The sequence below is a fragment of the Schistocerca piceifrons genome, chromosome 1 (assembly GCF_021461385.2).
Source record: "Schistocerca piceifrons isolate TAMUIC-IGC-003096 chromosome 1, iqSchPice1.1, whole genome shotgun sequence".
NCBI lineage: Eukaryota > Metazoa > Arthropoda > Insecta > Orthoptera > Acrididae > Schistocerca > Schistocerca piceifrons.
In genome coordinates, this window is record NC_060138.1 from 192,302,191 (window position 1) to 192,374,279 (window position 72,089).

Sequence of the window (72,089 nt, forward strand, 5' to 3'; positions counted from 1 at the left end):
TCTTCCACTGGAGTTTATCTATCATCTCCGTAACGCTTTCGCGATTACTGAATGATCCTGTAATGAAGCGCGCTGCTCTCCGTTGGATCTTCTCTATCTCTTCTATCAACCCTATCTGGTACGGATCCCACACCGGTGAGCAGTATTCAAGCAGTGGGCGATCAAGCGTGCTGTAACCTGCTTCCTTTCTTTTCGGATTGCATTTCCTTAGGATTCTTCCAATGAATCTCAGTCTGGCATCTGCTTTACCGACGATCAACTTTATATGATCATTCCATTTTAAATCACTCCTAATGCATATTCCCAGATAATTTATGGAATTAACTGCTTCCAGTTGCTGACCTGCTATTTTGTAGATACATGATAAGAGATCTATCTTTCTATGTATTCGCAGCACATTACACTTGTCTACATTGAGATTCAATTGCCATTCCCTGCACCATGCGTCAATTCGCTGCAGATCCTCCTGCATTTCAGTACAATTTTCCATTGTTACAACCTCTCGATACACCACAGCATCATCTGCAAAAAGCCTCAGTGAACTTCCGATGTCATCCACAAGGTCATTTATGTATATTGTGAATAGCAACGGTCCTATGACACTCCCCTGCGGCACACCTGAAATCACTTTTACTTCGGAAGACTTCTCTCCATTGAGAATGACATGCTGCGTTCTGTTATCTAGGAACTCTTCAATCCAATCACACAATTGGTCTGATAGTCCATATGCTCTTACTTTGTTCATTAAACGACTGTGGGGAACTGTATCGAAAGCCTTGCGGAAGTCAAGAAACACGGCATCTACCTGTGAACCCGTGTCTATGGTCCTCTGAGTCTCATGGACGAATAGCGCGAGCTGGGTTTCACACGATCCTCTTTTTCGAAACCCATACTGATTCCTACAGAGTAGATTTCTAGTCTCCAGAAAAGTCATTATACTCGAACATAATACGTGTTCCAAAGTTCTACAATTGATCGACGATAGAGATATAGGTCTATAGTTCTGCACATCTGTTCGACGTCCCTTCTTGAAAACGGGGATGAGCTGTGCCCTTTTCCAATCCTTTGGAACGCTACGCTCTTCTAGAGACCTACGGTACACCGCTGCAAGAAGGGGGGCAAGTTCCTTCGCGTACTCTGTGTAAAATCGAACTGTTATCCCATCAGTTCCAGCGGCCTTTCCTCTTTTGAGCGATTTTAATTGTTTCTCTATCTGTCGTCTATTTCGATATCCACCATTTTTTCATCTGTGCGACAATCTAGAGAAGGAACTACAGTGCAGTCTTCCTCTGTGAAACAGCTTTGGAAAAAGACATTTAGTATTTCGGCCTTTAGTCTGTCATCCTCTGTTTCAGTACCATTTTGGTCACAGAGTGTCTGGATATTTTGTTTTGATCCACCTACCGCTTTGACAGAAGACCAAAATTTCTTAGGATTTTCTGCCAAGTCAGTACATAGAACTTTACTTTCGAATTCATTGAACGCCTCTCGCATAACCCTCCTCACACTACATTTCGCTTCGCGTAATTTTTGTTTGTCTGCAAGGCTTTGGCTATGTTTATGTTTGCTGTGAAGTTCCCTTTGCTTCCGCAGCAGTTTTCTAACTCGGTTGTTGTACCATGGTGGCTCTTTTCCATCTCTTACGACCTTGCTTGGCACATACTCATCTAACGCGTATTCTAAGATGGTTTTGAACTTTGTCCACTGATCCTCAACACTATCTGTATTTGAGACAAAACTTTTGTGTTCAGGCGTCAGGTACTCTGCAATCTGCTTTTTGTCACTTTTGCTGAACAGAAAAATCTTCCCACCTTTTTTACTATTTCTATTTACGGCTGAAATCATCGATGCAGTAACCGCTTTATGATCGCTGATTCCCTGTTCTGCGTTAACTGTTTCAAATAGTTCGGGTCTGTTTGTCACCAGAAGGTCTAATATGTTAACGCCAGGAGTCGGTTCTCTGTTTAACTGCTCAAGGTAGTTTTCAGATAAAGCACTTAAAATCTGTAAACAAATAGTTGCCACCATTAAAGTTCCAACTCTCATATATATATAAGATTAAATACAGTTTGCACACATGTATATGCCTCTGTGCAAAGAGTAATCCATCTAAAATTCCCTCCCGTTCCTCTGGCACATGCAGTTTACATGCTCCTGCTTGCGTCATAACTGGTCTGTCCACTCACCTGTCAAGCCCGGATATCCACATTTTGCTGCACAGATCACTGCTATACGCGCAGGAAGAGAGTCAGTGATGTTCTGGAAGGTACCGACAGGCGTGTGGAGCCATGGCGACCACAGTGCTGTGACCAGCTGCGCCACGTTTCTCGGTTGAGGATCCATGGCGCCAACAGACCCACTGAGGTTGTCCCACAGACTTCCGATTGGGTTCAAGTATCGGGAGTCTGGTGGCCAGTGGAGTTTGGTAAATTCAACCCTGTGCTCTTCAAACCACACACGTACACTGTGAGCTTCGTGACACATTGCATTGTCCTGCCGGAGGATGCCATCGTGCTGAGGTGAAACAAACTACATATAGGGGGGGGGGGGGGGGATATGGTCCCCAATGGTAGATGCATATTTATGTTGATCCATTGTGGATTCCAGAATGTCGAGATAACCCCACTAGTCCGGAACCCTCTGACGATTGTAGCAGGGTGTTTGCTTTCAGACGTTTCACGCCGTTCACACCAATCGCCATCTGTCTAAAGGAGCATAAAACGTGATTCATCTGAAAACATCACTGGTAGCCACTCAGTGGACGTCCAGCTGCATTATTGGCTTGCAAGTCATACGCCTCGTCGCCGATGAACTGCAGTCAACATTCGGTCGCAGGTTGGAATCCTGCCTCGGGCATAGGTGTGTGTGATGTCCTTAGATTAGATAGGTTTAAGTAGTTATAAGTTCTAGAAGACTGGTGACCTGAGAAGTTAAGTCCCATAGTGCTTAGAGCCATTTGAACCCTTGCAGTCAACATTGGTATATGAGCTAGGCGCCTGTTGCAGAGGCCCTTACACACCAACGTTCGCTAAACAGTCACTGAGGAGATACTGCTGTTCGATCCTTGGTTCATCTGGGCCGTCAGTTGCTTGACAGTTGCACATTTATTCGCCCGTACTATTTCTGCAGCCATCTTTCACTCCTGTCATCTCCACACGAAATTTATTTGCGGTTGCCAATATAGATAACCATCAGGCGTTAATGCACTGACACCAATGGAAATTTGTGCTGGACCGGGACTCGAACCCGGATTTCATTCTTATTGCGAACAGTCGCCTCACTATTAGACTATCCGAGCATGCGTCACCGTCAGACCCAAACGTCTATGCGTCGTCAACCACGTGTCTACACCATGCACTCATACGTTCATTATGTATATTCCTGGTCAAATGAGAGATATTTTTTAATTGGAAGTATCGGCGGATAGATATTATACGGCAGTGCCTCTCTTGTTCAGAAGTACACTGCAATGTTTCTTTGAACATGCATGCATGCGTGCATGCGGGCACTGAAGTACCGCACTTATCCGCCGACACAAGCAAGCGACGTATAACTAAATATGTCTCCTCTGCGCGGGAATATACATAATCAATGCACAAGTGCATGTTGTAGGCACATGATTGACGGCGTATGGATGTTAGGGTCTGTCCGTGAGGCGTGCTCGGGTAGTGTTATCTTAAGCGACCAGTCCCCGTCCGGCACAAATTTTCATTGTCATCGTTCCATTACGGTTGACGGTTGTCCATACTCGCAATTGCGAATACATTTCGTGTAATTCACCACGGCTTTAGTCGCTGCAGTACCTCTTCCTTTGGACATGCCCGCATGTCCGAAGGTACATTGCAGAGTAATTCGGAATAACACGGGCACTGTGATATATATTTAGATGCCGACACCGGGAGAGCGACTTTCAAGTAAAATGTCCCGTCTGTATGGGAATACACATGCAATCATGCATACATGTCCAAAGGAACATTACGTCATAGTTCTGAACAACACTGCCGCTGCAACATCGTACCTGCAACATGGCCCGTGCTGCACTACAATCGCCTCAACGCCGGTTTTGGATAGCGCCATTTTGCCATGCACGGTACACTTTAGTCACGGTGGCACCTAACAGCTTATAAAAGCCGTTTCGGAAATGGTTCCGGTCCGAAAGCCAATGATCATGCCCCTTTGCACGTCAGACGTCAGACAAATCGCTCTGTTTCCGCATTACGACAACGACTGTACCGTTCTAGCTGTCCCCGGGACATGCTGCATACATGTTGGTACTACCACCTGACATCTGTGAGTGGTTATTGCACGTTGACATGGAACATTGGCAGTGGTCAGCTTAATGTGACTGGACCGCGTAAATTCTCAGATTCCCTACTAAATACTGGTTCCTGGAACTTCGTAAGTAGGCTTTAGCGAAATAGTTTACGTCTAACTTTACGTGTCTCTCAGTTTATGTTTTTAGCGTTTCGGTGACTCTCTCCTATGAGTCAAACAAACCTCTGACAATTTGTACTTCTTTGTGTACATCCTCCGTATTGACACATTTGTTTGTAGACTGAGTGCATTTTCCTAGTGTCCCACCGGTGAACTGGAAACTAATCTACGTTACTCAGCATTGACGCAGTGGGATTTGCGAGCTAACATCCCAAACATGTTCGGGCTTACATGCGGTTCCTCTTCGTCGAAATGTCTTGGCTCAAAGTCGTCTAGGGGTTGAACCGCACGAGTCGCATTACACGCCCTTAATTAGATACTTGTGACCCTTTGGTTAAATTGTCTGGCTGATGGCAAGGTTGCGAAATACAAAGTTAACATAACACGTAGTAATATCGGGAACTAAATTAACGAGCCATAAATGATGTAGGCCAAACAGTTACGATTTGGTTAGAATAATGTTTATTGATAAAGCAAACTAATGGTGAAGGTGGTCGTACTTGGTGTTACTGGTACACTCGAGCGCAAATCCATTTGGCACAGTTCGATCATTCACAATCTCATCGCGAAACACAAGTAATCCACGCGAAAAGTTAGAGTTCACAACCGGCGCGCGGCTGCTCATCGCTCAGAGACTAACTCCCGTGATACCACACAACGCGAAATTTTCTAAGTCATTTCAATTCCTAGCTGCCTAAAGACCGACTGTCCGCTTTCGCGTCTCAATCCGAACTGTCCACTTTGGTGTCCCCAGCCGAACTGTCCGCTTTCACATCTCCACCAACACTGCTCCCTTTGGTGTCTAGACCAGCACTCCCTCTTCCCGTCCCCGGCTGCGTTTCTCGCTCGCCGAATATCCTCGCTCAACTGACTAGTGCTGTTCCCTTTCCTGAGGCCGTTCATCTGATTGGCTACAGCTTATTCTACAATATTTTACATTTTATCGTATTTAAAAAAACAATGCTTGACCACTTTCACTTTCTAAATAAAGTAACAATAATATCCATTACATAATAAATGTTAAATTCTTTTACATAAAACCAGTACAATTTCCTTCTTAACTTTGAATGTCATGGCAAACAGTCTTGCACCAGTGTACTTTCTGATAAATAAATAAAGAAACTATTATGCACCAAACATTAAAACAAATATTCTATTACCTAATGATTCAATAAGGTGTCATGCTGTCGTCGCTCAATGTGTTTCGTGTGGAGGAAATGATGATCTGATGCTTATCTGATTTACTATATTCTTTAAACAAATTAAGTTACATAGTTGATATTTACAACTTTTGTCATTTTAATGATGCGCTTCTATGTCGATTGTTAAGATTGACCAAAGCGTTCAGATATCAGCATTCAGATCTTTGTTACAAAACTTGTTGATTTCATTTTAACAGTAAATCCTAAACTATTATAGATATGATCAATATATGAATTTTATTTGGATCACAATGAAAATATATGGAGGATGGCAGATTAAAATTACTGTGGCTCTATTCCCTGCATTTCTACAGAACTAAATAGTTTTCATAAATGTTTCCCTTTACGGCCGATCTTAGGTCCGCCATGTTTAACACTGCTATGTCTCCATGGCCACAAACGGCTTCTACTGGGTTTCCCTATGACATAAGTTCTCGTCTCTGTCTCACTCGCACACTACAGCGCTTAGGCCTCAACAGACAATAGACGCCTGTGAGTTTCCCCAGCTCGTGGTGAATCTGCACCCGTTGTGGCACGCAGTCCTGGACGACAGAGTTCATTTCACAATTCCTGAAGGGTGACTCTTTCGGCCATATACTTCCATGAGAGAGAAATGCTCGTTAACTCACAGATTGTTGTATTTCACATCCCCACAAATTGTCACATCTATGTGTTTGTGTGGTTGCGACTCATTACTATTCTGGTCATTGTGGATTGTGGTTCTGCATTTTGTAAAGTGCACAGTCCTACATTTCTCGACATTTAAACTACAATTTTGAAAGATTGTCAAGATTATGACGGATATTTAGGAATTGTTTTTCAAATAATAATTCAGCACATTAATATAGGTATCTTCATCATCTGCAACAAGTATGAGCTTACTATTAATATTGCCTACCACGTCATTAATACACAACATGAGCAGCAAGTATCCCAAATCACTTTCCAGGGCACTTCTAAATTTGCTTTTGGAGTGTTCCGGCTTGAGGAACCTTCACAGTAAGTCACTTGATTACATTCAGAAATCAGTTTATTGGCACAAGCAGTATATATAAACAAATGTAAGTTCTGCCATCCTTCAGCAGTTCAAAACAAATAAGAAAAGTTCTTCTTGAAAATGTCTTCTTTGACACCTTATGGTTCTTGGAAAACAAAACGTGTAAATCTCTAGCAAACGAAACAGATTGTCTTCTTAGATATGACCGGTAGGCAGAAAATTAAAGTTGTATCTCACGAGCAATGCAAGAAGTTCCAGCGTCAGAGACGGCCGGAGCAGCGGGTCGCGATGTGCGGTGGTCCGGGCGGCAAGGGTGACTTCGCGTCCGGATGGTGCCATGGTGATGGCGATCTTATAATTCTGCTGGTGGAGACGGATCTGCCTGCTGCTCTCCGGAAAAGAGCAGTAGTACCCGCGTAGCGGATGGCTACCAGATAACTATTTGTCTAGCGACGTGGGCTGTGATTGGATGAGGAAAATGACGCGGCTGATGCAGCAAAAAGTCCGGAGATGTGGCGGCCTAGGTGCTGCAGATGCAGCAAAAGGTCCATAGATGTGGCTGCCTCCACTGCACATGCGCGCGCCCACTGAACTAGCCTGCTTTGCAGGTCAGGCCAAGTTCGGCTGACTCCGACCGGTGCGCCTGCGGAGCAGGAACGATGATCCGCATAGCGGGGCTACGTTGCGGGTTGTCGGCATTGCAGGAGGCTCCGATAACGCCAGCTTCTACAGGGCGTTTCTGTAAGAGCGTGCAAAAATGTACAGGACACAGAGAGCACTATACTGAACCTTGTGTTGGAGAAACCATTTTAAGGAGGTATGGAAGTAAACTTGTCTATCGCTTTGTCTAACATTACTGTTTTCCAGCTTATTTACAACTAATGTGCGTACAAATTTACACACACTGTGCTGTTTATTTGCATGTACATTCTTTATTTCCTGCAAGGGAACAAGGACGAGCCTGTTTACTGGAAAGTCGTGATGTAGGGTTTGTTCACTTTACTTGTCTATAAGGTGGCCCTGTTGTATCCTATTTACACAGTCCCAGGATAGAACGTGATATGAATCAACGACAGACCCATTCATTATCAGTGATTTTCGGACACAAACAGTACACCACGATGGAGCAATACGCTTACAGTGTTTCCTACTCGCTCGATTGGAAGGAGAGGTCCTATTTCATCGCATGTGAGGTCACCTGACCTGAATCCCCTTGACTATTTCCTATGGGGATATCTAAAATCGCTTTTGTATGAAACCCCAGTGGATACGGAGATGGAATCAGTTGCCGAAATTGTAGCTGGCTGTGATGTGATTCGAAACACACCAGGGATATTTGTAAGATTGCGTCAGAAACTTGTTTGCCGTTGTCATGCTTTCGTTGAGGTTGATGGCCGTCAGTTTCAGAACGTATTGTAAGGTACAGTACAAATGGTACGTTAGTTATGTCAATTATGGTATCAGCAGTTAACTAATGTAAATAAACATACACCGCAATGTCATTTTATTCCTCTTATCTCCTTAAGCTGGCTTCTCCTATACCATGTTCCCTACCTCAAATCGTTTAGTGGAGCATTCTCTATGACCTGTTAAGTTTTTGCATAGTCTTACGGAAAAACCCTGTATAACTGTGAAACACTCTCTATACAATAATAAGACGCTTCGTCTTCTCTACAAAGAAATAAGATTTATACTGAGTTCAATTCTGGGCGTCTGTTGGTTTCAGTCCTTGCAACTGATATAATTTATGACATGTGATAATTAAACGAAGCGCACGGCAAGCGAAGTGAGCAGGCGATAGGTTTCACCACAGATGCTAAGGGAACAAATATTAAAGTTTGAACTTGATAACCGTAAAAGGGTTCGAGCGTCTGGTCTTAAGAATCTATTTCTCGTGTTGTCATGTGTTATTAAGAAATTAATTTGTTGTGCAATGTTTATTCTAAATGTTAAAATATTTATTATTTCTGAAAGTTATTTCAAACATAATTTGCTGTTTTAATCAGGTGACGCTTTCCAGGAACGACATGAAGTGATCTGTATCAACATGTTTAAAGCTCAAATAGGTGTAAGATGAAAGTATGGTTACTGAACAGATCAATTACCTTAGTGTAATACGTACAGACTGAATCTGCCAGTTAACTGTCGTCTCATATATTCAAATAACGTTCATGTCATTAAATACTTAATGCCGGAGAATAGTTTAAAAAAATCGATAAGCTACCAGCTATAAATTCAAAGATAAAGTTGCACAATATGAACTGTTAAGTGAAGACGGATATTACAACTGGGGTCTTTTTTTATTGAGTGCTGTTCCAAGTATGATTATCAATAACACTCTAAAAAGGTCACTCCCTTTCTTAAGGAAAGCTGAAGTATATTTCTCTGACAGATGGTTCTTTGACCTCTCTAAACCTCCCGCGTTGGTATTCTCTTTGTGAATACCTGGCTAAAGCACGCTGCGATGCGAGAGAACCTCTCTACGACAAAAGAAGTCCCCACGACGTTGCTTATTCACGACGGATTCGGCGCTCTCTTCGGTCTTCGCTGTCGATACCAAGAAAACTTGTAGCAAAAGAAGCTCTGTTCGGCACATTGACGAAGACGAGAAAAATTACCCCTCCAACTTAACCGCTGAGGCTCACTCTAAGTTAATGCATTAATATCGAGGAATACATTGATATTGTGGCCTCGTTATTCAAGCCCAAAAAATAATTCAGTCATCTGAATATTCACGGCTATCCGAGTTCTATGAAGGATTATGCACCGAGGTGACAGAAACGTCATGGGATAGCGATATGCACATATGCAGATGGCGGTAGTGTCGCCTACACAAGGTATAAAAGGACAGTGCATTGGCGGAGTTGTCATTAGTACTCAAGTGATTCATGTGAAAAGGTTTCCGATGTGATTGTGTCCGAAGCACCGGAATTAACAGACATTTAACGCGGTTTCATAGTTGGACCTGGACACATAGGACATTCCATTTCGGAAATCGTTAGGGCATTCGGTATTCTGAGATTCACAATGTCAACAATCTGCCGAGAATACACAATTTCAGGCTTTACATCTCACCGCCGTTAACGCACTAGCCGATGGACTTCACTTAACGATCGAGAGCAGAGGAGGTTGCATAGAATTGTCAGTGCTAACTGACAAGCAACACTGCGTGAAATAAACTCAGAAATCAATGTGGAATGTAGGTCGAGCGTGTCCGATAGCGTAGTGCGACCAAAATTGGGGTTAATGGGCTGTGGCAGAAGACGACTGACGCGAGTGTCTTTGCTAATACACTCATCAAAAAAGTTTTGCATCACCTCGGTTCCGAGAGTTCCGGTACCAGTACAGAAAATTGGAATGGAGTTTATGATAAACATCATTTACGCCCTTTTTATTGCTCATGAAAACCACACATTGCATGTTGTACCACCATACATCGAGACCTTCAGAGGTGATGGTCCAGGCTGCTGTGCACACCGGTACCTCTAATACCCAAGTAGCACGTCCCCTTGCATTGATGTATGCCTATATTCGTCATGGCGTACTAGTTCATCAAGGCAATGTTGGTCCAGATTGTCCCACTCCTCAACGGCGATTCGGCGTAGATCCTTCAGGGTGGTTGGTGGGACACGTCGTCCATAAACAGCCCTTTTCAATCTATCCCAGGCATGTTCAGTAGGGTTCATGACTGGAGAAGATGCTGGCCACGTTAGTCGAGCGATATCGTTAACCTGAAGGAAGTCATTCACAAGATGTGCACGATGGGGGCGCGAATTGTCGTCCATGAAGACGAAGGCATCGCCAATATGCTGCTGATATGGCCGGAGGATGGCATTCACGTATCGTACAACCGTTACGGCGCCTTCCATGACCACCAGTGGCGTACGTCGGCCCCACATAATGCTACCCCTAAACATGGGGAACCTCCATCTTGCTGCACTCGTTGGACAGTGTGTCTAAGGCATTCAGCCTGACGGAGTTGCCTCCAAACATGTCTCCGAAGATTGTCTGGTTGAAGGTACATGCGAAGAGAATGTGATGCCAATCCTGAGCGGTCCCTCCTGCATGTTGTTGGGCCCATCTGTACCGCGCTGCATGCTGTCGTGGTTGCAAAGATCAACCTCGCCATTGACGTCGGACTGAATTTGCGCATCGTGCACCCTATTGCGCACATTTTAAGTAATAACACGACATACTGTGGCTGCATGAAAAGCATCATTCAACACGGTGGCGTTGCTGTCAGGGTTCCTTCGAGCCATAATCCGTAGATAGCGGTCGTCCACTGCAGTAGTAGCCCTTGGGCGGCGTGAGCGAGTCGTGTCATCGACAGTTCCTGTCTCTCTGTATCTCCTCCATGTCCGAAAAACATCGCTTTGAAACTTCCTGGCACAAGGTACTGGTAGAATTGTAGCTGTGAGGAGGGGTCGTGAGTCGTGCTTGGGTAGCTCAGATGGTAGAGCGCTTGCCCGCGAAAGGCAAAGGTGCCCAGATCGAGTCTCGGTCCGGCACACAGTTTTAATCTGCCAGGTCGTTTCACATCAGCTCTCACTCGGCTGCAGAGTGAAAATCTAATTCTGGAAGCATGGCTTTGGTTCACTCCCGGATGCCTGGACACTTCCCTTGTTGAGAGCCCTTCCTGGCACAAAGTAACAATGCCGACGCGATCGAACCGCAGTATTGACCGTCTAGGCATGGTTGAACTACAGACAACAAGTGGCGTGTACCTCCTTCCTGGTGGAATGACTAGAACTGATCGGCTGTCGGACCCCCTCCGTCTAATAGGCGCTGCGCATGCTTGGTTGTTTACATCTGAACAGTCAAAGGGTCTGTGTCTGTGATACAATATCCACAGTCAATGTCTATCTTCAGGAGTTGTGCGAAACGGGGTGATGCAACTGTTTTCTGATGTGTGTAGTATGACATCCCCTGCAGCGCCTCTCCTAGACTAGTGACCTCCTATACGACAGCAAAACCATGGCCCGCTGAGTCTCGATTTCAGTTGGTAACAGCTGATGGTAGGGGCAAGCTGATGTTGGCTCCATAATGGTGAGGACTAGATCCTCTGATCATTGACTGGAAATGGCTATATTCGGCTACTTGGAGATCATTTGCCGCCATTCATGGACTTCATGTTCCGGAACAAAGTTGGAATTTTTATGGATGCCAGTGAGCAATGTCAGCAGATCTCAACCGTTTCCGATTGGTTTGCGGAACATTCTGGCCAGTCCAGCGACTGTTTTGGCCACCCAGATCGCCTGACCTGAACCCCATCGAACATTTATGGGTCATAATCGAGAAGTTAGTTCGTACACAAATTCCTGCACAGGCAACGCTTCCGCAAGCAAGGGAGCTTGGCCCAACATTTCTGCAGGGGATTTCGAGCGCCTTGTTGAGTCTATGCCACTTCGAGTTGTTGGACTATACAGGGCAAATTGAGGTCTGACAACGGTATTAGGAGTAATCCTGTGACTTTTGTCACCTCAGTGTACAGTAAATATGCACGTTTGTTGTATGAACTTCAGTGTGAGATGTTGCAGTATCCTGCTGGAATATGCCATTTGTTAAACTGGCTATCGAGTATATGATGGCAGGGTGTAGCATTCTTGTCACGTACTGGCGAGCATGCAGCCCCATCTCCACAGTTACAAAAAATTTTCTGTCTTCATGTGATATACTAGCCCCCCATGACAGGATATCAGGCGTTGCACAAGTGTGGCTCTCGAGCGTCGTTGCTTCCTTTAATCAGGCCGCCTCCTGGCGTGTTGGTATCGGTCTGCCCGCCACAAACAGGAGCGAGACGAATCGTTGTAGACTGCAGAATTTTCGGAAAATGCCACAGTTGACTCTGGCTCTGCACCGTGCATCTCTTTTGTGGTGTGGCGTTAGTGGCAAACGAAGCATGGCAGCCCATCACACAGTAATTTGTGCATGGCAGTACTCTGCCTATAAACTTTTCTCGTATTTCAACTGTTGTATTACGTTTATTCCTCAGATCCAGTGGTGCAATACTACGACCTTCTCATGATATGGACCTTCTGAAAGGAGACGTCTTGTCACACTGTAGTCCTGAACCCAACTCGGCAGCACTCGTTCTGCAGAACTGCACTTCAGACAGCTCTCTGTGCTAAATATCGGTACGATTCTCTCATGGCCCCCATGACAGTGATTCGACCTTCCTCAAACTCTGGAAGAAGACGATAAACTGCGCATGTGCTTCCTCTTCCCATGCTGTCGATCTCCACATGAAGAGTTTCACTAATGTCACACACATCCAGTAGCTATTAAGCGTTCATAGCATTCTTCATCTGCAAGTATTGCTTTGTTCTGTACTGAAAATAACCTCGTATGAGGATGAAATTTTAATGAACGAGTCCCACCGGTAGGAAAATACTGAAGTACTTGCTTGGAAGCGTTCCATCGCGGTTTCCGTCGTTTTGGATTTTCTATATCTGCCACTGCATGTTCACACAGCGTTTAGATGATCATTCTGTTAATGTTTCTCATTTACATATTTTGATTGCACACGTGACATGTTTTTTGGTAGCCAGCAGTTGTAAGGGGGCTGTGAGTTCCACCACTGTCGGTAACACGTGAACGTTAGTTACACAACTGAAAGACGTTTTACATGTTTATACACGTATGTAGAAATTGCATTACAGCGTAACACAGTAGGAACACTCGCTGCATGCTGCCAAGCTACTCCAAATGTCTTTGTCAATACGGATATCAAAACTAACAAAATATCGTTATAGGTAAAGATGTTGGCTGTCACAACAAATTTTTTGAAAATAAATAGGAGTTGCATCAGAGATACCTTAATAAAGTTCTTTGTCTTTTTTACACTCCTGGAAATTGAAATAAGAACACCGTGAATTCATTGTCCCAGGAAGGGGAAACTTTATTGACACATTCCTGGGGTCAGATACATCACATGATCACACTGACAGAACCACAGGCACATAGACACAGGCAACAGAGCATGCACAATGTCGGCACTAGTACAGTGTATATCCACCTTTCGCAGCAATGCAGGCTGCTATTCTCCCATGGAGACGATCGTAGAGATGCTGGATGTAGTCCTGTGGAACGGCTTGCCATGCCATTTCCACCTGGCGCCTCAGTTGGACCAGCGTTCGTGCTGGACGTGCAGACCGCGTGAGACGACGCTTCATCCAGTCCCAAACATGCTCAATGGGGGACAGATCCGGAGATCTTGCTGGCCAGGGTAGTTGACTTACACCTTCTAGAGCACGTTGGGTGGCACGGGATACATGCGGACGTGCATTGTCCTGTTGGAACAGCAAGTTCCCTTGCCGGTCTAGGAATGGTAGAACGATGGGTTCGATGGCGGTTTGGATGTACCGTGCACTACTCAGTGTCCCCTCGACGATCACCAGTGGTGTACGGCCAGTGTAGGAGATCGGTCCCCACACCATGATGCCGGGTGTTGGCCCTGTGTGCCTCGGTCGTATGCAGTCCTGATTGTGGCGCTCACCTGCACGGCGCCAAACACGCATACGACCATCATTGGCACCAAGGCAGAAGCGACTCTCATCGCTGAAGACGACACGTCTCCATTCGTCCCTCCATTCACGCCTGTCGCGACACAACTGGAGGCGGGCTGCACGATGTTGGGGCGTGAGCGGAAGACGGCCTAACGGTGTGCGGGACCGTAGCCCAGCTTCATGGAGACGGTTGCGAATGGTCCTCGCCGATACCCCAGGAGCAACAGTGTCCATAATTTGCTGGGAAGTGGTGGTGCGGTCCCCTACGGCACTGTGTAGGATCCTACGGTCTTGGCGTGCATCCGTGCGTCGCTGCGGTCCGGTCCCAGGTCGACGGGCACGTGCACCTTCCGCCGACCACTGGCGACAACATCGATGTACTGTGGAGACCTCACGCCCCACGTGTTGAACAATTCGGCGGTACGTCCACCCGGCCTCCCGCATGCCCACTATACGCCCTCGTTCAAAATCCGTCAACTGCACATACGGTTCACGTCCACGCTGTCGCGGCATGCTACCAGTGTTAAAGACTGCGATGGAGCTCCGTATGCCACGGCAAACTGGCTGACACTGACGGCGGCGGTGCACAAATGCTGCGCAGCTAGCGCCATTCGACGGCCAACACCGCGGTTCCTGGTGTGTCCGCTGTGCCGTGCGTGTGATCATTGCTTGTACAGCCCTCTCGCAGTGTCCGGAGCAAGTATGGTGGGTCTGACACACCGGTGTCAATGTGTTCTTTTTTCCATTTCCAGGAGTGTATTATTGCACTCTCTCGCCCGTCAGGCTGAGAATGGTAGGAAACATTAAATTTCTGCTCTTCAGCTGAGAGCATTTATCTAATACAATGTAATTAATCAAAATTTAAGTGTATAAAATAAGTACGTGTTTCTAAATTTCTTACAACATACGGTTCTACATTCAAGATTACGAGTAAAATATTCTTTCATTTTTAGTAGTATAGTTTCTTGTCGTCTGTCTTTACAACACCGGACACACCCCTCTTTATTGAAGGTACAGCATCAGTGGGTGAAAAAGGTTGTTGGAGTTTTAGAGCGTTTTGAAAATTGTAGAAGAAGACCCCGAACGAATCGTTTAGTGAAAGATGCAGTAAACCGGCGGAAAGTAGGGTGGAGAGGACAACACTTCATTTGTACCATAAAAAGATTAAAAAAGCAAAATTCGTTAATTATTGTTGAATTGTGTTAACAGTATACTCTTTAAAGAAGTACAGTTTTGTAAGTAGAGTCCAGAACCTGAAAATACCATTAAGCACTCTGTTAGCAATTGTAGAATGTAATGTGTATTACCAACTTTATAACTCGCACAAAAATTTAAAAAACTACATATTTCGTTCATTGTTGTTGACTCTTCTCTCAACATAATTTTTAAAGAGTGATGTGTAAGTAAGGCCCTGAACCTGGAAATATTGAATAAAACATTCATTGGGGAAAGTTACATCTGCCACTGAGACTTAAATATTAGGGCTAACTGAGAGATTTAAAAAATGTATGGAATCCGGTAGAAGATTTCATTAAAAACAATAGATACTTTTTTCATAATTTTAAAATATAGAGTCGGTGACAGCTGACTAGATCACAATACTTTGAAAAGGTGGGCTTAAAGAATCCCCGCTCCCCCTCCTTAGTACTGCAAGTGCTAATGCTGGAGTGATGGGTAGATCTCTGACAGGACATAATGGCAAGGTAGCGGGATGTGATTAATTTGAATAGGACATGGAGAGTATGCAGTTGTAACGTTGGAGGGACGTGTTAGTACAAGTGTGGCCTAGTGCCAGGATTAACAACCAGGGGTGAAAGGATGCGGTGATTGGTATCAGTTTTAGGAGGAAGTGTAGGATATCCGAAGATTGTCAGTCTGGGAGAGGAGAGAGGGGGAATTGATAAGCTGATATAGGTTTGTAGTGCGGATATACAGCTCTATTCAGATCACAAGGATAACTTTTATATCACACTCGCCAGCGAGACACCACTGGCTATCGTCGACTTTCAGAGTCTTCGCAGAGAGAGCTGATATATTTTTTAACGGCTATAAAAACGAATTTTTATCTTTGAGCAGACCTCGAAAGGCTCGAGCAGTCGTCGCCAGACCAGGAAATTCTCCGGCTTGGCTTTCACCCGTCCCTCAACCTAACGAAGTCTCTTGGTACTAATTCAACAATGGCTCTTACGCTGTAATTTGTACTCGCGATCTTAGTTACAGATCAGTGTAATACTCTACGTTTTATCAAATTTATCAGACATTTAACTTCTAATTAGCTGTCTTGAAACATCCAACTGTTTTCAACTTGTTTCCAACCAGACTAAAAGTTGGCATCTCTCTGCATATTATTCCAATGTATGAAGAGGGATCGAAATATTCATTTGGAACCTACTTGGTAAATGAATCTTCCGGGTTGCTTGGTCGTGGTCCATGACACTTGTTTGTTCCTGACGTTTCGTCGAGAGCTACGATGGACATCTTCATGTTACTCCTGGTTCCTCTGAGTGTTGTCGACCGAGCAGGACTCGGGAAGGTTCATCGGGACCAGTAACAGCTCTTGTTTCTTCTTGTTCTGAGTTAACTGTCCAGTAGTATTTTTTGAAAGAAAACGCTGTTTGCCTTTGACTGTTATTTTTAATTTAAAACCGCTATGAATATATAAATATTCTAGAGCATACTGAAAATATTTGACATTTTATCAAGTTAGGACCTTCCATTTGGAATTGACGCTGTGGTGCTTAAAATAACGCTAACAGCCAACTTGAAAACTTGTGAAAATGCATGACAATGTTCTCTTGAAATTCTTGTTTACTGCTACCGGTTTCGGTCATTGCCCAGCCTCACGGTACTACACGAATCCAATCGCACAACTGAGGCGATATTCCATAGGCACGCAGTTTGGTTAGAAGACACTTGTGAGGAACGGTGTCGAAAGCCTTCTGGAAATCTAAAAATTTGGAATCAATTTGACATCCCCTGTCGATAGCACTAATAACTTCATGAGTATAAACAACTGGTTGTGTTTCACAAGAGCGTTATTTGCTGAATCCGTGCTGACTGTGTGTCAATAAATCGTTTTCTTCGAAGTTCTTCATAATGTTCGAACACAGCATATTTTCCAAAATCCTACTGAAAATTGACGTTAGTGATATGGGCCTGTAATTCAACGGATTACTTCTACTTCCCTTTTTTGAGTATTGGTGTGACTTGAGCAATTTTCCAGTCTTTAGGTACGGAACTTTCTGTGGGCGAACGGTTATATATAATTGCAAAAATATGGAGCTATTGTGTCAGCATACTCTGAGAGGAACCTGACTTGTATACAATCTGGACCGGAGGCCTTGCCTTTGTTAAGTGATTTAAGCTGCTTCGTTACTCCGAGGATATCTACTTCTGTGTTTCTCATCTTGGCAGTTGTTCTTGATTGTAATTCAGGAATATTTACTTCTTTTTTGGTGAAGGAGTTTCGGAAAACTGTGTTAAATAACTCTGCTTTAGTGGCACTGACTTCACCATTGTTGTCGTGCAGAGAAGGTATTGATTGCTTCAAGCCACTGGTGTGCTTTGTGTATGACGAGAATCTCTTTGGGTTTTCTGCCAGCTTCCGAGAACATTATGAAGAGACGAGTCACTAAATACTCATGCCATATAACTAAACATCCGAGCTATATGCAAAATCACATTAAATTGCAAGATAACAAATGAAATGGTGATATCTGAAACTGTTGTCTTCCAAATTAAGAAATGAAGTATTTGTGAGCACCATTAAAAACACTGTGGCAAAAAAAATCAAGCAAAGGAAATACATACGTTTATGTATTTGTGATGAGTAATTTGTTGTGTGTACATTCAAGTACACGACTTTTTAACAGTGCAAAAGTAGACATCCAATTTATTGAAAGAGAAATGGAGACTGAGGCACACCATTATTGTCTAAGAGAACAAGCTTCACAACAATAATTCCACTTAAGTGTTCTGCTACTTTTTTAGTATGAGTGTTGCCTTTAGAAATATCCGTTCCGCTTGAACAGAACTAGCCACAGGATTTTCTTTTATTTTTGCTAACAGTGACGGACTTGAATTTTTAAATTCATTATTATTATTATAATATTTCAAATACTTTATTATTATCATTATTGTTGTAGCGTTAAAAGTGGTAGTGAGAGTAAGCTGGCTGTACCAAACTGCAACTCCCCTCCCCCAGGACTGATTCCTGGATCCGTGGATGGCTGCGACGAAAACTGCAGTCTATCTACTAGTGGTGTCTAAACATTGGTATTTGAGACCGGGGGGGGGGGGGGGGTGTGACAGCTGGAGGGGAGGGGAGACGCTTGCCTTCTGTAACTGATGCTATCAAATGAGCGAGAAGGTAGTTTCCGCGCGACAACAGTGGCGTGCGAACCATCCACTTTTCACAGTGCCTCATTATGACAATTACTATAGCGCGCGCAACTGATCGAATTGCTGTCGAAAACCTCAATTAGATCGAAGCGAATGGAAACGAACACAAAAGGATGAGCGCCTGTACCTGTTAACACGCGTTTACACTGCGGGGAACGGAGGAGAATGAGACAGAGCATAGCGTTACGTGCCAACGGTATTCACGCTGGTGGCGCTCAAGATTAACACATAGTTGTGCATGGTGCAAATATCCTTCCTGTATTATTTATATTGACAATGTAAAAAGTTGATGTCATTGTGCATGAGCTATAATCTCATTGAAACTTCCTGGCAGATTAAAACTGTGTGCCCGACCGAGACTCGAACTCGGGACCTTTGCCTTTCGCGGGCAAGTGCTCTACCAACTGAGCTACCGAAGCACGACTCACGCCCGGTACTCACAGCTTTACTTCTGCCAGTACCTCGTCTCCTACCTTCTCATTCTGGTATAATCTCATTGGTAGCAGAGTTTGTTAATGAAGTTCAAGAGAGGAATCTTCACACATATTGTTAATTGTTTACTTAACTTGCGAAAGGCTGCAGTGTCCAGGGATCATCATAAGGGCGTAGTGAGACCCATAAATGATAAGCCTGAAGGATAACTACTTGTTTGTAGGATCTGATGTTTTATTATTATTGAACCTTCACCATTCCACAGTCACCAACAATGTCTAAAATTACAAGGAAAATGCAATCTCTAAAAGCACATAAAACATAACAAGCGATCGATTGTCTTTCTAACCATACAAGTCAAAGACTTTCACATCATGTTCATTCATTCAGGTGCAGAACAAGTGAGAGTTATTAGCACACTCATTTGCAATCGCTCCAGGCCAGCAATAAAGCCAGCGTGAAATATCCACAACATTCATTATATTTCATAAACGGCTTGAGATATCTAAATGAGATTTTGACAAATCGTAGCATGTAAAGACCAGCGTATTTTTCCATATGGTTTATTACGCAAAACTTCATTATCTAACGTGTTATTCCGTTAACTACAGACTTTTTAGATGAAGGAATGTAATTTTTAAGGCTTTATGCTGATGAAACGAGAAATGCTATGGGTTTAGGAAAAACGTAAGTGAAGCCATTACACGTTTATTTTGAACGAGGATGTGAGCTTTCATAAGATACTGACCTTACTTTTCCTCTCTTCCTCATTTAATAAACTTAATAAACCACTGTTTCAAAGTTCTCTTGCAGTTGCATCTGCCCAACATATTATTGAGATGAGACTGTGTAAACTCTGCTGTATCTTTTGCAATAGAAACAAGTTTTAACATGGAAGCAGCAGAAATGTGTAGGTTTTACTCAAAATTCGCCTCCCATGATGCTTCTCTGAAAGCTGCAAATAGTTAACAAGCCAGACAAAAATAAATCGCTGCATTTCCGCCTCAAATAATTTTAAATACTAACCAAAGCTGGTGAGACAGATTTTTTTTTTGAATGTTCACCGTGCAAGCGTGGGTGTGGAGACGCCCCATTTAGTATTAACAAAAAATGTGAATGTAGGCTTCAGTTTAGGAAGGCACTTCCCCTGCAGCGCTCAGCATTTCCTCTTCAACGCCTTCCCCCAAACCCCCACCACTACCCCTCTCCCCATTTGTACCATGCCGTCTGCACATTTACCAGTCGTAGTATTCTGTGCGGACTCTTAATTTCCACTTTTTATGATTAACATAGTTTCAAATTGATGGCTATAATTCAGAAATGCAAATCATTTTAGAGAATTGTTATAATAACAAAATAGACAAATATTTATAAATTTACCCACTTTGTTTCGTTATAAATTTGATTTGGTATAATATACTAGCGTAAGTAACTATTGATATATAAATGGAAAAATATATATACGGCAAAATTTCGTATGAGTAACAAAAAATGTTATAAATGTCCAGAATCGGGAAATAAAATAGTTTATAAACAAAGAGAAGGTCAACACAGCTAAAAGCAAAGTGGTATCATAGATTTCAGTTAGTAAGGAGAAATTCCTACAGGACTTGATTTATAACAATGGTGAGCACCCTATTTTTGATGAAGCTAGCTATATGTTGTAGGAAAATAAGTATGTAGATGTCTGAATTTTACGTAAGGCATAAAGCGTGCAGATGTAGTGCTCCTGATACGGAACTGCAGCTCTAGTCCTTCTTAGAATTATTCCAGAACATTGTACTTACGTGAGTTGACGCGTTTCAATTGCTTCTCATTAGAATTAAGGGAGAACAATTGCTTCTCATTAGAATTAAGGGAGAAATGTAAAAGCAGAATACTAAGTCCCGACGATCCTCATAAGCAGAAGGAAGGTTAGGACTTACACTCTGTTTATTAGCATCTGATGATTTTAATGTTAGTAATTGTATCGCATTTGAATAACAGAGGCAAATGCGAAGCACTTCAAGGATTTCATTAAAGCACATATACGAAAGATAATTTCAATACACTGTGATTCACGAAAGTTGAACTACGAGGTGCGACAATAAAGTAATGAGACTGATGTGAAAAAAATGTTACTTACCGTTTTAGTCAAGTTTAGTGTTGTCTCCTTCAAAGTACTTCCCTTCTGATTGCACACCCTTTTTCCACCGCTTCTGCCATTGATGGTAACATTTCTGGAACTCATCTTCTGTAATATCCTCAAAGACCCTCATCAAAGCTTTTTGGACATTTTGTGTTGTTTGAAAATGGTGTTCCATGACTGCCGTTTTGACTTTTGGAAATAGAAAAAAGACGCACAGACCGATATCTGGTGATTAAGGTGGCTGTGATAGTCTGAAATTTGTTTGGAGGTTAAAAATTGCTGTACTGACACAGCAGCATGGGATGGCGCATTATCGTGATGCAGAATCCAATTATCAGCAATGTTGGCACGGACACGAAGAACTCTTTTACGAAGTCTTTCTAAAATTTCTTTGTAGTAGTATTGGTTAACTGCTTGTCCAAGATGCACCCACTCTTTATGAACAATACCCTTGGAATCAAAGAAGCACACAAGCATGCATTTCACTTTTGACTTTGACACGCGAGCATTTTTTGGTCTGGGTGATCCCTTTGAGCACCATTGCGAACTTTGGCGTTTTGTCTCTGGATCGTACTGAAAAAAATCAACATTCATCACCAGCGATAACACGGCTAAGCAATTCTGGGTTGAATTCTGTTTGCTCTAACAGATCGACTGCCCCAATTTTCCGTGTTTCTCGCTGTTGTGGTGTGAGATTTTTGGGGACGATTTTTGCACAAATCTTTCTCATACCAAGATCTTCAGTTATTATTAGATGAACCTTTTCTTGATTGATGTTCAGTTCTTCTGTAATAATTTTCACGGATAGTCTTCGATCAGATCGTACGAGTTGAGGCACCCTGGCCAAGTTGACATCCGTTCGTGAGGTTGATGGTCGTCCATTGCGGTCTTCATCTTCAGTATTCGTTCTGCCTTCACTAAACATTTTACGCCAACGTAAAACTTGAGCTCCTGACATAACCTCCTCTCCAAATGCCTTCTGATGCTTACCGTAAGTTGTCGTTGCGTTTTCACCTAATTTAACGCAAAAAGAAATGGCATATCGTTGCGCAATATTATGCAGTTCCGTGACGAGAGACACAAACACGTGTTAACTTATTACAGCACAACTCACGACTGAGCAGTTGCATCGATGTGCCACTTGGACTAGAAGCAGCTTATGGACCAAGGTCATAGATATTGTGCCTACGCAAGCCTGTAGGGTTGCCATATATTGAAAAGAAAATCAGTCTCATTACTTTATTGTCGCACCTCGTATATATACAACCTGTCTCATAGCCTACTTGATAAAATATACGACAGGATTTATTAGAGGACAGAGAGTGTGGGCAGAAGAAAACAGTTTTTATTCATTCGGTTATTACATTAAGAACCTCATAAATAACAATGATCGTCAGGCATAAGATTACAGAAACCATGAATGTAAGTGACACAAACCATCAGCTCTTTCATATACTTCTAACTTTGATCAGTACAACACGCTGGTCAGAAACAGTATGAAAAGCTGGTAAGAATGTTGAAGAGTAGATCGTGCTGAAAAATAATTGTTAAGAAAGACATTCGATACGTTTCTCCGTTTCCGAATTAATTAGCATTGAAGTAAGCCAACCAGATCATAGCGCGCGTAAATTCAAGCGGTCCGCACTAAACGTGTGCATCGTTTGATTTCCTAAAACCGAGCAGAAAAATTTGACGCAGGACGGTAGTAAGGACTGAACTCAAGTCAGAGGCTGAGGAGTTTCGCGCGCAACATCTACGCTTTGAGAGCAACGGATTACATCTGGCAGGCCGATTGAAAGGAGTGTGTTATATGCCTGTACAGTGTACACCCAATTCCTGAAGACAATTGTTGAACTAAACGATATGTATTATTCGATGTTGCTTTGACATGCTTGCCTCGAAACCTCCATTTAGTGACAAATTTCTTTGCCCTCGGCATTTCTGACACAGAAAATACAAACACTGAAACAGAACAACACAGCAGTAACTACGAAGTACACTTGTTCAAAATTCCGAAACAAGACGTAAGTAAATACATCGTAAGATGTTTGGTTGCAACTAAGTCACAGCCTTATAGATACGCCTGTACTTAGGGTCCGGTAATCAGAGCCTTCTATAACACATGTATGTTAACGCCCCATAACCGAAAGTTGGAAAAAAATAAGGAAAAGAAGAATACATCACATATACCGATCACTTTAAAATGATAGAGGGGAGTGCCACCTCTGCAATATCACTTTCAAACTAAATTTATGAACGAATGGAAAATGAAAGTCTCTATAAACTATACATTTAGGTAACCGGTATGAAGTACTCTTTTCTATACACCAGAACTTTTTTTTCAAATTTATGCTCATTTTGTACGAGGAGTCCCATTAAGTGGATGAACGTAATAGTCGGAAGTGTGAAACGGTCGCCATATTATTCTTGTTCAGTTTGATTACTTTCATTCATTTATTAGTCACACCTCGGATTACTTACGTATGTGCTTGCATTATTACACTAGTTGAACATGTGTTCATCGGTGTAAATTCACATAATTCATAATAATGTACTAGAACATAGCGATTTTCTTCATTGTTTACAAGTGTTGAGACCCCTCTAGATGTGTGTTCGTGTTATTTACTGAAATACTGAGTCAGGATCATACTCCATTCCGCAGGGCATATGTGCTGTATGTGAATGAAGGAAAGTGCAGTGTAGCATTACGTCCGTGTTATTGCGACTTGCCACGGCAATGAAGGGAAAATCGAGGGTGAAGCTGGAGACCTACTCCCCTGCAGTACCACCAATTATGTCTACATCTGCATCAACGTATCTGCTGTACAGTGCAATGTTAATAACTACTCTGCACAGTGTTAGTTAAGTCACACTGCCCTCCCCCTGGCTGGGACGTGAATTAATCCATTTACTTTCGCGATTCACTGTAAATTTTATGTTATTACCTTTGAGTGTTTTACAATCGATTAGCAGTTCAGTTGGGTGTCAATTTTCCTGTCGCCTCATTTTCATTTTTCATCAAAGAAGGAGAAGCAGACCTCTGAAATCGATCGGCATAGCAAACACACACACACACACACACACACACACACACACACACACACACACACACACAAAAGCAGACAGACAAGAAAACGAACTGCATCCATGCTTAGAGCAAGCCACGCACCATTGTGAATACTCAGTTATACTGGAAAGTAGTGAAGAAGTTAAAAGGAATTAAACGCAAAAAAATAAGTTTATTTAATACGTTCTATGAGTTTCTGCCTGGTTCTTCCTCCTATATTTCCTTAGCTTTTAGAAGTTTAGAAATCAGTCTTACCTCATTTGCAAAGGACAGGTTCAGTAACTAGTGTGCCTTCGCTATACAAGCTGAATTTTACTGAAACTGGGCGAGACAGGTTTATAAACAATAATGTAAGCGACTCCAAATTTTATGTAACGGAACAACCGTGAGCACCTTCGCTAAGACTCAGCATAGAAAATATTTATATCTGAGAATGACAGACACGGAACTTATATAACGAATTGTAAATATTAATATAGCCATTGTACCTGTGCTGAATATTTGAGAAATCATGAATATGAATTATGCATCATGGAACAAGATATGAATATTAGTGAAATGACCAACCAACAGGAAACTGAAACATTACAGGAGAGTTCCTTACTAATAATAAGAAAATAATTAACAAAAAAACTAACATAAGTAACAGCCATCACGAGGCAGAGAAAATCCCTGACCCCGCCGGGAATCGAACTGTACAGGATGTCCTATGTCCTTTTCTTGACGTCTGCATGCAGACTGCACAGTTGTTTTCACCAATATATTTTTAAAAGCGAGTATTTATACTGTGTATTTGTTATTTGTAGGTTTGCTCACTTCCGCGGTGTGCTTCATCGTGGTCTCTTGTTTGCGTTGTGGTGGCTGTATGCAGTTCAGTTTCGTGTCTGGTTGTTTGCTTGTGTGTGTGTGTGTGTGTGTGTGTGTGTGTGTGTGTGTGTGTATGCGTGTATGTGTCTGTACGTTTGATTTCTGTAGTAATCTCGTATTTTTATGAGGATGGAAGAGGTGAAAGCCTGTGGCGGCGAGCTTGTGTGCGTTATAGTTCCGCATGAATTGTATCTGTTTCTTAAAAATATATTGGTGAAAACAACTGTGCAGTCTGCATGCAGACGTCAAGAAAAGGACATAGGACATCCTGTACAGTTCGAGCCCCGGCAGGGTCAGGGATTTTCTCTGCCTCGTGATGGCTGTTACTTATGTTAGTTTTTTTGTTAATTATTTTCTTATTATTAGTAAGGAACTCTCCTGTAATGTTTCAGTTTCCTGTTGGTTTAAGTAGTTCTAAGTTCTAGGGGACTGATGACCACAGATGTTAAGTCCCATAGTGCTCAGAGCCATTTTTGAACATCCTGTACAGAACAAACAAATACAGTTCCGTTGTGACACATATGTGAAAAGGAACACAAGAAATCCTAAGTGGAAGAACAGTGCTAGAAACCTACGCTAAAATCATCCGGAAGACTGAGCTATCGCAACAAGTTCACAATCGTTTCATCACCTGTCTGCCATATAAATCTAATAAGACAGAAAGTATGTATCATACGTCACTGAAAACATTTCGAAGGTAAAAGAACCAAACGTCTGCCAATCAGATAAACAGCCTTCCACGTAATCGCAAAGACGGAATTTACACCCTAAGAAAATAATGATATGCTACAGAAAGGTTTGAGATGTCATTTGTGAAGATAATTAAATTCACAGTACCACGTCCTTTTCCTGCCATCCAAAAGCTGACAGTCAGCATTCCACTATCAACCGGACTTGAATCTTTACGTTGTAGCGCGTTGGCCGTCTCTACTAGAAAAGAGAATTTTGTCTTTCGTTTGTCCTTGTGTGTACAGATCGGAAAGCAATGGATTGTTCACTTGGAGAAAGATTTAAATTCCCCCCCCCCTCCCCCGCCTCCTTTAATTTAACATTACTATGGCACACACTGATATGTTCAGCGGCGGTTGCTTGTTTCTTTCGAATTAGTAGTAGTTCTATAATCGTAACCTTCACGTTGACGGTACGTTGCAGTCTAATGTTTTCTTCTTCCTTATTTTCTGAAAACAGACTACATTGCAAGCATTATAATCTCCGTTCTCTGCATGTATCAGTCATGTTATTCCTTGCGATATTTTGCGTGACTAACATTCTTTCATTCCCGATGCTCTTTGATTATTGGTACGGCTCCGTCTCACTTGAATACCGATCCCTTGTGTAATGAACAGAACAGAACTAATCCTTACGGACGTGAGGTTTTCGTGGAGCATCAGTTTCCGTGAAGTTAGCACAGGAAATGACATACCACAAGTTAGCAGTTAGCAGAGCCGATAGTCGATTTCGTGCGACTGCTCGGACTCGACGTAATCCTCCGCGCCGTTCGGTGCATAGAAAGCAGTCGGCCGTTACGTAAGCAAAAGCTGCTGCAGAGGGAAAATTTAATCAAAAGTTTTCTTCCGCTGTCCGATCGGGAGTCCAATATGTATAGGCGACCTCGTTCCGAGACAAATAATGCAGGAGGGCACGAAGGACGAGGCTTGCGTGAAGGCGAGACAAAGCGAAGCCAGCCAGCTATTCTAATGAGAGAGTAGTGGATTGGTGTGGGGGGGGGGGGAGGAGTGATAGGGTGGTGGGGGGTAGCACGGTGACGTGGCGCGCTCGATAATAATTGACGTCGCTCCCGCGTGCATTATGGATAAGGCGGCCAGGCAAGTTCCCGGAAACGGACGGAGCAGCAAGGTACCACTGCCGGCCCCTAGGGAAGGACCGGGGAGGTAAGCGAGGTCACTGACCTCTACGTGCGGCGGAAGTCAGCAGCTTGCTGACCGGCGAGTTACCGCACACACAACAGTCAAACCGAATGGAATACCAAAACTGGAAATCTGCATCTACATCTGTCTACATAGACATTCCGCAAGCGGAATGTGCGCAGCGGAGGGCACCCTGTACCACTACTTGTCATTTCCTTTCTGTTCCACTCGCAAATAAAGTGACAGAAAAACGATAGTCTATGTGCCTCCATACGAGCCCTAATTTCTCAAACCTTATTTTCGTGGTCCTTAAGCGCAATGACCAGGTGATCAAAAAGTCAGTATAAATTTGAAAACTGAATAAATCACGGAATAATGTAAATAGAGAAGTATAAATTGACACACTTGCTTGGAATGACATGGGGTTTTATTAGAACAAAATAAATAAATAAATAAATAAATAAATAAACACAAAAGTTCAAAAAATGTCTGATAGATGCCGCTTCATCTGACCAGAATAGCAATAATTAGCATAACAAAGTAAGACAAAGCGAAGACGATGTTCTTTTCAGGAAATGCTCAACATGTCCACCATCATTCCTCAACAATAGCTGTAGTCGAGGAATAATGTTGTGAACAGCACTTTAAAGCATGTCCGGAGTTATGGTGAAGCATTGGAGTCGGAAGTTGTCTTTCAGCATCCCTAGAGATGTCGGTCGATCACGATACATTTGCGTCTTCAGGTAACCCCAAAGCCAATAATCGCACGGACTGAGGTCTGGGGACCTGGGAGGTCAAGCATGACGAAAGTGGAGGCTGAGCACACGATCATCACCGAACGGATGCGCGCAAGAGATCTTTCACGCGTCTAGCAATATGGGGTGGAGCGCCATCCTGCATAAACATCGTACGTTCCAGCAGATGTTTATCAGTCAGGCTGGGGATGATGCGATTTTGTAACATATCGGCGTACCTCTCACCCGTCACGGTAGCAGTATTCAGAATCACCCATTTCCTCGAAGAAAAAAGGCCCGATAGCGGTAGATGTGGTAAATCCAACCGATACCGTGACTTTCTCGTCGTGCAATGGAGTTTCCACGACAGTTCAAGGATTTTCGGTAGCCCAAATTCTGCAGTTGTGAGCGCTGACAGACCCTCGGAGCGTGAAATGAGCTTCGTCGGTCCACGACACGTTACTCAACCAATCGTCAGCTTCCGCCATCTTTTGAAACGCCCACACCGCAAATGCCCTCCACTTCACTAAATCACCAGGTAACTGTTCATGATGCCGATGGATTTTGTACGGATAGCATCGGAGGGTACGCCTAAGTGTCAACCAAACAGTAGTGTATGGAATGACGGGGCGACGTGCGACTGCACAAGCGCTGACTTCCCTGTGCATAGACGAACCCGCTACAGTCTCCATTTCTTCCTGAACTGTTGCAGCAGCATTACGCCTTGTGCTCGGTCGGCCGCTACGGGGTCTACCGTCTAAAGAACCCGTGGCTTCGAACTTTGAAATCATTCCGCCACAGCTGTATTTGTCAACGGAACTTTACCCGTTCGAATCCCCTTCCTATGGCGATAGGATCATAACGCTGAAATAGCACATTCCCCATTCTGACAATACAGCTTCAGTAAAAGCGCCTTTTCAGGTTACGTCAACATGCTGCAACTGCTGGCACATCTGATTCTCTCTCTCATTAGTGCTCCTTTTATACACGATTGTCATGTGCAGTCACTGACGTTTTGCTGTCCAGCGCCATCTGTCGGACATTTTGTGTGAACTTTTTTTTGGTTCTAATAAAACCCCATGTCATTCCAAGCAAATTTTTACCTCTCTATCTACATTATTCCGTGGTTTATTAAGTTTTCAAATTTATACTGACTTTTTGATCACCTGGTACGTTGGCGGCAGTAAAATCATTCTGCAGTCAGCTTCAAATACCGGTTCTCTAAATTTTCTCAAGTGTTTGTCGAAAAGAAAGTCGTCTTCCCTGCAGATGTTCGATGATTGTTGGTTTGTGGGGTGTTCATCTGCGCGGTCATCAGCGCCTATACAACGTCCCAATTTTTGCACAGCCCAAGTTTTGTACACAGTACAGTCCAGCCAAAGTCACGAATTCTGATGATGATGAAATGATGAGGACAACACAAACACCCAGTCCCCAGGCAGAGAAAATCCCCAACCCGGCCTGGAATCGAACCCGGGACCTCGTGATCCAGAGGCAGCAACGCTAGCCACTAGAGCACGAGCTGCGGACGCCTTTACTCCTGGGATTCACGTTTGAGTTCCCGAAGCACCTCCGTAACACGTATTGTTCGAACCTAACGGTAACAAATCTAGTAGCCCGCCTCTGAGTTGCTTCGATGTCGAGCTGGTACGGACCCCAAACACTCGCGCAGTACTTGAGAATAGCTCGCATCAGCGTCCAATTTGCGATCTCCTTTCAGGTGAACCACTCTTTTCTAAATTTCTCCCATTAAATCAAAGTTGACGATTCGCCTTCACTACCACAATTCTCACATGCTCGTTCCATGTCATATCGCTTTACAACATTATGCCCATATACACTACTGGCAATTAAAATTGCTACACCAAGAAGAAATTCAGATGATAGACGGGTATTCATTGGACAAATATTTTATACTAGAACTGACATTGATTACATTTTCACACAATCTGGGTACATAGATCCTGAGAAATCAGTACCCAGAACAACCACCTCTGGCCGTAATAACGGCCTTGATACGCCTGGGCATTGAGTCAAACAGAGCTTGGATGGCGTGTACAGGTACAGCTGCACATGCAGCTTCAACACGATACCACAGTTCATCAAGAGTAGTGACTGGTGCATTGTGACGAGCCAGTTGCTTGGCCACAATTGACCAGACGTTTTCAATTGGTGAGAAATCTAGAGAATGTGCTGGCCAGGGCAGCAGTCGAACATTTTCTGTATACCGAAAGGCCCGTACAGGACCTGCAACATGCGGTCGTGCATTATCCTGCTGAAATGCAGGGTTTCGCAGGGATCGAATGAAGGGTAGAGCCATGGGTCACAACACATCTGAAATGTAACGACCACTGTTCAAAGTGCCGTCAATGTGAATAAGAGGTGACCGAGAGGTGTAACAAATGGCACCCCGTACCATCACGCCGGGTGATACGCCAGTATGGCGATGACTAATAGACGCTTCCAATGTGCGTTCACCGCGATGTCGCTAAACACGGATGCGACATTCATGACGCTGTAAACACAACCTGGATTCATCCGAACAAATGACGTTTTGCCATTCGTGCACCCAGGTTCGTCGTTGAGTACACCATCGCAGGCGCTCCTGTCTTTTCAAATGGTGCAAATGGCTCTCAGTCATTGGATCTCGACCAACGCGAGCAGCAATGTGGCGATACGATAAACCGCAATCGCGTTAGGCTACAATCCGACATTTATCAAAGGAGGAAACGTGATGGTACGCATTTCTCCTCCTTACACGAGGCATCACAACAACGTTCCACCAGGCAACGCCGGTCAACTGCTGTTTGTGTATGAGAAATCGGTTGGAAACTTTCCTCATGTCAGCACGTTGTAGGTGTCGCCACCGCACCAACCTTGTGTGAATGCTCTGAAAAGCTAATCATTTGCATATCGAAGCATCTTCTTCCTGTTGATTAAATTTCGCGTTTATAGCACGTCATCTTCGTGGTGAACCAATTTTAATGGCCAGTAGTGTATGTTAATGACTCGACTGTGTCAAGCAGGACACACTAATACTATATCCAAACACCACAGATTTGTTTTTCCTACTCATCCGCATTAACTTTATTATTCCATTCATAACACAAACTGGAAATTTTGTGTAAGTCGTCTTGTAGCTTTCTAGAGTGACTCATCTTCGACACCTTGCCGTACACCACGGCATCACCAGCAAACAACCGCAGATTACTGGCAATCCTCTCCACGAAACCATTTATGTATATAGAGAACACACCGAGCATTTCCATTTCAGTATTCTCTTCACTTACACCGAGATCGACGTAATCTGGTTGAAAGGATTCCAAATCTGCGTAGCATGCATGTCCACGCTTACATTGTAAGCATACTTGCTACATTTCAAATGGTTCAAATGGCTCTGAGCACTATGGGACTTAACATCTGTGGTCAACAGTCCCCTAGAACTTAGAACTACTTAAACCTAACTAACCTAGGACATCACACACATCCATGCCCGAGGCAGGATTCGAACCTGCGACCGTAGCAGTCGAGCGGTTCCGGACTGAAGCGCCTAGAACCGCTAGACCACCGCGGCCGGCACTTGCTACATTTGTGTGACGGAAAGCGGAAAGGGACCGCTAGTCGGAGTAGGAAAATTTTCAGTACGAGCATAAAAGTACGACAAAGTCTAAAATATCTATTTTCGGTTTTTGTATATTACAGTAATTCAATCCATTCTGTGCATGCTCGCATCGATTTGAATTTTATTGGAATTCAACAGGAGTCAATAATATTAAAAGCAATCAAAGTCCGTCTTCAGAAAAAGAGCTCTTTTCCCCTTGGGGAAACATGACCCTGACAAGAGACCCCATTTCTAAATCGTGCAGCTGTGTATGCAGTGCTTCACGAATTCGTATCTCCTAAATTTCATAGTTATTTTAAGAAACTCAGAATATCTCTGTATAAAACAATAACGCCAGACAAGCAGTCCTTTCTTATATGAGAGCCGTAAATGCCTACAGACGTTACCAGTTTGCAGTTGGCAGCCCTGAAATGCCAGCTGACAGTTGATGTCACTGTAGTAACAAAAATCTACAACTACAGAACAAGTTAATCCTGCTGCTGCAAATTACTTAACATAGCTAAATATATCCACTTTGAACTCATATTTAGCTACAAAAGTAATGTACACTGCCAAATGGACAATGACGGAAACGAATTTGCACACCATATCTTTCCTGAAGAAAATGATCCGTTGGGTATCCTGGTGTAGTAATTCCAGCAGGAAGGACAAAATAACGAAAAGATTGTCTTTTCGAAAACATCCCGACCTATTGCAAAGAGGAATAAAAAGACATTGTGTGTCTGAAGTAGAACCAGAACTCAAACCAGAACCTCAAGTCGCCCGTGAGGTCTCTGAGAAAGAACCTCATCAGCCATATACTCCAGAATCAAAGAACACGCGGCGAAAATGCTGTTTTTTAACGAGCGTGAATCCCTTCAGACACAAGTATTTTAGAAGCAGAAAATTAAATCCTTTTGCCATTACAAAATATTAGATCTCAGTAATATATTTTGGACGTTTTCTGCGCTCAAATTTTTAGGTGGTTTTGGGCCCAATAATGGATTCAAATTCAAAATTTGGTCTAAAAGTTGCCATAAGTCAGAGTAAAAATAGCAATACCTTGCCCCCCCCCCCAAAAAAGGCGTGCAGAGTGCTCTACTATTTATCAATTAGGGTCAACTTTATTTGGTTTTAAATGGCAGGGGTAAAATACAGGGAGCGAAAGGCTATTTACAATTTGTACAGAAACCAGATGACAGTCATAAGAGTCGAGGGGCATGAAAGGGAAGCAGTGGTTGGGAAGGGAGTGAGACAGGGTTGTAGCCTCTCCCCGATGTTATTCAATCTGTATATTGAGCAAGCAGTAAAGGAAACAAAAGAAAAATTTGGAGTAGGCATTAAAATCCAGGGAGAAGAAATAAAAACTTTGAGGTTCGCCGATGACATTGTCATTCTGACAGAGACAGCAAAGGACTTGGAAGAGCAGTTGAACGGAATGGACAGTGTCTTGAAAGGAGGATATAAGATGAACATCAACAAAAGCAACACGAGGATAATGGAATGTAGTCGAATTAAGTCGGGTGATGCTGAGGGAATTAGATTAGGAAATGAGACACTTAAAGTAGTAAAGGAGTTTTGCTATTTGAGGAGTAAAATAACTGATGATGGTGGAAGTAGAGAGGATATAAAATGTAGACTGGCAATGACAAGGAAAGCGTTTCTGAAGAAGAGAAATTTGTTAACATCGAGTATAGATTTAAGTGTCAGGAAGTCGTTTCGGAAAGTATTTGTGTGGAGTGTAACCATGTATGGAAGTGAAACATGGACAATAAATAGTTTGGACAAGAAGAGAATAGAAGCTTTCGAAATGTGGTGCTACAGAAGAATGTTGAAGATTAGGTGGGTAGATCATGTAACTAATGAGGAGGTATTGAATAGGATTGGGGAGAAGAGAAATTTGTGGCACAACTTGACTAGAAGAAGGGATCGATTGGTAGGACATGTCCTGAGGCATCAAGGGATCACAAATTTAGCATTGGAGGGCAGCGTGGAGGGTAAAAATCATAGAGGGAGACCAAGAGATGAATACACTAAGCAGAGTCAGAAGGATGTAGGTTGCGGTAGGTACTGGGAGATGAAGGAGCTTGCACTGGATAGATTAGCATGGAGAGCTGGATCAAACCAGTCTCAGGACTGAAGACCACAACAACAACAACACCAAATGGTTGTACAATATAATGTGCTATAGGCACAGGGTTAATCACTTAATGCGTAAAGTTAACTTTCCTTGAACGTAAACGAGTAAGAATTTACAGGGTGATCAGAAACGGCCTGAAAAGCCTGTCAATGTGTTGCACGATGGGTTGTTCTGAGAAATAATTGTTACGAAAAAATTTCGATAGGTTCCGCCGTTTCCGTGTTCTTTAGCACTGCAGTTAGTTCTTTCTGTTATGGATACGTCATCATCATCATCGTCATCATCATCATTTAAGACTGATTATGCCTTTCAGCGTTCAGTCTGGAGCATAGTCCCCCTTATAAAATTCCTCCATGATCACCTATTCAGTGCTAACACTGGTGCCTCTTCTGATGTTAAGCCGATTACTTCAAAATAATTCTTAACCGAATCCATGTACCTTTTCCTTGGTCTACCCCGACTCCTCCAACCCTCTACTGCTGAATCCATGAGTCTCTTGGGTAACCTTGCTTCTCCCATGCGTGTAACATGACCCCACCATCTAAACCTGTTCGCCCTGACTGCTACATCTATAAAGTTCATCCCCAGTTTTTCTTTGATTTCCTCATTGTGCACACCCTCCTGCCATTGTTCCCATCTACTAGTACCTGCAATCATCCTAGCTACTTTCATATCCGTAACCTCAACCTTATTGATAAGGTAACCTGAATCCACCCGGCTTTCGCTCCCATACAACAAAGTTGGTCGAAAGATTGAACGGTACACAGATAACTTAGTCTTGGTACTGACTTCCTTCTTGCAGAAGAGAGTAGATCGTAGCTGAGCGCTCACTGCATTAGCTTTGCTACACCTCACTTATGGATACAATTAAGCCTAAAAGGGGGATCTGGCAAATAAAAATATTCTTACGAGATATCTCCTGATCTCTGACTAAATCTCAACAAAAATTTCAACAGCTGCTAGGCGAGCGAATACCAGAAACTATATGTTGGGCTGACAGTGTTGAAGGTAAGTGTAATGGATGCAGCAATAACTTTCAATGATGATGCAATTTTTGGCGTTTATATTATGAAAAAAGTAAATATGTAAGCTGAAAGGAATATAGTTTCAGCTCTGTTATTGATCGGCTGCGAGTAACTGAAGCAGAGAGAGGTACAGAAGTAGCTGCCAAGGGGGCTAGGGTAGATAAATGAATAAAAGGAAAGTATGGACGATAAAGAAAAGGGTGATCAACAGGAATATGCAACCTGAATGTTCTAAAACTGCATAGTGGTAAGCTAAAAAGTTCGCGAACTTGCTTTTGCGGTTAACAGAAACCACAATTTTCATAATTAAGTACACTTTTTTCCTAAATAAATGAATTTAAATTCATCAGAATTTGCCTACCATTTCTACAATTTGAAGATGATGTGTTTGCTTGCTGATCTAAATTTCTCGTAGTAAAATAAATATTGTATATTTTTCACAGATCAGCTTCAGAAGAGGAAACTGGAAGGATAACATACTTCCATTAATGTTGTCTGTAGTCCTCAGTTTTACTAAACTGTGTAGTCTGTGGTACCAGAAAAATGATACCTCAGTTGAACAGTGTTCTGTTTGTTCTGGTTTTTAGCCTTTTATAAATACAGTATTGTTGACAACATAACAATGTAATAAATATCTAATTGATTTTCTCAGCTCAGAAAAACATTGACAGAAACCCTAATTGTTTGTGCAGATTTTGAGCTATCTGTGTCTTATAGATCAGTAATACTACGAGGAGAATGAGAATGCTGAAACGCCGGCGGAGCCCCTTAAAGCTGGTAACATGAACCCCACCTTCCTTACTTCATTATCTTAATGGGATCGATACAGTTATCCAGGGGCACAAAAAACGCAATTTTAACTCGATTTCTGAGGTAACTCCCTTTGATTAAGAAGTGGGAAAGATCAAATCGTCTTATAAAATGCTAAATGAAACAAACAGAATTTTACAGGGGAATGTTAATACTCGTAACCATACGCCAAGTTCTATGACAAAAAAGTGAAAACCCATTTCAGCTTAAGAGTCTACAGCGAACAGTGCAAGTGTGATTTGCGATATAAACTTAAGAATATAAAAAGGTTGTGGGTGGAGTCAGTCAAAATGCCAATGATTCATTTCATTCCAAAAAGTGGAGGACATACCAAAGACAAGTTTTTATGGAAGAGGCTTTTGATAAAGTGATTACTTTCAATGATGGAGCGGATGGCAGATTAAAAGTTAATGAGGAACTTATAAAAACTGTGGGGAAGTTTACGATAAATTGAAGAACAAAGACATGTGGAGAATAAATTATTCCAAAAAAGGCAGAATGATCCACAAAAGTAAAAGGCTAAAACTACAAAATCAAGTTAAAAAAGGGAGTATAGTAAGGATACACAGCTCACATGGACAATTTTAGTTCACGGAAGCCATCCTAAGATACACGAAAGCATTTTTCAAATGTCGAAGCTGATTTTCTCTGTCTGCATATTTACTTTTCTTCTAATGCATCAATCATCTCGTTATTTTCAGGCGACACTCTACTTATGACGGTAAACAAAATACACTAAATTTTATGCTGATGATTAAAAGCTTTTTAAGTCATAAATATTTTAAATAGACGTAAAATGGTACAAAAGGTGGTTAAGAAACTCAATTTACTATAAAACAATTTCTTCGAAGACTGACGTGATGATTCGAGTGAATGTTTTACCCGTGTACTATAGCTATAAAATTCAGTTTGAATGAATCCAAAATTTGTAGTAGTTGAGTTATCAAGCAAACCAAGAATATAAACATGGCTGCAAGGCTAAATATTAAGTATTAATTAAGACGTTTACAAACTAATTATTACCCACATGGTTCAAAATGGTTCTGAGCACTATGGGACTTAACATCTGTGGTCATCAGTATTCGTACCTGCGACCTTAGCGGTCGCGCGATTCCAGACTGAAGCGCCTAGAATCACTCGGCCGGTGTATTTATTGGTTAATAGTTTCATGTAAAAGCTGTGCTGTAGGGTATAGAGATGAAAATCTCCAATATATTTAGGCGTTATAAAGATGTTCTCACTTTTACTAATGACAGATACTGTTTCTATGACTGCTTTTGCTTTTTCGACAAGGACTTGTAGTTCGTACGAGTGTGATGTCTTTTTATATACAAATAAGATTTTGTACTTGAAAACAGCCTAAGGCAGAAATCTGGAAGGTGTAACAATAAAATAAAAGTTATTACAGTCAAAAGGCGGCATCATCAATTCAAAAGATTTACCGTGGCTGTGGCTCCAGCCAATATAAAAATCATCTCTATAAACAGTACCCCTTTGTGATTTAAGGTCAACAGTTTATCCTAGCAATCCTCTACACTTTCTCCTATTCCTATTGTGTTGTGTTTTTCTACCTCCTCCTGTGTTATTTTGTATCCTCTCAAAGAAACATACATGTATTCCCTAAATTGCTCATCTGCATTATCAACGCATTGACGAATCTCCCTAACCCGTTTCCTGACCTCTTCTTTTGATGCATCCCATCAAGTGGTTGCATCTCCTGCCAATTGCTTTATGTTACAACTCATTGGTTCTTAATCTAATTTGGCTTCTAAAACATGCACATGAAATTTTCCCGTATACTTATCTTTGTTAATAGTTCCTCTTTAAAATTAGCTACTTGTTCGTTGATGGAGTCATTTTCTATTTTTTTATTCCTGATTGTGTACATTCAATTATTCCTGAATCGTATCCAGATTTTCCTTCATTTCCTTAAAACTAATGTTTATTTTCGAATCAAAAATGGCTCTAAGCACTCTGGGACTTAACATCTGAGGTCATCAGTCCCCATCACACATATCCCTGCCCGAGGCAGGATTCGAACCTGCGACCGCAGCTGCCTCGTGGTTCTGATCTGAAGCGTCTAGAGCCGCTCGACCACAGCGACCGACTATTTTCGAATCACAGATACTTATCTAAATATTACAGCCCTTAAAGCTTTCCTACCTTTTGACTGTTACTGATGGGATTATTATTAATTAAAATTATTAAAATTATCTTATTCCCTTCATAATTTGAGTATAATCCGATACTGAGCCATGAGTTTCCATGATTTTAGTGAACCGTGTAGAGAGGGCAACCACAGCTGTGACTAATCATATTGGGGATTAATAAACCGCTTCAGCTGTATTTAATTCTTTTTATTATCAGATCTCAAATGGTTTTGTTCCAACGGAAACGACATCCTCAAATGACTTCTGCACCACAATGAATCATAACTAAGACAGAAGAGGTAAGTAGCCTGGAACATGGAACCCAACAGCCGTTGTTAGACCAAACAAAAAAACCGCTAGATGACGGTACGTCAATGAATCAGAATCAACCTTGTAAGAGGTTCATGACTAAGGAATTTGTTGCTAGCGCACTCGAGCAGATGTAATTTCGATGGGTTGCTCACGTGCTGCCTGCGATATGTAAGGTATAAGAGAATCTCAGATCAGAGAGCAGTGTTGGCTGCAGTAAGAGCAGTGTCAGCAGGAGTAAGTAGTAGCGAGCAGTCGTGTGTGTGGAATTGGCTGGGCCGGTCGTGGGGAGCGATGGCGGTGCCTGAGCGATGTAATAAAAGGTAACAGCAGCCGCGCGCATATGTAGTTTGTTACAACAAAAGATGTACTATTGTTATATCAAGTCCCATGTAAATGTTTCAAAAACCTTTTAATAATAATCCTTTTTATAAAATTTACTTTTTGACAATCATTCATCTGAATTTAAAGAATTTACTAATTTCTGCAATCCATGGTCATCCCGATTATCGTAAAGAAAAATCGGTTGTTTCTTTCTATACATGACAAATCCAGTGGCCAGCATTGCACTGGGCTGTGCCAGAAAAATTTCTTATAGGAGCAGATACGCGTTATCCGGCGATTGATTGAGGTAAGAATTTTCAATTTATTCAGAATGATCTTTCAGGGCCATGATTCAGCACTGCTGACGCGCAAAGCTACCAGTTTAGATTCACAGTCAGTTAATTATTGAAAGGTTATATATGAGCCACAATTTTATTGAGAGATTGGTCACATTTTTATTATTCGTAGGTTACGGAATAATAAACTGTTAGGAGGTTATACTGAATGTGAATGCTATACATATTATTTTTTCCGTTGGAAGGTTACACTGGATGTGAATGTTATACTTATTTTTACTGGTGGGAGGTTACACTTGTCGACAACCGGCCAGGATTGTCTTTTTTTTTTATTTCTGAGAAATAGTTAGTTACATATCTGCTCTTATTTACCAAATGTTAAATGTAGTTTGCATCTTGCGCAACACATTTACTAATTTGTCACTCCTTTCACAGGTCATCGGCAATTTATTGCTCTTTGTTGTTATTGTATTTGTTCCATTTTTGCTTTGTCTTTGTTTGAATTTGTGCCTACCTTTGATTTGTGATAATACCGCGAAAAAGTGCTAACAGTACATCACGATGCGCAATGAGTGAAAAGGCCGACTTGAATAATTTGACAGATAATAGAAGCGACACTCAGTTTCATAATGATAATCCTCCATTACAGATAATCAGTGTGTATGTGGACCACCAATAATGATTTTAATCCAAATGACGAACAAACAAATTCAATTGTGTCCACTGTAAATTTAACGACAATTGATGACGCGGCACGCTCCGATAAATTGAACGCTACCCGGTTTGACACACCTGATTTGCAAAATTTACACAGTGAACAGACAAATGTTTCTAACGAAGGTGAACAATGTACTGAAAATATGTCAGATTTATTTGATTCCGATGTAGTGACCAACAGTGCTCATCCAATTAGTAAACCTTTTCATGAATCAGACAATGAGGAAATGGTTACACAAAATGTGACAAATGTAGATACACCATCATACAGTACAGAGAATAGAGTCGCTAATTTTGGCATGGATCAAGTTGTGGCATTATTGCTACAACTTAATGAAAAACAAGACAATTTCAAACAACTTAATGAAAAACAAGACAACAATTATAGACAACTTAATGAATCGCACGAACAACTTAATGAAAATCTCAAACAGTCGAATAAAAAACACCACAGGTCGATCATACAAATTAATGGAAACTTCAAACAGATTAATGAATAGATTACAGCCATTTTCGTGCAACGAAATGAAAGCAAAGAACAATTACATGAAGAAATTAAGGCTTGTGCTAGGAATAGTAGTGAAGAGTTCGTAATACACATGCAGCCACAACAACATTTCTTAGATATGAAATTAGTGCAGTTGCTAAACAATGTTCAGAAAACGCAACACAGTTACGCGACGAGTTTAAATTAATGTCAGCAGAACTTTCACGCACACTGGATGCGAAATTCGAGAAGAAATTTGAGCAACAAAACAGCCAAATTGACGAACGTTTTAATCACTACCTGCAAAACAGCGAAACGCGTTACCGTAAATTCATACAGGAACAGAACAAAGTAAAGAAACAAGTCCTTGAAACAATTACTGCACAGAGACAGGAAGATAAGCGTAAGTTGTTTACGAAAGCAAAAACATACGTAGACAACAACATTTCTACAGTATCAGATGAAATCAAACAGTTGTACACCTAATTTCATGATGAAATCACCGATCTTAAAACAAAAACAGACACACACACAGTAGACTTTCAGACAGTGACCAGCAGACTTGAACAATTGGAATTAATACAGGATCCCGATGCCATTAAAGCAGACGTTAAGAAATTAAACAAAACCAAACGTAAAATGCAAAAAACAAATTAATGCTTGTGACACTAAAAATGACGATCGGGTAAAAGCACTGGCTGAAAAATTTGATGAATTGGCCAGTCGTATTGACGCTACAGGAAATGACGATGCCACTAAATCAGACGATACGTCACAAGTTTCGTTCAATCAGACACCCGAATTCCAAAACTTCCAGCAGACAATCAGTGAGACAGGTTCGTCCAATAATACATTGCGTAGAAAAGTGTCATCTTTACAGCAAGAAGTGACAGAAATGAAAAATGTTTCGGCCTCTAACACGTCACAGCATATGACTCATCCTGAACATTTGTCACACTCACACAACCAGTATAACTTAGGTAGTTTACGGAGAGTACGCGACTTAGATTCCGAACAGACACAGACAAATAGATTCTCAAGCAATCAGGAATCTGCTCAGACATTCAGAGACGATAATTTTGATTACAAGCACTTTCTATTCGTTAGGAAATTTAAGGTATTTAAAAATGACTGAACACAGATTCACCCTTTGGATTGGGTACAATTTAGCTTTGCTTTTCCACCAACTTGAATTTATTTGCAGTTTTTTGGATGGCGAACCGGCAACTAGTATAAGACCGATCGGTAGAAGAATTTCAGAGTGCTTTTCTGTCAGCGTATTGGTCGAAGACGACACAGCGAGGAATCATGGATCAGTTAATTAGCTTACCGATTTATGAGAACTCAAATTTTCCCTCTGTGACGCAATTTTTTGAACACATGCTACAACAAAACCAATATTGATATGAGCCTTACAGTGAATCTGCACTTATCCAATTATGTACGTATTTCTAGATTACCGCGATCGTTAAGAGTATCACTTTTAACAGGACAGCAGAAAGAAAATATTTCGGCATTTAGAGATCTGTTACAGCTTTTGGAAGTTCAGCAATCAGACTATTCCTCCATAAACAAAAATTTTTCACATCATTACCAAGGCCAACAAGCATACAACAATTACGATCAGCCACGCTGTTTTTATAGCAAAGGTGATAGACGCTCCAGGAATGAAAACAACCAGAACTTTAATAACAGACAAAATTTTTATTATCAGTATCGTCAAAATTATCAGCAACAGCAAACACATTTTAGTAATAATAGAGGTTTTTCCCACAACAACAACAAAACCAGCCGGTTCGCATATCTAACCAACAATGTGGTTTGCAAGGTCAACCGAGCTTTAATGTTTCGCCGCCTACACGTATAGCGTCGGCTTCACCAAATAGTAACGCACAACAACAAGGAAATCACTACGTACAGAAGACGCATCATTTCAACTCCTATGGCAACGCGCCATATAGCAATGACTATCACGACAGACTTAAAAGTAATGAGAACAGTTCTCAGCGCACGTGTAGTAACAGTAGGTTTCACCAGCAGCAGAATCATCCACAACCACAGATTCTCATGAATGAACCAGACAGTCGATATCATCCCGAACCTAATACGTCAGGACGAAATAACAGAACAGAACAGATAGTTGAAATGGCACAGCATCCTCCTGCAAATAACACAGCACGTCAGAAAGAATTGGACTAGATACACTACAGGTTGCATCTTCTAGTAACGTAAGCAATACTCTTGATACACAGAATCTTGTTCACGAAAATGTTATTACTTTTGACGACATCCGAGACACACTCTTGCATGAAAAACCAGTTATTCAAAAAACCATTTCCCACCCTGTTATTGAAGTAAAGATTGGATCATTCACATTTTCAGCAGTAATCGATCCTAGATCACCTATGTCAGTTATAAATGAAGAAACTTTCAACGAATGTAACAAAGAGAATGCTTATCCAACGTTACCATTAGGCAAAACTAAAGTAAAACAAGCAGTATCTGGTAAAGGAGTAGATGTAAAATTACAGACACACTTATTATTTTGTATTGCAGGTCATATGTTCCACTCAAATTTTTGGATTGTTCCCTTATTGACAACAGACGTTATTTTAGGTACGAATTTTTTGGTACAGCACGACGCAATTATCGACTTTAAAAATTCCTATTTAATGTTAAAGGATGAAGAAGTACAACTAGCATTAGAATTTCAGCACGCTTTATCTGCAGAAGAACAAGCAATTAATCGAACAGAGGTCATTTCTACATCGCGTAACATACACTGGCATTCCACATTGTTCACAGATACGTATGTACACAACTACAATACACCAGACGAAGCCGTCTATGTCGTTATGTAAATGATTTCTGATAAAGTAAAACAGAGCAACGCAAATAAAGATGACGAACGTACTCAACTACGCAAAATTCTTTTACAGCAAGCTCCAGTTTTTGACAACATCCCTGATACTATGTCCGGTTTTATGTGTGAATTTCAAGTTAAACAGCACGACACATCTAAAGCCAAACATGATCCCATTCCATATACTCACAGAGAACGAGTTAAGAAAGAATTACAAGCTATGCTAGACCAAGGAATTATTGAACCGGCAGTTAGTCCGTACATGAACCCGCTCCATATTGTTAAGAAAAAGGATGGTTCTCTTCGCCTCGTACTTGACTCGCGTCATGTCAACGACATCATTATCAATGAAACAGATCGTCCACAGACACTAGAAGAACTTCTACAGAAATTTCATAGTACTGCTATTTATTTCACATTAGGTTTGAAATCGGGATTTTGGCAAATTCAGCTCCGTCCGAACTGCAGAAAACACACAGCATTTCTCTGTTTTGGTGATTGTTATGAATTTTGCAAATTACCGTTCGGCCTAACAATTTCTTCAGCAGCATTTATTCGCGGTTTGTACACTTCCGACAGAACTTAAAGACAGAATCACGACGTATGTAGACGACATCCTTATGGCAGAAGCTAACTGGTCTGAACACAATTTGATTCTTGAACAACTGTTGCAAACTTTTCGTGCACAAGGACTCACAGTTAATCTTAGCAAATCGCACTTCGGCAAAACTTCCATAAAATTTCTTGGACATGTAATTTTAGCAGAAGGCATTGCGCCTGACCCGGAAAAAGTTCAAGCTTTACGTGACATTACTGTTCCAACGACGAAGAAACAACTACGCAGCTTTCTGGGATTAATTAACTTTTTCCGTAAATTTATTCATTACTCTGCTTTAGACACCCCTAGGTTATGCCAATTGACGGGTAGAAACGCTATTTGGTCCTGGGATAGCCAAGCACAGTCTGAATTTATTAATCTGAGAGATACCTTGTTGAACGCACCACTTTTATCACACCGAGGTCCTACCAGAAATTTTTCCATTGCCACCGACAGTTCTAACATCACTTTAGGCGTACACGTTTTTCAGGAAATTGAAGAAGACGGTACTACAGTAATTAAAAACATCGCTTTTGAAAGTCGCATTCTGTCACCTGCTGAACGCAATTATTCTATTACAGAACTTGAAACATTATGTGTTGTATGGGCATTTACCAGATTTAGGCATTTTCTTTATGAAAGACATACTACCGTTTTCACAGATCATAGAGGTATACAGTTTTTATTTTCCGCTAAATTTACACATGACAGGTTAAGCAGATGGAAACTTTATTTACAGGAATTTAATTTTACAATTGTTCGCATTCCCGGTACACAAAATATTGTAGCAGACGCACTATCCCGTTCTCTGAGAAACAATTAGCAAGACATCGCAACCAACTTCTGCCAAGCAAATTTTAGCGCCATGTATATTCAACAAGTTGCATTTGAAAATTTCATTTCGTCGTCATTACGGGATATAGCACAAGATCAGAGCAAAGACAACGTATGGAAAGAAATTAAACACCTTTGGCAAGGTAGGAATAATGTTATCTTTAGAAACCATTATACTGTACGCAATAATATTCTATTTCTCCGCTCTCACCCTGACAGCAACAACTGGTTATTATATATTCCTGACGAGCTTGTTAAAATATTAATTTGGTATACTCATTTAAGTTACGCACATTATGTAGCCAAAAAATGTTTTCTTATACTGAGACAGAGCTGTTATTTTACCAACATGGAGAAACGTATTGGACGAGTGTTCACGTCATGTAAAATCTGCCAGAAAGCAAAATCAGACACGACTTGACATATTCCTCCGTTACGTCCCATTGTACCCATTAAATTGAGACATATGGCCGCTGTAGACATTTTTGGTCCGATTCCCAGATCTAAAAGAGGTTTTTGTTACATCTTTGTCGCAGTTGAACTCACTTCGAAATTTGTTACCTTCACTCCGTTACGCAAAACTACTGCTAAATCTACTTCGAATGCATTTGTAAAACATTTTTTATTTCATGTACGGCATGTATTGAAAGTAATTTCCGACAATGGACCACAATTTCGCTCTACGATATGGACACGTGCGTTACGAGCTAGAATCATTTCTCCGATCTATACATCCAGGTATCACGCTTCTACGAACCCTTCTGAACGACTAATGAAAGAAACTGGTAAACTATGTAGAATATACTGCCATAAAAAAACATATTGATTGGGATACACACATACTCTCATTCCAGGATGTAATTAACTTCATACCAAATGAATCTACTATGCTATCTCCGACTGTTATATTAAAAAATGTTGAACCACCCAACAAAATTAAAGAATTAGTATTTTTTCCTACATCTGGTCGACTACGCCACCATGAAATAATTGACATTGCGCTCAAAAGCATCAAACGTGCCGCAGAGCGCCGGAGAAGACAGCAAAAACAGGTTTGTACACGCCGTGACTTTCACATCGACAGAAGATATTAGTACGAACGCCTTATTTATCCAACAGAGGAAAGAGTAGATACAGTAAGTTTGAGCTTCTATACGCTGGTCCATATAAAATTCGCAGTATTCCTCACCCTAATGTACTACATGTCGAAACTTTGAGAACAAGAAAAAGCAAGGGCAATCACCATATATCCAATATGAAACCCTTTATTTAATGAACATACTTTATTATTTATCACACTATAACGCCATTTCCTGATATTTATATGACCACTTATGCAGTTATATCTATGTGACTACTGACTGATGAGGATTGCATTTTTTCTTGGCAAGTGCCCAGCAAGGTAAGGTTACCAGGTAGCTTTTCTTGTCATATATCAGACCGTGCACGTTTTCCATTTTTTTATGTATACATGATGGTTTTCCCATCTAAAGTAAAATTTTCTCTGTATGCACTATGAAATCTTTAAGAAGTAACAAACACCAGTTGACTTTGACATTTTGCCTTATGACATCCCAATATCTTGACTATTCTGTATTTTGTTTGCTACTACATTAGGATACTGAGTGTACATTTTCGCTCTTAAAAACTGTCTACATTTTTGACCTAATACGTTTTCTGTCATGATATGCTGTATGCTTAGTCATATCACTAGAAAAAAGTTTTCATTTAATGGGTATATGATTTAAATGAAAGATATTAAATCATATTCATCATTTTCAGAAAGCAATACCGTGTAAAAGAAATAAATTAAACAACCACAGTGGTTTACTATGAAATGGAAATTTTACCATCAGAATGAAAGAAAAAAGATGCAATACTTCGTCGTGAAAAGTAAATGGATCGGGATTAACAAACATTAACAAGAATATATTATACACACTGTATGATAGCAGTCTTGACTAATTATTTTTCTTTCAGACTACGAGGCGATTTTTATTGCAGGCTGTCAGACAGAACTACACATGTTAATATTAGTGATGAAATATGTTAGAAGTAAGAAACTGTATAATATATGAAATAATGAATGATAATGAATATTTGCATGAAGGAAATGGTAATATGAATAATGAATAATGAAGTGTCTATTTTTTACAAATTAAAATAAATAATTGATTATGAATAGTTATATGAAGAATATGATAATATGAATAATGAAGTTATTCTTTGCAGATGATGATAATGATGAAGTTTATATATTTTTATTAGTTAAGAGATAATGTGTAGTTATTTAAGTATTTGTTGCTGTGCTTTATGACTGTAAGCCATATGTCGCATAGTATAATGACTGAATGTTTTGGAAAGACAGCTAGAGTACATACATATTAAGTACTCGTTTCATTACCTGTTAATTCGAAGTTTAGTACTTTTCAGCATAATATGAATACATTTCCTCTTTCAGTTCAATAATCCATTTTGTATTTTTTCCAGGAGAACCTTTTCATGATATTAATATGCTACAAGCACTTAGTTAATAAAGCTGTTCTAGTACTTTCATTTTTTACCCAGTTGTAAGTATCATTCATGAATGTGATCACATGTACTCTACTTGTTTCATAACCATGCTACAGCTGACTCATGATGAATGACGTTATTAATCCTTATTTCCAGCAATAAATCAAAAGCAAATATTTTCGTGCCCCAGCCATTGACTATCGATCCCAAAGCAATGCACTGCCAGCACCAAAAAAAAAAAAATATTACCAGTCCAAACTATTACCAGTATACAACTAAATAATGCTACCAGTTTAAGATATATTACTAGTCATAAATATAATGCAAAATTTTCTGATGCATTGATTCCATTATGTCTATGTATGATTGGACTACAGACCTTGAGTACTAGTTCCAAAGTCTTACATTTTTCTTACATTTTAAATATGTCTTATGTCGCTTGCATGATGTCAAATACAGTCACTAGCAGCTTGTTGCTACACGCAATAACTCCTGTTTTAATTATGACTTCTGAATAATACTGAATAATGTTTTGTATTACAAGATAAATGTTTTTTGACTGGCCAATGAGGACCAATAACTAATGTAATGAGATGACTTATGCATAAACGAGTGCCAATAATTACTGGAATGAGATGACATGATGCCAATAATTATAGTAATGAGATGACTTATGAATGATGTTTTGTGATACCCCATACATACTACATAAATGTTTTGTAACTCGCCAATGAGTGCCAATAATTACGACAATGACATGACTTCTTAATAATGTTTCGTTATACTCTATAAATGCTATGCCAATGATTACTGCAATGAGATGACTTATGAATGATGTTTTGTAATACTCCATACATACTAGATAAATGCTTTGTAACTAGGCAATGAGTGCCAATAATTATTCAAGTCTAATTGTACACTAGTGTAATTCTGAATGATGACTAGCATAAGACTTAATGTATCCTTCACCTTCTGACCTTATTACCACCAATTACTGCGATATTCGTATGTCCTGACCATCCTCATGATCATGGAGCACTATATTTGGTTTTTGCACTAATTCTACGTTGATGTAAGAGTATGGATTCTACAAGAATGTGGTGTTGACATATCAAGTTTTCCACCACCTTGAACGAAGGAGATGTTATTATGGACCTACTGTTTGGTGTACCTAATGTACTACCAACATGATAACATGGAATATTAATACAACATTTCAGTGTCTTGGCTACACTGATAAATACTTCAGGGAAGAGAACTTCAGATTGTCTCACTTGGTATTGTGCTTCTGTAGAAAGATAAGGACTTTTAGTGCAGCTATGTGCAACCCACTGTGCTACAACCATGATGCTATCCTTCCCATTCCTTTTCTAGTTCTTATAAAATGTTAAAGACTTTTACAGTATGTATGCACATTATCTCATCTCTTAATGTGATCAGTTCATGTAAAGATGCTAAAGACTTCTACAGTATGTGTGCACTTTCTTTCATTTCTCAATATGTTTAAATTCTTGTAAAATGGTAAAGACTTATACAGTGTGTGTGCACTTAATTTCAGTTCTCAATATGTTTAAACTCTCGTAAAATGGTAAAGACTTATACAGTGCATGTGCACTTTATTTCATTTCTCAATATGTTTAAATCCTTGTAAAATGGTAAAGACTTATGCGGTGTGTGTGCTCTTTATTTCATTTCCCAATATGTTTAAATTCTTGTAAAATGGTAACAACTAGTACATTTCTTAGTATGTTCTGTACCCATTGCGTATACACTTTGTCATTTCTTACTATGTTCTGTACTCAGTGCGTGTGCACTTTGTCATTTCTTAATATGTTCTGTATTCATTGCGTATACACTTGGTCATTTCTGAATATGTTCTCTAGTTAGTGTGTGTGCACTCTATTTCATTTTTTAATATCTTCTGTATTTATATTATTTATCAATAATGTTATATACATGTATATACTCTGTGACTGAACACTTAGTAAACTGAATAGATTATAGAAAAATAGGTTGCTCATGGCAAGTCCAATTGACTCACCAGCGCTGCCAAATTTTTGCCCCCTCCCCAGTGGAGGGTTATGTAAGAAGTCCATGACTAAGGAATTTATTGCTAGCGCAGTCGAGCAAATGTAATTTCGATGGGTTGTTCACGCGGTGCCTGCGATGTGTAAGCTATAAGAGAATCTCAGACCAGAGAGCAGTGTTGGCTGCAGTAAGAGCAGTGTCAGTAGGAGTAAATAGTAGCTAGCAGTCGTATGTGTGGAGTTGGCTGGTCCGGTCGTGGGGAAGGATGGCGGTGCCTGAGCGATGTAATATAAGGTAAAAGCAGCCGAGCGCATATGTAGTTTGTTACAACAAAAGCTGTACTATTGTTATATACCAGAAAAATAATTAACTGATTGTGAATCTAAACTGGTAAATTTAGACGTCAGCAGTGCTGCATCATGACCCTGAAAGAACATACTGAATAAATTGAAAATTCTTACCCCAATGAAGTCGCCGGGTAATGCGTATATGTCTCCTCTTATAAGAAATTTTTCTGGCACAGCCCAGTGCAATGCTGGCCACTGGATTTGTCATGTATAGAAAGAAACAACTGATTTTTCTTTACCATAATCGGGATGACCATGGATTGCAGAAATTAGTAAATTCTTTAAATTCAGATGAATGATTGTCAAAAAGTTAATTTTATTAAAAGGATTATTATTAAAAGATTTTTTGAAACATTTTCATGGGACTTGATATAACAATAGTACAAATTTTGTTGTAACAAACTACATATGCGCTCGGCTGCTTTTACCTTATATTACATCGCTCAGGCACCGCCATCGCTCCCCACGACCGGCCCAGCCAACTCCATACACACAACTGGTAGCTACTACTTACTCCTACTGACACTGCTCTTACTGCAGCCAACACTACTCTCTCGTCTGAGATTCTCTTATAGCTTACATATCACAGGCAGCGCGTGATCAATCCATCGAAATTACATCTGCTCGAGTGCGCTAGCAATAAATTCCTTAGTCATGGACCTCTTGCAACCTGACGTTGGGATCCAAGTCATGTGGTCGGTGGGATCACAGCTCCAGACTGTGCGCATTCCTGGGGCGTGGCCGCTTACTGCGAAATATTGTTCCTGCGGGAGGTTGCGTATATACGCTGATAGTGTGGACAACGAACAAGGAATACTGTGAACTACATATTACTTTATATTTTTTGTTCTGACTCATACTGATTGACATGGAAATTCTTCTCCCGAGAAACCTCAAAATATAGTTCCGCTCCGGCGATAGTCAGTTCCACACCTGCAACTATGCAGGTCAGCTCAGAGAGTACTCTGAATATTACAGTCCCTCGTAGCAGTCGCTATTTACGGAGAAATACAACCAATGCCTGAAAACATTACTATCACTCATACTTACAATGATATTGACTGCCAATAGACAGCAGTTACAGATCACTGTATTCAGTTAATGACATCAAGTGTCATGCATGAAAGTGGTACAAAGTTGAGTACCACTTTGTAATATACTCATACATTGTTTCATATTGTTGTACCACAGCCGGCCGGAGTGGCCGAGCGGTTCTAGGCGCTACAGTCTGGAACCGCGCGACCGCTACGTTCGCAGGTTCGAATCCTGCCTCGGGCATGGATGTATGTGATGTCCTTAGGTTAGTTAGGTTTAAGTAGTTCTAAGTTCTAGGCGACTGATGACCTCAGCAGTTACGTCCCATAGTGCTCAGAGCATTTGAACCATTTTTGTTGTACCACATCTTTGTTATAGCGCACTCTGTCCCAGGAAATACTTAGTTATTGATCACAGTGTGCAGCGATCACCGCTACGGATCTGTAGTGGGGAAACTTTTTTCTGGTAACGTGGATGTTCAGACTGAAACAATAATAGCATTCGGTTACTGTATTCACAACAGTTTGCTAAACTGCTGAGAAGCAAAATAACGGGAAAACTGTCGTCTAAATATTGAAACACATCGACGTGTGAAGTGTGGTGATGCCAACATTCTACCTGCCATTTTTTCGCAAAACGTGTCTTCACTGCTGTTGCGTTCATGGTACTGTGTTGCACGTCCCTGGACTTGTTCCAAGTGTTTCAAATCATGGAGAAAATGCTACTAGATGGCGCATGGTCTTCGTGACAAGCAGTGCTTCCCTCTCGAGTCGCAAGCGTAATGCGCCGAGGCTTCCTCCCTGGAATGGTTTGAAGAGATAACACACAAGCTTTTGGTGGGTGGACACAACATTTCAGGCTGCGACAGAAGTAAGCAAGGGCTTTGTTTGCAAGATTTTCACAAGATCGTTGAATCAGATAAAGCTATGAATCTGTTTGATATAATTAAAATGTGCACAATTGACTTCATTGATTCTGGGATGCAGCTGAGACACAATCGTCAACACAGGCGTATAAGATCGCCAAATGTAGTACGTTCCAAATGTCTCCTATATATAGATCCACATAGCTATTAAAATTCTTACTCTGAAACGAATGAACGGAAAATGGTCAATGTAATCAAAACAGGAGAAACCATGGCTGATGTATATCCTGCCACACTTCATCTGGAAGATAAGCAGTGTCTATCACTTTCAAAACGAAAAGGTCTGTTGACGATATTGTCATTTCTTTCTCAACAGCACAACGAGCTCTACAATAAACTTTGCAGCATGTGATCCCAAGAACAGAGTTGTGTAAGAGACAGAAAGAAATACCGAGAGAAAATGATTTTTGTTGTGTACAGTTCTACTAGTTAAAACATTACTTCTGTATTACTTTTTGTATTAACACGGATAAAAAGTAATGCTTTAATATTAATATTTTTTTAATAAAAAACTTTCATATTGGCACTTAGAACCAGTCAGTTTCCTGGTATGGCCCTTGAACTCTCCTTAATAAATTACTTATTTTCTGGCTTTCTCATTATTTTTGGTGAGACGAGATAAGCAGCTTATTTCTTTGGAAACAGGATGCTTCCCAATTTTTTGGATACACATAATTTATGTACAAAAGGAAGTACACTGTTTTTGGTTTCTTCTGACAAATGTGAGATTTCAAACTTACAATGTATGACGTTGGCACTCTTCATTTATTTGTTTGAGAAAAATACATAAAAATATTTAAAATGCAATACGTAAATCACGTTGTACCTTTTACATTGTGTTCACTTTCTTTATAAGTGCTAAATAACATCAAAAATTATGTTTCTCCTTCAATACAGTTGATGTTTTGGCTGTTAGAAAAGGTTATGTAATGAAAATTCTTTCATAAGTTCATATTTGGTTTTTTCTTTATCCACGTATCGAAAAACTCCATCGATTAGGCTACTGTTACTTAAGTTTTTGTAACCTTATGTTTAAGCCACTAATTAGACACTCCAAAATTTTAATACTGAGTCCTCCCAAATTTGTCGCAGCCGACCTTGTGCTTTGATGCATTCCCAGCGTTTCAACGGTAGGGAGATGGAGACACTGAACAGTCTGATGTCAGATGAATAGAATTTAGAATGATACCAAGATGCAATATTAGTAATAAGAAAGCGATCAAGTGTAATATTAGTAATAACGGATCGAATGTAATATTAGCAATAACAAAGTGATTACACACCGATGAATGACACGTTGAAAACGTCTCGGAAACAATGTCAGTTGCTCGGGCAAGTGAAAGTAACTACACTAGAAATATCGACAATCAATATTTCAGTGATTCAGTTTCTAAACTTGGTAAGTACGTGTAGTGGATATTGCCAAATCGGAACGAAACTTTCGTGTTGTGTATATTGCCACAGATATACAGTGTTTATCTACGTACTGCAAGCAAAAAAAAAAAAAAAAAAAAAAAAATCTGTCGGGAGTGAAGTATGTGGCCTGAATTTTCCATCCAGCGTATGTGGTTCCCTTAGACTGGTTTTAGAGTAGGAACAAATTGTCCCTAACGCACTCAAGAATGCCATGGAACATTTATGGCTTTTCCGATGGGTAATAAAACTGGAGAGTGCATCGGAATCTTGAAACAGACTCCCGACTTCCTTCATGCGGTATAGGAGTGGAAGACGCGAAGGTATGAGGCGGTAAAGAGCTGAAGAACGTTTCCGTACAGTCATCTAAAGTTTGAGAGCTCATCTAAGGCGCACTGGCCCCCTACATATCATGCTGGGCTTTACTTACAACAAAGGACTTGTGTATGCGTAATACTACTGCCTTCCACATCTTACCTGACTCCAATACCACTCCTGAGAGTAGCACTGCTTCAACAAACCACTTGGCGTGAACTATAGTGAAAGTTCTGGACCCAACTTGGAGTTGTCAGTCACCTGTTTTCTAGACTTCCTACGGTAGACGTAACTGTCCAAGACTACAGACTGGAATGCCTACTTTTTCCGAATGAAAGCCACAGGTACATCCATCAAAATCCTGCCAACGTCCCCATTTGATGCTGATTTTCTAGGCCGCACCATCAAGAACGGAGTTACCAATCGTAGTCCTAATCGATCCATCTGCTACAACCGTTTTGCCAGCACTCTACGGGCTGTTGCCCTGCTTCAAGATTTCCATCATCTCATACCCGTGCATACTCATTACTGAGACATTTTCACAGACCATCGACATGTTCACAGTTACGCACGAGCAAAACGGCATGTAACATGCGTTAATATGACCGAAATGCCTACAAACTGAACAAGCTGCTGGAAATATATTCAACAGGCTTTCAAGGAAAACCCTCATTCCCACAAATACCACCCTGACAACTTCACCAAAGTCAGCCATTCTGCATCTTCCACTGAAGACATGTTCCTCATCAAAATGACCTCAAATTCGACCACTCCACTGGTCCCTGCGTATACGGACGCACGAAAATAGATATGCCACCTATCACATAAAACTTCCTGTTCATACGCATAACTCCACAATCAGCACCACATACACGAAGAGCTATAACACAGACACTCGCTAAAAAGAGAAACACTTTTCTTGTCGACAGTACAAATACATGTCGATACCTTGAAACCAAAATTTCTTATTGCTTTTTGCGTGCTCCAATTAAAATATAGCGTTATCTTGCTTCAAGTTCAAAGCAAATTCATGATCTGAATGAGGATGTGGTAGTTCCTATAAGGCTGGGCTGTGCGGTAAAGTGTCTTTTGAACATTTTTCTGTACTATAATTTTCATCTACATCTAAATCTACATGGTTATTCGGCAATTCACAATTAAGTGCCTGGCAGAAGGATCATCGAACCACCATCAAGCTATCTCTAACGTTCCGCTCCCGAACAGCAGAAGAAACGAACACTTAAATCTCTCCGTGCGAGCTCTGATTTCTCTTATTATGGTGATCATTTCGTTCTAAGGAGGTTGGGACCAAAAATATTTTCTCTTTCGGAGGTGAACATTAGAGATTCAAATATCATGAGATGATCCTGAATTAAGGCAAAACGCCTTTGTTTCAATGACTGCCAACCTATTCGCATATTATATCCGTGGTACTCTCCCCTATTTCGCGATAATACAGAACGAGCAACGCTTCTTTGAACCTTTTCTATGTCCTCAGTCAGTCCTAACTGTTACGGATTACATACCGCCCAGCAGTGTTCCAGAAGAGGACGAACAAGTGTAGTGTAGGCAGTCTCTTTAGCAGATCTGTTGCATTTGCTAAGTATTCCCTGCGTAAATCGCAGTCTTGCTTCGTTTTCTCCACAACATTATCTATGTGATCATTCCAATTTACAAGTAACTGTAATCCCTATGTACGAGGGTTGGAACTTAAAGAGTGGCAACTATTTATTCAAAAGTTATACAAAAGAGATACATGTTTGCACCTGTTGCTGTACTTCAAAGTAGTCACCAGCGTTGTGTTGCCAGCGATGTGGAAGGCGTAGTATACAGTTAGCAGCGCCTGTTTTGTTGGTGGTGCGAATGGAGCGGTCTACTGCCTGTCGAATCTCAGAACAGTTCTGAAGTGAATGCCACTTAGTGGTTCCTTCATCTTCGGAATCAAATCAAAGTCACAAGGACTTAAGTCCGGGGAGTATGGTGGATGGTACAGTACTTTCCAGGCCCATCGACCGAAAGAGCAACCACAGCTTGCCATGTATGCGCCGGCGCAAAATGATTGGTGGGTTGCACAGAAAGTGTAGCCGCTTCTTTCGCGATGCTGGTCGCAGGTGATGCTCAAAAACGAACAATTATACTATGCACTGACGGTCTGCCGTGGAGGAACGTAATGCGTTAGCATAACACCAACACAGTCGTATACGAGAATCACCATAACTTTAACCATACTGGGACTCTGACGCACTTTCGACCTTCGCGGCGACCCATAATGACACAATTTGTCGGATTGGCGTTTCATTTTTGTCTCATCCAGTGTTACGATACGGCGTAAGAAAGCCTCTCCTTCGCGCTCAAAGCGCTCCAAGTGCGTGTGCATTTCCGTCAGGCCATGCGGAACCCATCGTACTGCAATTTTTCGCGTGCCCAGGTGTTCCTTCAGGATGCGAAGCACAGTCATATGCTCATATGCGCTAATCCGGCTTCGTGGGCGAGCTCACGAATCGTATGGCGTCGATCACTGTCCACTAACGCGGCAACAGCTTGCACGTCTTCTTCAGAGACACTAGGACGACCTGCCCGATGCATGTCTGCCACAGTTTGCCGACCTTCGTTGAAGGTTTTTACCCAACGTGCCACTGTTCTGTACGACAATGCCGATTCCCCGCGCGCCTCTTGAAGACCTTGATGACACTGTCGTGCTGTACGACCTCTGGCACATTCAATCCTTATCCAACTCCTTTATTCCTGTTTCGAAAACATAGTGACATCGTTACTTTAGACCGCTCGCTCACAAGTGACTGTGTTTCCCTCAATTGTGCGTGGGACGGGCGAGTCCATTTGCTCGGAGGTAAGGTAGATACGTCAACAACGTATGCTATCAGCGACAATAGTAGATTCCATTGCATAGTGTCACAGCAGTGTTGCCACTATTTAGGTTCCAACCTACGTATTTAGCTGAATGTTGTTGTTATTGATCATGTAGCCGAAATTTAGCGGACTGCTTTTAGCACTCATGTGGATGTTTTCACACTTTTCGTTGTTTAGACTGAAGTGTCACTTTCTGCACCATACAGATATCGTGTCTAAGTCATTTTTCAATTGGTTTTAATCGTATGATGACTTTACTAGACGATAAATGACAGCATCATCTGCGAACAATCTAAGAGGACTGCTCAGATCGTCTCCTAAACCGTTTATATACACTGAGGTGACAGAAGTCACGGGATATCTCCTAACATTGTGTCGGACCGCTTTGTGCCCATTGTAGTGTAGATGGCATGGAAGTCCACTGCAGAGATATTGAGCCATAGCAGCGAAAGTGTTGCCGGTGCAGGATTTTGTACACGAAGTGACTTCTCGATTATGTCCCATAAATGTTCGATTGATGGCCAAATCATTAGTTAGAATCGTCCAGAATGTTCTTCAAACCAATTGCGACCAATTATGGCCCACTGACAGGGCGCATTGTCATCCATAAAAATTCCATCGTTGTTTGGAAATACGAAGTCCATGAATGGCTGCAAATGGTCTACAAACGGGTGAAGATAACCATTTTCAGTCAAGATCGGTTTAGTTAGACCAGAGAACCAAGTCTACTCCATGTAAACACAGCCCACACTGTGGAGCTACCACCAGCTTGCTCAGTGCCTCGTTGACAACTGAGTCCATAGCTTCGTGGAGTCTGCACAACACTCGAACCGTACCGTCAGCTCTTACCAAATAAAATCGGGAATCGTCTGACAAGGCCACGGTTTCCCATTCGTCTAGGATGCAACCGATAATGTCACGAGCCCGGGAGAGGCGCTGTAGGCGATCTCGTAGTGGCCGCAAGGGTCCTCGCTGCGGTCGTCTGCTGCCATAGCCCACCGTTCGACCTACATCCCACACTGGTTTCTGCGATTGTTTCACGCAGTGTTGCTTGTCTGTTAGCACTAACAAATCTACGCAAACTCCTCTGCTCTCTGTCATTAAGTGAAGTTCGACAGCCACTGCGATATCCGTGGTAAGATGTAGAGCCTGAAATTTGGTATTCTCGGCACGCTCTTGACACTGTGAATCTCGGACTCTTGAATCCCCTAACGATTTCAGAAACGTCCCATGTGTCTAGCTCCAGCTACCACTCCGCGTTAAGTCTGTTAATTTTCCTCGTGCGGCGATAATCAAATCGGAAACGTTTTGACATGAATGACTTGAGTGAAAATCACAGCTCCAATTGCTTTTTTTTTCTTTGTTGTGATTTTAAAACCCGTAGAACAGGTAGGCTGGCAGCAGCACAATACGCTGCTCTTCAGCCAAAGATAGTACAATGATAAAAACAGAGGAGACACATGAGTTAGAACAAAACGGCGGGGAAAAAACAGTAGACACATGAACATAAAAAAACATGAAGCCATTCACACTCGATGACAATCCACACTACAAACTGTTGATACGAAGCACAAACACTGAAGATGTCGATGGCACTGGTGAACGATGGAGTGTGACACTGAACACTGAACACAAAACACGACGGCACACACGAGACACTGACGGCGATGATCTCCGGCGCGCGAATGTCCACTTAGCGTGTGCAAGTCCGGGGACCTGCCAACAGGGGAATAAGGGTGAGGTGGGAGAGGGGAGAACAAGGATGCCAATGGCTGAGGAGATGGAGGGTGGAGGAGAGGGACAGGGGAGGGGAAACCCGGGGGAGGAGTGTGGAGAAATGGAGGAGGGAGGGAAGAGGGAGAGAAGGGAGGGAGGGTGCCCAAAGGAGCAACCACAGGAAGAGGATGGGAGGATCAAAGTTGGTAGGAGGGGTAGATGGAGGGGAGGAGGACATCATCAGGGAGAGGGAGCTGGCGGAAGCCACCTTGGGAGAGGGTAAGGAGGGTGGAGAGATGGAGACCGGGTGGGACTTGGGAATACAGGCGCAGCAGCGGGCGGGGGTGGGAGAGGATGGGCGAGACAAGCGGGTGAGGAGGATTGAGCTTGCGGGAGGTGTACAAGATCCGTATCCTTTCAAGGAAAAGGAGGAGGTGGGGGAACGGAATGAGATCGTACAGGATCCGTGTGGGGGAGGGGAGACGGATGCGATAGGCGAGGCGGAGAGCATGGCGTTCAAGGATTTGAAGGGATTTATAAAAGGTAGGGGGGGGGGGGCAGAGATCCACGCCGGATGGGCGTAACAAAGGATAGGGTGGATGAGGGATTTATAGGTGTGGAGTATGGTGGAGGGTTCCAGACCCCACATACAGCCGGAAAGGAGCTTGAGGAGACGGAGTCAGGAGTGTGCCTTGGCTTGGATTGTCCGGAGATGGGGCGTCCAGGAGAGTCGACGGTCGAGGGTGACGCCAAGGCACTTAAGGGTGGGGGTGAGGGCGATAGAACGGCCATAGATGGTGAGATAGAAATCAAGGAGGCGGAAGGAAGGGGTGGTTTTGCCTACAGTGATCGCCTGGGTTTTGGAGGGATTGACCTTGAGCAACCACTGGTTGCACTAAGCGATGAACCGGTCAAGATGGGATTGGAGAAGGTGTTGGGAGCGCTGCAGGGTGGGGGCAAGGGCAAGGAAGGGGGTGTCATCGGCAAACTGGAGAAGGTGGACGGGGGGTGACGGCGGCGGCATGTCCGCCGTATATAAAAGGTACAGAAGAGGGGAGAGGACGGAGCCTTGGGGCACACCGGCGGAGCGAAAAAAGGTGTAGGAATCTGTGTTATGGATGGTGACGTAGGAAGGGCGGTGGGAGAGAAAGTAGCCGATCAGACGGACGTAATTGATGGGAAGGGCGAAGGTTTGGAGCTTGAAGAGGAGACCAGAATGTCATACGCGGTCATAAGCACGTTCGAGGTCCAGGGAGAGGAAGATTGCAGAGGGACGGGAATTAAGCTGCTCGGAAAGGAGATGAGTGAGGTGAAGGAGAAGGTCGTCGGAAGAGAAGGACGGCCGAAAGCCACACTGGGTAACGGGAAGGAGGCGGTTCTGGCGGAGATGCTGGTGGATGCGGCGGATGAGGATAGATTCCAGGACCTTGCTGAAGACCGAGGTAAGGCTGATGGGACGGTAGGAGGAAACGGCGGACGGCGGTTTACCAGGTTTAAGGAACATCAGGATACGGGAGATTTTCCACAGGTCGGGGTAGTAACCGGTGGACAGGACTACATTGTAGAGCCTGGCCAGGGTGGAGAGGAGAGAGACAGGAGCTTCACGAAGGTAACGGTAGGTGAACAGCTCCACGAATACACTGCTCTTTTATACCTTGTGCACGGTATACTACCGCCATCTGTACGTGAGCATATCCCTATTCCATGACTTTTGTTACTTCAACGTAGATCAGTGACAGCAGGAACACTTCCTTGGGGAACGCCACACGTTACTTCTGTTTCACTCTATGACTTTTCGTCAAGTAGTATGAACTGTGAGTTTTCTGACAGGAAAGCACGACTCTAGTCGCACAGCTGGGACGATACTCCACAGGCACGCAATTTGGTTGGATGTCACTTGGGAGGAATGCTGTCAAAAACATTCTGATAATCTAAAAATATGGTATAAATTTGATATCCCTTGTCGATAGCACTCATTACTTCATGGGAATAAAGAGCCTGTTGTGTTTTACAAGAACGATATTTTCTGAGTTCGTGTTGACTATTTGTCTATAAATTGTTTTCTTTGAGGTAGTTCGCAATTTTCGAACACAGTGTATGTTCCATAATTCTACTGCAGACGTTGGTGATATCGGTCTGTAACTCTGTTATCTCTACTTCTTTTCTTCATTATTGCATGACCTGAGCATCTTTCCCGTCTTTAAGTATTGTGTATAGGGCTGTTAATTTGGAGACATTGTACCAGAACACTTTACAGGGAACTTAACTGATATATAGACTGGAGGACTTGCGTTTATTAAGTGATTTGAGCTCCTTCGCTACACCGTGTCTAAGTTACTCATGTTAGCAGTTGTTCTTGATTCGTATTCTGGGGTATTTATTTCATCTTATTTGGTAAAGGAATTTTGGAAAACTGTATTTAGTAACTCTGCTTTAGTGGCACTGTCACCAGTGACTATTACCATTGCTATCAAGCAGAGGAGGTATTGACTGCTTCTTGCTGCTCTTTACTTTATATACAACCACAATCTCTTTGGGTTTCCTGCCAGATTTCGAGACAAAATTTCGTTATGGAAACTATTAAAAGCGTCTACATCTACATCTACATTTATACTCCGCAAGCCACCCAACGGTGTGTGGCGGAGGGCACTTTACGTGCCACTGTCATTACCTCCATTTCCTGTTCCAGTCGCGTATGGTTCGCGGGAAGAACGACTGTCTGAAAGCCTCCGTGCGCGCTCTAATCTCTCTAATTTTACATTCGTGATCTCCTCGGGAGGTATAAGTAGGGGGAAGCAATATATTCGATACCTCATCCAGAAACGCACCCTCTCGAAACCTGGCGAGCAATCTACACCGCGATGCAGAGCGCCTCTCTTGCAGAGTCTGCCACTTGAGTTTATTAAACATCTCCGTAACGCTATCACGGTTACCAAATAGCCCTGTGACGAAATGCGCCGCTCTTCTTTGGATGTTCTCTGTCTCCTCCGTCAAACCGATCTGGTACGGATCCCACACTGATGAGCAATACTCAAGTATAGGTCGAACGAGTGTTTTGTAAGCCACCTCCTTTGTTGATGGACTACATTTTCTAAGCACTCTCCCAATGAATCTCAACCTGGTACCCGCCTTACCAACAATTAATTTTATATGATCGTTCCACTTCAAATCGTTATGTACGTATATTCCCAGATATTTTACACAAGTAACTGCTACCAGAGTTTGTTCCGCTATCATATAATCATACAATAAAGGATCCTTCTTTCTATGTATTCGCAATACATTACATTTGTCTATGTTAAGGGACAGTTGCCACTCCCTGCACCAAGTGCCTATCCGTTGCAAATCTTCCTGCATTTGGCTACAATTTTCTAATGCTGCAAGTTCTCTGTATACTACAGCATCATCCGCGAAAAGCCGCATGGAACTTCCGACACTATCTACTAGGTCATTTATATATATTGTGAAAAGCAATGGTCCCATAACACTCCCCTGTGGCACGCCAGAGGTTACTTTAACGTCTGTAGACGTCTCTCCATTGGTAACAACATGCTGTGTTCTGTTTGCTAAAAACTCTTCAATCCAGCCACACAGCTGGTCTGATATTCCATAGGCTCTTACTTTGTTTATCAGGCGACAGTGCGGAACTGTATCGAACGCCTTCCGGAAGTCAAGAAAAATAGCATCTACCTGGGAGCCTGTATCTAATATTTTCTGGGTCTCATGAACAAATAAAGCGAGTTGGGTCTCACACGATCGCTGTTTCCGGAATCCATGTTGATTCCTACATAGTCGATTCTGGGTTTCCAAAAACGACATGATACTCGAGCAAAAAAACATGTTCTAAAATTCTACAACAGATCGACGTCAGAGATATAGGTCTATAGTTTTGCGCATCTGCTCGACGACCCTTCTTGAATACTGGGACTACCTGTGCTCTTTTCCAATCATTTGGAACCCTCCGTTCCTCTAGAGACTTGCGGTACACGGCTGTTAGAAGGGGGGCAAGTTCTTTCGCGTACTCTGTGTAGAATCGAATTGGTATCCCGTCAGGTCCAGTGGACTTTCCTCTATTGAGTGATTCCAGTTGCTTTTCTATTCCTTGGACACTTATTTCGATGTCAGCCATTTTTTCGTTTGTGCGAGGATTTAGAGAAGGAACTGCAGTGCGGTCTTCCTATGTGAAACAGCTTTGGAAAAAGGTGTTTAGTATTTCAGCTTTACGCGTGTCATCCTCTGTTTCAATGCCATCATCATCCCGGAGTGTCTGGATATGCTGTTTCGAGCGACTTACTGATTTAACGTAAGACCAGAACTTCCTAGGATTTTCTGTCAAGTCGGTACATAGAATTTTACTTTCGAATTCACTGAACGCTTCACGCATAGCCCTCCTTACGCAAACTTTGACATCGTTTAGCTTCTGTTTGTCTGAGAGGTTTTGGCTGCGTTTAAACTTGGAGTGAAACTCTCTTTGCTTTCGCAGTAGTTTCCTAACTTTGTTGTTGTACCACGGTGGGTTTTTCCCGTCCCTCACAGTTTTACTCGGCACGTTCCTGTCTAAAACGCATTTTACGATTGCCTTGAACTTTTTCCATAAACACTCAACATTGTCAGTGTCGGAACAGAAATTTTCGTTTTGATCTGTTAGGTAGTCTGAAATCTGCCTTCTATTACTTTTGCTAAACAGATAAACCTTCCTCCCTTTTTTTATATTCCTATTAACTTCCATATTCAGGGATGCTGCAACGGCCTTATGATCACTGATTCCCTGTTCTGCACTTATAGAGTCGAAAAGTTCGGGTCTGTTTGTTATCAGTAGGTCCAAGATGTTATCTCCACGAGTCGGTTCTCTGTTTAATTGCTCGAGGTAATTTTCGGATTGAACATTGCGATACTTTTTGAGCTTCTGTAAATCATCAACAATCTGGGGAATTTTGCGTTCTTTTAAATTTGCCGTGCTGTTTTCGTTGTTTCTGCATCGGTGTTCTGACCTGTTGTGAGTACCGCGTTGAAACAATACCACCTTGCGTGTTAATTTATTTGGTAGACATCTCTCAGTTGCCGTCGATACTATTTCAATTTAAGAGACATCTGGTCTATGCTTATATAATCAGATTGGAAGGCGCGCATACTGTTTCTTAGGAAGGCGTCAAGTGAACTTTTATCTGTTTTCTTAAATAGATATATTTTAAGAAATAGGAAAAATGGCTACAGGCGTGAAATGACATTTGTGTTTTGTATGACATTAGACTAAGGTAGTTCGTGCAGTTGCTGCAATGTCGGTACGATCGTGGTGTAATTGTTAGCACAGCTGCATAACAAGCAGGCGGTCGATGTTCGTGTCCTGGCTGTGGCACAAATGGTTAATTCATTGCTTTAGCTTCTATCCTTATCGAAGATATATGTTCGTTTATTTTGGGTACTTGATCGCAAGCAGAGCCCCATTTATTGTTCAATAACTCATTTATAATCTCCACCTTTCCGAACATCTGGTTCCTTTCTGTATAAAAGTTACACTGGTTACTTGCTCCAAGGGATATGCTAATAGGGGTTTAACGTCCATACGCATTATAAAAATTGATGTGTATTTGTGTGTATGCGTTTATGTTCCACATCTCCTCCTAAACCAGTCGAGCAGTGTCAACCAAACTTGGTACACATATACTGTCAGGCGATAATCGCTGTGGAGTAAGAACCGCCTAAATATCATGGTTCAGGGTATTTGACTTCATGAACAATGAGATGTGTGAAAAATGCCGCATCACGCATGACGTTTAAATTACTTCTGTGCTATTAACTCTGTTCGCAACAAATTTCGCAACGAGTATCCATAAATGCCACTTAATGCACCTACAAAATTATATCATGGTACCACACACAGTTCAGCAGATATGACGTCATAAACAATGATATGCGTGAAAGGCAGTTGCATTGTGCCTGACGTTTAAATTAATTACTTCTTCGTTACTAACTCTATTCGCAATGTATTTCACAGACAGAATCAAAATATGCTGCTGACTCTCTCTCTTGCCAAGCATTAATCCCGACTGGCGCAGTCTGCTGGTTAATCTGATGCGGCATGTTAATTTTAAGGGGTGGCCAGAAGCCCTTCCCTGTCGCCACTCAAGAATTTCATTGAGAAGCTGAAGAAACTAAAACTTGTACCAAACGACATACTGGTGAGCTTTGATGTTTCTTTGTTTCAGATAGTGCCACTCATTGACTTTCTGGAGCACATCGATTCTATTTCCGCGAATATATCTCCAAACTCTTTCATGTATGTCTCACCACGAGTGATTTCACGTATAATGGCAACTTCTGCGAACAGCTGGAAGGCGTCGCCATGGGTAGTCCTTCTAGTCCAGTGGTGGCCAACTTCTTCATGGAACACTTCGAAGTACAGGCACTGCGCTTGGCATCTTGTAAAGCGAAGGTGTGGTGGAGATACGCCGATGATACTTTCGTTGTGTGGAGCCATGTTGAAGAACAGCTCGGTGACTTCCTAACAGACTTGAACAGCCTCCATGCCAACATAAAATTCATCAAATGTTCAGATGTGTGTGAATTCTTAAAGGACCAAACTGCTGAGGTCACTGATCCCTAGACTTAAACATTACTTAAAGTAACTTATCTAAAAACAACACACACACACCAATGCCTGAGAGAGGACTCGAACCTCCGGCGGGAGAGGCCGCGCCATCCGTGATATGACACCTCTAACCGTGCTACCACTCTGCGCCGCTAAAACTTATCACGGAAGTAGAAAAGCACTAAGAACTACCATTTTTAGATGTGCTGCTCACAAGGGATGGTGAAAACTTGGGACAAAGAATATATCGAAAACTGACATACATGGACCGGTACCTGCACGAACTGTTAAATCACCACTCGAGCCAGAAAAGACGCATGATTAATACGCTCGTAACGCCAGCAAGACGTTATGTGAGCCGCAGCACCTCAGACGCAAAACGCAACGCCTGGAAAATGTTCGAGAAGCAATTGGTACTCCACAAGTTTTATTAGACATATAACAAACACACGGCCAGATGACACATCAGAAAAAAGAAGTGTCAGGTACGACCTTTCTGCCATACATTCCCAGAGTGATGGACAGAATCGGCCGTATATTGCTCAAACGCGGCGTTAAGACTATTTACAAAATGACAAAGGACATCAAAGATTGGCAAATTAGAAAAGGGACAAACTTGTAATGTCAGGAATATACCGCATACTACACACGTGCGGAAAAATGTATATTGGAATGACTGGACGCTTCCCGCGCCCGGGTTCCCGGGTTCGATTCCCGCCGGGGTCAGGGATTTTCTCTGCCTCGTGATGACTGGGTGTTGTGTGTTGTCCTTAGGTTAGTTAGGTTTAAGTAGTTCTAAGTTCTAAGGGACTGATGACCATAGATGTCAAGTCCCATAGTGCTCAGAGCCATTTTTTTTTGAATGACTGGACAATCAGTCAACACCAGGATCACAGAACATTACCAACACTGCAGATTGGGGCAGGTGGAGAAATCGGCCATGAGAGAGCGCGCGCTGTTTGAGGCCGACCACGTAGTAAAATTCGAGGGAAGTTCTGCCTCGCGGTATTAGCCGAGCGGTCTGAGGCGCTGCAGTCGTGGACTATGCGGCTCGTCTCGGCGGAGGTTCGAGTCGGGCGTGGATGTGTGTTTGTCCTTAGGATAATTTAGGTTAAGTAGTGTCTGGGCTTGGGGAGTGATGACCTTTCACACACATTTGAACTTTTTTTAAATTTTATTTTTTTATTTTTATTTTATTTTTTTAAGTTCTGGCTGTAGAGAAGAGCTATCACACTCCCTTGTTCAGAGACGCTGTAGAAATACACAAACACGAGAACAGCTTCAACAAGAAAGAAGAAAGCCTCAGGGTAAAGGGATCCTGGTTTCCTGTGCTGCAGGGAAAGACCGTTGCAGGTAGCAAGAGGAGAACCGCGCCGGAAATGACCGCGGAGAAGTCCTTGGACGTTGGCGCGCCATGTACATTGAATCTCTTTAATTATTTTTTTATTAAACACTGACCTACAGAGTTTTCCCTGACAAAGACAACTCAAACTCAATCTATTCATTTATTGACCACAATATACAAGCTCAACGCAATCTGACTGCTATAAGTTGACAACATGACTTCCAATAATTAACAAAAAAAAATATCCCTGAATTGTAAGAAATTTTAAACAATAATACAAATCCAAAAAAAACATGAAATTAAAGAAATATGAAACTACCTCCAACTCTGTCAACTGCCTAAACTCATTTCAGTCACGAATCCCAATAGTGGAAACCCCATTCTTTTTCATACGTCACTTACTTCACAGAAAATCTTCGTAACACGAACTACAGCAGTTGCAGCCAGCTAAATGAAAAGATACTAACTTCTATAGACACTAACTACTAGGTGGCATATGGTTAGTAAAAGAAAGATTTTGTTGAAGAGCAAACAACGTATTTAGAAAATTTTAGCTCATTCATGAGACATCCAGTTCCTAAAATTATGTTGTTGTTGTGGTCTTCAGTCCTGAAACTGGTTTGATGCAGCTCTCCATGCTACCCTCTCCAGTGCAAGCTTCTTCATCTCCCAGTACCTACTGCAACCTACATCCTTCTGTATCTGTTTGGTGTATTCATCTCTTGGTCTCCCTCTACGATTTTTACCCTCCACGCTGCCCTCCAATACCAAATTGGTAATCCCTTGATTCCTCAGAACATGTCCTACCAACCGATCCCTTCTTCTAGTCAAGTTGTGCCACAAACTTCTCTTCTCCCCAAACCTATTCAGTACTTCCTCATTAGTTATGTGAATTACCCATCTCGTCTTCAGCAATCTTCTGTAGCACCACATTTCAAAAGCTTCTATTCTCTTCTTATCCAAACTATTTATCGTCCATGTTTCACTTCCATACATGGCTACACTCCATACAAATACTTTCAGAAACGACTTCCTGACACTGAAATCTATACTCGATGTTAACAAATTTCTCTTCTTCAGAAACGCTTTCCTTGCCATTGCCAGTCTACATTTTATATCCTCTCTACTTCGACCATCATCAGTTATTTTGCTCCCCAAATAGCAAAACTCCTTCACTTCTTTAAGTGTCTCATTTCCTAATCTAATTCTCTCAGCATCACCCGACTTAATTTGACTGCATTCCATTATCCTCGTTTTGCTTTTGTTGATGTTCATCTTATACCCTCCTTTCAAGACACTGTCCTTTCCGTTCAGATGTTCTTCCAAGTTCTTTGCTGTATCTGACAGAATTACAATGTCATCGGCGAACCTCAAAGTTTTTATTTCTTCTCCATGGATCTTAATACCTACTCCGAATTTTTCTTTTGATTCCTTCACTGCTTGCTCAATATAGAGATTGAATAACATCGGGGAGAGGCTACAACCCTGCCTCACTCCCTTTCCAACCACTGCTTCCCTTTCATGTTCCTCGACTCTTATAACCGCCATCTGGTTTCTGTACAAATTGTAAATATCTTTTCGCTCCCAGTATTTTACCCCTGCCACCTTCAGAATTTGAAAGAGAGTATTCCAGTCAACATTGTCAAAAGCTTTCTCTAAGTCTACAAATGCGAGAAACGTAAGTTTGCCTTTCCTTAATCTAGCTTCTAAGATAAGTCGTAGGGTCAGTATTGCCTCACGTGTTCCGATATTTCTACGGAATCCAAACTGATCTTCCCCGAGGTCGGCTTCTACTAGTTTTTTCCATTCGTCTGTAAAGAATTCGCGTTAGTATTTTGCAGCCGTGACTTATTAAACTGATAGTTCGGCAATTTTCACATCTGTCAACACCTGCTTTCTTTGGGATTGGAATTACTATATTCTTCTTGAAGTCTGAGGGTATTTCGCCTGTCTTATACATCTTGCTCACCAGATGGTAGAGTTTTGTGATGACTGGCTCTCCCAAGGCCATCAGTAGTTCTAATGGAATGTTGTCTACTCCCGGGGCCTTGTTTCGACTCAGGTCTTTCAGTGCTCTGTCAAACTCTGCACGCAGTATCATATCTCCCATTTCATCTTCATCTACATCCTCTTCCATTTCCATAATATTGTCCTCAAGTACATCGCCCTTGTATAGACCCTCTGTATACTCCTTCCACCTTTCTGCTTTCCCTTCTTTGCTTAGAACTGGATTTCCATCTGAGCTCTTGATATTCATACAAGTGATTCCCTTTTCTCCAAAGGTCTCTTTAATTTTCCTGTAGGCAGTATCTATGTTACCCCTAGTGAGATAAGACTCAACATCTACTAGCCCTCGTCTTTTTACCTACTTGATCCTCTGCTGCCTTCACTACTTCATCCCTCAAAGCTACCCATTCTTCTTCTACTGTATTTCTTTCCCCCATTCTTGTCAATTGTTCCCTTATGCTCTCCCTGAAACTCTGTACAGCCTCTGGTTTAGTCAGTTTATTCAGGTCCCCCTTTTTTGTAGTTTCTTCAGTTTTAATCCACAGTTCATAACCAACAGATTGTGGTCAGAATCCACATCTGCCCCTGGAAATGTCTTACAATTTAAAACCTGATTCCTAAATCTCCGTCTTACCATTATATAATCTATCTGAAACCTGTCAGTATCTCCAGGCTTCTTCCATGTACACAGCCTTCTTTCATGATTCTTGAACCAAGTTTTAGCTATGATTAAGTTATGCTCTGCAAAAAATTCTACCAGGCGGCTTCCTCTTTCATGTCTTAGCCCCAATCCATATTCACCTACTACATTTCCTTCTCTCCCTTTTCCTACTGACGAATTCCAGTCACCCATAAGTATTAAATTTTCGTCTCCCTTCACTATCTGAATAATTTCTTTTATTTCATCATACATTTCTTCAATTTCTTCGTCATGTGCAGAGCTAGTCGGCATATAAACTTGTGCTACTGTCTTAGGCGTGGGATTCGTATCTATCTTGGCCATAATAATGCGTTCACTATGCTGTTTGTAGTAGCTTACCCGCATTCCTATTTTCCTATTCATTATTAAACCTACTCCTGCATTACCCCTATTTGATTTTGTGTTTATAACCCTGTAGTCACCTGACCAGAAGTCTTGTTCCTCCTGCCACCGAACTTCACTAATTCCCACTATATCTAACTTTAACCTATCCATTTCCCTTTTTAAATTTTCTAACCTACCTGGCCGATTAAGGGATCTGACATTACACGCTCCGATCCGTAGAATGCCAGTTTTCTTTCTCCTGATAATGACATCCTCTTGAGTAGTCCCCGCCCGGAGATCCGAATGGGGGACTATTTTAGCTCCGGAATATTTTACCCAAGAGGACGCCATCATCATTTAACCATACAGTAAAGCTGCATGCCCTCGGGAAAAATACGGCTGTAGTTTCCTCTTGCTTTCAGGCGTTTGCAGTACCAGCACAGCAAGGCCGTTTTGGTTAGTGTTACAAGGCCCCCGCAGGGGTCTTCCGTCTTGGGAGTATGTGGGTGCCAACCACACGGGCCCTTTGCTAAGCCTGGCATTGCTTCCTCTTACTTGTGTCAGGCTTCTCCTGTTTCCATTCCTATCTGGCCCCCCTCGGCCAACTCTTGTTTTCTTCGACCCCAACGGTATTAGGTTTCCGAGGCCCAAGGGTGTCTTTCACTTTCCTCTCTAGTATCTATTATCTGTCCTTCGACCCAACGGCGAAGCGAGCGGAAGAAGAATCTTATATCCCAGGTTATCAACGATCGTGGAGGCGGAAGAGGTCATGCCAGACGAACTGGCTGTAAAGGCGCCGCTCAGCCATCATTGAGCTCGCGGCAGTTCGTTGCAGTTCTGGTACCGGAAGTCACATGTCACATACATATGTGCCGTGATAAATTGTTCCAGAATCATAGTGTGTGGGTCACTTCCTCGCAAGCTGTAATCCACCTTAAACATATTCACGCAAATGGCAATTTCTCTTGTCATTTTCTCTAAAGACCAATGGCGATGGGATAAGGACGATGGTAGCAGGCTCCGAGTGAGGCTAGAAGCTACTAGTCTGGACCTGCACATTGGCGGCAGGAGTGTGATTGTCGCCTTCCTGAGAACCCGTGTGACTACTCGGGATTTCCGGTCCTGCATCTGTGACTGGGCAGGCCTATTTAGGATGGCCGCTGCCCACCCTGAATGGGGAAGGCCCTAGAAAATGTGGGCTAAACATCGGAAGTCACACTTTAACCGGGCTGGGAATCCGCACCCAGTAGGTCACTCCTTATACTGCGGACGTAAACAAAAGAAGAATGAAATGATTTTGACAATAGGGACATGGAATGTCAGGACCCTCCTGGACGTGAACAATTACAGGCCAGAGAGAAGAATCGCTCTTATCACCCAAGAACTAGCCCGTCTAGATATAGACATAGCTGCCTTGAGTGAGACAAGACTCTCAGGTGAGGGACACATTAGTGAGGTACGTTCAGGGTACACCATCTTCTGGAAGGGAAAGGATGCAGGAGAACCACGCATCCATGGTGCAGGATTTGCCGTAAAAGGAAAATAGTGAAAGATCTTCGACTTACACCTGTCTCAATTAATGAAAGAAAGATGACTCTTAGAGTACCCATTGGTTCAGACAGATTCATCACCTTCGTCTCTGCATATGCTCCTACTTTAGACAGTGATGAAGACACAAAGAATCAGTTCTACCACCAACTGAACAGTACTCTCTCTAAAATACCCATTCAAGATAAATTAATTTTACTTGGTGATTTCAATGCCAGAGTGGGAAGGGACAACCGTTTTTGGAGAGAGGTCATGGGTAAACAAGGGGTGGGAAACTGCAATGCAAATGGGTTGTTACTTCTTGGTCTATGTGCTGAGCACGAGCTTTTCATCTCCAATACCCAATTCCGTTTGCGTAACTGCTATAAGACCACATGGATGCACCCACGCTCCAAACATTGGCATCTTATAGACTACGTTTTTACGCGACAGCATGACAAGAAAGACATTCTCATCACAAAGCAGCACTAAACATCGATGAGTGCTGGACTGACCATAGACTTTTAGTGAGCCGTTTGAGAGTACCAAAGTATCGCAAGTTACGATCCCACTTTTCAAACCCACCACGCAGAAAATTCAACATAAGCAACCTGAACAACAAAAACGTTCGCTCACACTTCCAAGACATACTGTCTGAACAACTTAACAAAGCTCCAGCAACCACAGATGACGTCGAACAAGAATGGACCACATTAAAGAACATCATCAAAGAAACTGCTGAGAATGTTGTTGGTATTGGTGCACGGAAAAGAAATGACTGGTTTGATGACAACCATGGAGAAATCCAAGCCATCATCAATGCAAAGCGGGATGCTTACCTATCCCTTGCTCAAGATCCGTCCTGCGCAGAAAAGAAAGCACACTTTCAAGAACTCAAGCAGAAATGTCAAAGTGAAATACGAGTAATCAAGAACAAATGGTGGCAACAGAAAGCCACAGAACTCCAAAATCTTTCCGATGCAAGGATCCTGCGTGGCTTCTACGCTGGTATTAAAGAGCTGTATGGACCTATCTGCTCCTCATCAGGAACACTGAAAGCTGCTCACAACTCCACCATTCTTACTGAAAGTCAGGACATCTTAAATCGTTGGAAAGAGCACTTCAGCTCACTGTTAAACCGCCCTTCTACTGCCGCTAGAGATTTTCTCAAAAATGTCTCACAGCACCCTCCAAAACCCTGGATGGCTGATCCTCCAACTTTTCAAGAATTCTGCAAGGCACTCAAGAGTGTGAAACCTGGGAAGGCTCCTGGACCTGGCAGCATCCCGATGGAGCTTATTGAGGGTGGCGGCTTGCCTCTAAAAACTATACTCTTTTCACTCATTCTATTAATGTGGGAAACCCGCAAGGTACCAGCTGACTTGAAGAACTCCACAATTGTCACCATCTTCAAGAAGGGCGACAGAAGCGTCTGTGGTAACTACCGGGGAATATCTCTACTCTCTGTCACTGGCAAAATTTTTGCAAGAATCCTTTTAAATCGCCTCCAGACACTTTCAGAGACTATACTACCTGAGTCTCAATACGGGTTTCGACTTCAAGAGGGACAATTGACATGATTTTCTGTGCACGACAACTACAGGAGAAGTGCAGAGAACAGCAAAAGCTTTTACTATTTGTTTTCTACGATCTAGAAAAGGCCTTTGATACAGTTCCCAGAGAAGCCATGTGGATGGTCTTAAAACGCTTCGGCTGCCCTGGACATTTTGTTGACCTGATTGAAGCTCTCCACGATGATATGACTGGACAGGTCCTCTGCCAGAATGAAACGACTGGTGAATTCCCAATAACAAGTGGGCTTAAACGAGGATGCGTTCTTGCAGCAACATTATTTGCATTGTATCTGGCAGCTATGCTTTACGAGACAACCGTAAACAATGCAGGAATAGAACTAAAGTACAGGTTTTATGGAGGATTATTCAACCAGTCCAGACTCCATTCAAAAAGGTTCACCAGTACCACTCGTGTGACAGAGCTGCAGTATGCTGATGACAATGCTTCTCCAGGTCATTCACCTGCAGAGTTGCAGCTGTCAGTTGATTCCTTCAGCAGGGCGTACGAACGATTTGGTCTCTCCATCAATATTCCAAAGACAAAGGTGATCGCGCAGCCAACTCCTGGCTCCTCCGTTCCTGTCTTCAGCGTATGCATTTATGATACACCCTTGGAGCAAGTGGACCATTTCCTCTACCTGGAAAGCATACTGTCATCTAACTGCTCATCTGGAAAAGATGTGGAGAATAGATTACGTGCTGCCCATGTAGCATTTGGACGTCTTACAAAGCGTGTCTTCATGAATAAAGACCTAACACTGTACACCAAACTGATCGTGTACAAAGCTGTAGTCACTTCCACCCTGCTATATGGTTGCGAAACCTGGACGCTATATCGCTGTGATCTGAAGAAACTAGAACGCTTCAACCAACAGAAGCTAAGATATATCATGAACCTGAAATGGGATGACTTCATATCCAACACGGCTGTTCTTGAGAAAGCAAAAATGTATAGCATGGAAGCTCTTATAATTGGGCATCAACTCAGATGGGTCGGACATGTCCAGCAGATGAAAAATGACAGACTTCCACGCCAAATGCTGTACAGCGAAGTGAGCACAGGTAAAAGGCCA